General features: G+C 45.0%; 1 protein-coding gene and 1 pseudogene across 1 annotated transcript; both read right to left on the bottom strand.

The window, feature by feature from the left end:
* The window catches only part of LOC144097697 (uncharacterized), a 9,144-nt pseudogene extending 2,244 nt beyond the window's left edge, over window positions 1-6,900 (bottom strand).
* A 31,036-nt stretch (window positions 6,901-37,936) lies between these two features.
* Window positions 37,937-65,278, bottom strand: LOC144097696 (neprilysin-21-like). The gene is made up of 8 exons (XM_077630341.1): window positions 65,162-65,278; window positions 62,931-63,211; window positions 59,633-59,831; window positions 50,957-51,085; window positions 47,977-48,090; window positions 43,859-45,817; window positions 40,110-40,460; window positions 37,937-38,277 (listed from the first exon to the last, which is right to left on the bottom strand). Exons 1-8 carry the CDS (start codon window positions 65,276-65,278, stop codon window positions 37,963-37,965), a joined length of 3,465 nt encoding a protein of 1,154 aa, XP_077486467.1. The 3' UTR covers window positions 37,937-37,962.
* Between the last annotated feature and the right edge of the window lie 6,811 nt (window positions 65,279-72,089).

Genomic DNA, 72,089 nt, shown 5'->3' with positions numbered 1-72,089 from the left:
CCACGACGACTCAAAAGCAGGTTTTTGCGCCGCGGCGGCAGGCTTCGCTACCATTTTCGCTTGCATGTGAAACACGCTATAGGCAGCCAGGCGGACGAAACCTGTGAGGACCATTTTCACAGTGATATAGTAATTAACCAAATGCAATGATTGACTTGATATTCACTGCAGTTAGCATGCATGTTTATAGCGATAACTTAGCGATAGTGGCATTTGATGACTAATCTGTTTCGCGACATTTTAGTAACCTGCTTGCGTCCGGAGATATGCACGTCTAAAATTTCCGCCGAATCCGTCTCGTTACGCGTGCAAGAGCACGGCACTCAGCGCGAAGGTCCTCCCTGGTGTGATGCAGCTGTTGTCTATGGCACTCCGTCTGACACGAATGTGGACTGACGGGAAGACGGTGATTGCTTTTCTTTCTTGGCGAGTGCTTTCATGCTTGGCCAACAAAACCGAAGAGTGACTGTGCGGGCGATGTGATGCGAGCCCTGTTTCGTTAAGCGATTGCTATTAGAGTGGCTGATAAGACGTGGAGCAGCTACAGACTTCGCATGCAGTCAAGCATAGCGATGCCGCATTGCTGGCCAAGAGCGAAAAGTCATCACCGTTGCCTCTCACTCCGCTTTCTTGTAAGACAGAATGTCATAACAGGGAGGAGCTTCATGTCAAGTGCCGCGGTCTCTCATGCGTAATTAGACAGACTGGACTGAAATTTTATACATACATATCTGGGGACACAGGCGCGTTACTAAAACTGTACGAAATAAAGTCATAACTTGCCACTGTCTCTATAATAATGCATCCTAACTGCAGTGAATAAAAAGTTAATTATTGTTTTTAGTAAATTACTGACATTACGATGACAACTATCCCGGCAGTTTACGTCCGACTTGCCGCATATTACATGTAAAGTACACAAAAGTAACTTTTGTGCAGTGCTCTTTGTATTTTTTAAATTCAGAAAGTCTAAATTTGAACTCCGCGTACAAGCCACCGCCTTGATTTTGTCACTTGAAAAAGCTGAAGACATCATTATACCGGATCGCAGTACGAGTATTCGTGCCGTTTTTTGTTTCTCCGAAAAAAAAAACAGTCTATCTTATCTCGTTACTGAGCAGAACCTTCGCCTACTTCTAAACATCCCTTGTATGCTGGTATCTATGCATACAAAAATATTCTATGCATAAAAAGGCAGCTTTAGTGAAATACCTTCTCAGTACCTTCTCAGTACCTCGTTACTCTCAGCGCGATCCTAAAGAGCTTCACTCGTAAACAAAAGGATTAAGAATGCTTCTTCTCTAGAGGCTTCGGAGGGAGTTTTGGAGCCTTGGTGCCGAATTGAGAAACACGGTACCGTTCGCCACACAAAGGCACAATGGTTTTCACTTAGGAGGCAATGAGAGAACTCAGCATCCAATTTGTAAAGCCATCAGAGCGAGAAACTGCGCGCCTGAGTGGTTTCGGCATCCTATTTAGGTTTCTCAAGCCAAGCAAACAAGCAAAAAAGGACACATATGAAGGAACGCATTGCCCTTGGGAGTTCCAGTATTTACAAAATTTTGTTAGTGTTGGCAACGGCGAATCTTTTATATTGGGGAACGCTGCATTAGAAGGGAAATATAGAACTGAATATATTCTTCCTTTAAGGTGGTTTAACTATTAAACTTATCTGCGACTTCTGCAAGAGAAGGTGGAAGTGAAAGACGGACTCATACACATTGGACGCTTGCAAAACATGAGGCGCGCGGAACACTTCATCGGATATCTGCTTCGTGAATATGATTTTTTCGTCTAGCATATCCTTTATCGATTGTTTTTGTCCAAAAAAAAAAGCATTTCACAGGATGGTTACCATCGTATACAGCAATATTGAGCGACAACTGCCTGGGATGTTTAAGTATTTTTGTTTCTTCGTTATTATTTTCCTATTCTTTTCTATTATTCTCAACTTCTTGTAGAGTGCGCGTGACGTCACTACGGTGGCACACGTGACGTCACTGCTTTAGGATGACTCAGCATGGTGCTCTGCCATCGCGTGCGGCAGTCATGTCATGCGTGGGGTCATTGAACGCAGCGAAAACACCGCAGCGAGGAAACAGGATCTTATCAGCTGCTGTGGTAAATGTATTCAGAGGATTAGCGCTCAAAATAACACTTTTCGTTCTCTGCTTTGATTCTTCCGAGCTGGAAATTTATTTTAGCGTTTTCTTAAACTATACAAGATATTAGTTTTTTATTTTTCCAGCTTTTCTTATCGCGCTCCACGCTACTAAGACTGGCAAAGCGTATTTCATCATTTTTCTATTGTTATTGTTTTTTTATTCGCCCGCCAGTTCTAACATTTGCCTTTCGTGACCAGCGGCAGCATAAAGCGAGGACGTCATTCCCATACCGGTGTCCTAGTAGTCACTCATCGCCCAACGGAGGGACACCCAAACTCTCTGAACACCCTCCACAAGGCACCCGAAAGTGTTAATTAGGAGTCTTGTCTTCTCCAGCGCCGAATTAGAAAAAAAAACGCATTTCGTCTTTCATGTGTGCCTAGTTCGGTGGAACGTCTCCGAATTCGGCAGTGGGAGGTTCAGGGTACGCCGAAAGACGCGCCCACGGATAGTTTGGTTAGCCCGTGTTTGACTTCCACCAAGTACTGCCTCTTCTTCCTGCTCCTTAATACCTAATGTTTGCTTTGTTCGACAGCCAGTAAGCTTTGTTCTGCGCGGGAGACACTTCTTCCGGATAGTGCACGAAAACATCCCTTGACTGGACCTCTTTCTTCCTTGCTCGCTCTAATTGTTTTCTCCGCCATTATTCGAGATAGATAGGACAGAGGAAGATTTGTCATCAGAAGGCCTCGCTTGCAGTATGAAGGGCATCAGTTGCCTGCGCGGACAGCTGGAAATCTTCACTGTGCTCAGAGGAATGCCTTCTTCAACAAAGAAGAGAAGCACGCCGTATGAGGCTTAGTAAGACTGGAAGGAAACGTGCCCAGGAGCACGTCAAACGTACGCTCAGCAATTGCAAGCACTTTGAGCGTTTTAAATATACAGAAATGGCTTTTTAGCTGAAGACCGTGTTATTTCCGAGCCCACGCGATACGCTGTGTGCGTATCATATACAAAATTGTACCGCTTTTAGGTTAGGTGTGTAATTAAACCTGAGACGAAATATAGATTAGAAACAACAACTTGTTCTATTGCAAGTTTTTTTTGCTCACTGCTCTAAACTGCACTGTTAGAATGACATTGCAAGCCAGTGGCCGGATGCCGGTAGATTATGGCACTGAATATACAGTGCATTAGCACCTCAAGCTTACAGTTTCTCGAAGATGGTGAGCTCGTTGGCATTAACAGTATTCCATTACGCCTCAGGAGAAGCCGCAGAAGTCTACAGGCTGCTAGTTACCTTTGGAGATTGACCGCGAACTGGGCAATGGAAGAGTAGGGCAGAAAAAAATGAGAATTTACAATAACAGTAAAGAAAAAAAGTAATTTTTTTGAAAAAGACGAGACACTGAAAAAGCTCAGTGGGCATTGAGAAGGATGCGATAGAAGAAAGGAAAGGAATTACTGGATAATACGAATCGTCTTTAAGATCAATGTGGAGTAAGACTTTAGTGTGGTAAGTAAAGCATTGGTTGGTGGTCTATGCGGCGTCTACTCTGGCAGGAAGTTAGTGAGGCGAATGGAAATTGTCGCAGGGACGAGGCGATCTTTATGCCATCTGCCGATTTAAATGTTATTTAAAGATGTCCTCAAAAAGTCTCTTGTGTTCAAAACCAAAGAAAAGAACTGTAGCGGCGTCAGCAAAGGACGGGGAGGGGGGGTGCAGAATTAATTTTACTCATAGTAGCTGACATCGTAGATATGTGCCAACAAAGCGTAATAAAAGACATCACGTCATAGTCTTAAAGCTTCGATATGGCTTCTAGGTTAAGACCACAGATGGTTCCTTAGGTGAAGCACTGCGGTATATAAGAGAGCGTCAAGATTTTGTTTCAGGAGAGAATACATATATTTCTTTATTTCTTTTGTATTGCGATTCTTTCGATCGTGAGTTACAGCTGAAGCTTCGTGCCAGTTTTTGTGGCAAGGAGGCATACCCAGAGGGGAATTTAAGAAAAGAAAGCATTTACCTTGCTTTTAGTTCCGAATCTGAGCGGTTGAGCGGTGGCTAGCCACAACATTTTCCTTTAGAGTGTTTTATTGATATTCGTCAAAGCAGTTTGTCTAGTGGTTTCGAAAATTCTTGTTATTTATTAGCCTGTGAAGGCCTTACTCAGCGCCCCTGAGGGCATCTACAAATAAAGTAAATACAGTTAGAAGCACATACGCCCTATTTGATGGTCCATTTATTTTGCGGTGTGCAAATATTTTTTGTACTTCCTTCAGTACACCGATAACCCGTGTGCAGTATCCGTGGCTGTTGAGGGAAGCTCATGGCTTCCGATATGTTTTGAGCTTACGCAAGTAGCTCTTACTTTCACGATGGACGACGTTATTGGAGCCTCCGTGTGTCGTTTCATTAACGGTTATCCGCTAAACGTATTAAAAAAAAACCGCATCGATGACTTCTGCTGTTTACAGCAGATGGCGCGACCGATCCACACGGAGAGAGTTTCTGTCAAAGCTCCCTGAGATAGGTCTTCGTCTAGCTAGCGGACAACTGAGCGGTCGGATTCACTGCAGCAGTGTTTTTCTAAGAACAAGGCGAGTTTGACAGCTAAAAAGCTATTAAGCTAAAGTAAGGTTTAGAGAAATTAAGGTGAACACCGTTTTACTCACCTGCACCTTGCTGTGGCTTAGCTTTGAGAAGGAAAAGGCCATCCTCACTCTCCCAGACGGACAGGGTGCATAGTAAGCGGCACTCGCCGTAGTTGCTTTACCTTAGTAGTTGCTTTAACTTACCTTAGCCCCCATTTTACAGGGCCCGCTATCTCTTCAACGTGCACCTTCTGAAAGCACTGTCGTTGCAGTCTGGAATGGTACTTCTTCACTGTTACGGCCACGAGAATCACATCTAAGGAGTTCCGCAGTAAATAAATATGTATCACTGGAATCGTTCGGCGACCTAGACTGTTTTAAGGGGCTAGCAGAGTAGAAAGAACAGGCGCAAACAACGCAAAGCAGAAAACAAAGCCTTGTGTGCTTTCGCTTTGCTTTGATTTAGTTCTTTGATTTTTTTATTTTCGCAAGGCGTGCATAGCGTTTGCATAAGTTTTGAAGGAAACCCAAAGGATCGCATATGAGTGTTTTCTGCTCGACTCCTTAGGAGACTTCCCACGTGGTAGCCTAAACAAGCACAGCACGCGGTGCGTGGAAGGATTGTTATGGTGGCATGCCCTTATTTTGCGCGACTGAGGTCGTCTTGCCCGCTTGCTTAGTAGGTGTGCGACAATAGAGTCGCCTCGACTCTGATTCATTCCGGCGCCTGCCTTGTGCACAATAGGAGCTGAGGAAGGGACAAAACAGGAAAGATGGGGTCGTCACGCTCTCGCTGCATCCGGAGCCTTCATTGCAGGGAACGCAGGGGGGCGCTGCCTCTCCGTACACGGGCGAAGAAAGAAGAACGAGCGACTTCCAGCGCCAAGCCCCTTAAGGGACCGAGGCCTTCATCTGGCGAAAGCTTAGACTTCGTCACTCTGCATTAGGCAGACCTTCTACCAGGAAAGTGGGTGCTTTTTTGTTGCTGTTTTGCACCACTTTCTTAGTGTCGAGGCAGCAAGCTTGCTGTCAGATAGAAGCCTGCAAAAGCTGCATTATGGGCCGATTTTTCTCGTAGCTTTTTTCTTTCATCCCTTTTCCATTGTTAACTAACAGCCCGTAGCGTCATGGGCGACAGTTAGTAAGCAAAGTGAGCAGGCGGCCTGGTTAGGTTAGGTGACTCAATCGATGACAGAGGCAAACCAAGCAGTTAATCAAGAAAGAGCCGTTGCAGAACACCACCGAAGTAGATTGTGAACGCCGCGATACCTTCTGGCTTTTTCGCCGAGAGAAAAATATTTTCAGTATGAGCGAAGAAGAAAGCACGCCCATAGTTAATAATAGTTATGCTTACAACAAGGAGACAAAATTCATAGAAGGCTACGCTAAAGGCCCAACACAGCTTAGTCCAGCAAAGAGTTGTTTGTGGCGGGACGCCAACATCATGTCCATGTCACTGTGTACAGCGGTCACTATTTTGTTTTTTGTTTTTATAATTAGCGACCTGCCGCAGCAGCTATCTTGATATATCAGATTTTTTTTTCTGACAAATGCGTAACCAAACGCCGGGCAGTTAACTCTTTTGAACAAATCCCCCCTAAACAGTACCTTAACCACATCGCACAGGGAAGTGAAAATAAGCTCATGGACGTTAGCCCAAGTAAATGCAAGCTTTCCTTTACGTGTCACCACAAGTTTCATGTCATTAAGTACAAAAAATCGCTGAGTCTACAAAATCCGTATCATCTTTCAAATACATACGCATCGAATTATCTAGTTACCTAACATGGAGTGCGCATGTTCTTAACCGTCATATCATTAGCTAACAAAGATATAGGATTTGCTAAACGTCACCTTCGCCTCGCCTCACATCACGGGAAATTATCGCTTAGGAGTCAGTCGTGCCATCCAACCTGGAATACGCGCAGCCCATATGAAACCCGCACCTCGTTAACCACTCAAATGATCTTGAAGCAGCTCAAAATCACGTCGAAAGGTACATTCAGTCATCTATTCATATGACGTCAGTGCTTGATCTTCGAAAACTAGATATGAAATATTGAATTTTTTTGTTCATCGCCGTATAGCTACTCTTTCGCAAGTTCAAATACTCACCATTTAATCGTTAACTATAAATCTAGTCATCATAGTACATACCTTCCTGCACAGTCGCTGGCTTGTTGCTGGCCGTCCACATGCTCTAACTGTTATATTTGCAGCCTTTTTCTTTCCGTGTTCCGCTGAATATCAGAGACGGCTTAACCAACATATCGTCAACACTGCCGACCCATTATAATTAGACGAAAATTTAAATAGTCTCCTACGGATACAAGATACATGTGGCATTGTCAATTTTAGTTCTTATTGCTGCTTCTACCTCTTATTTAACACCCCCAAAAGAGATTTTAAAGAAATAAATTGAAGAAATTAAATGGCGTTCCTGGGTGCCAGTTCAGAATAAGCGACAGGAATGCTGTGGAATACTTTATAAGGATGTAGTTAAAGAACTTTAACCGTTGCGCTTTGCCACTGTTACTGCCACCTCCATTAAGAAAGAAGTTTAAAAGAAAGACATGTGAAATGACCGAAACACAACACCCACGCCGCAACGACAGCATCCGCTGAAACAACAACGGCTCTTTCAGGAACCAACATCCCCATTCCCAATCATCCTTCTCCCTTCTGTTGCGCTCATGCCGGTGCTCAAATTCATTGATTGTCCCCGATGACGTCATTTTCCTCGCCAGTAGGAACAGATAGCGTATTTCTACAAAATAGTTTCAACGAATGCGAATGCGCTCACTTTCGGCCGCTGTGTTCGCATTTTGATACTGCTGCTTCCTGCCCACGCGTAGCATTCGCCACCTGTACACGGAATCCAAAGCGAACGCCACTGTGAACTTCTCTAGACACCTCCACGAACAGCAGTGCAGAGGCAATCAGGCGATCACAGCAGCCGTGGCAAGCGGGGCAGTTTGGGCAGTACAGGTATTTTTAAGAAGGGAACCAGTTTGCCTTAGCGGGAGGCGGTGGGTGCAGTACTCAGTCATTGGCTACTTCGGCGGTCGTGAGACTGGTCACGTGATCGCCACTAAGCCCGCCAAACCCGAAGACAACGAAGGCAGCGTGAGGAGCGTGCAAGAGCGCAGCGCAAAAGTGTTAATCCATTCCTTAAGCCCATCGCGGTTTGCCTTTTTAAACAGCTTTTCACAGTAAAAAAAAAAAAAAACAGCGCACTACCCATTGAGCTAATCAACTGTTTCGATTCTACTGTATACTTCATATGCTTGCGGAATTTCGTACATCATATCAATTGGTTCTCCGGGAATAAATACCTAATCTTAATTAAGCGGGAGTACTTGCATTTTTTAATAACTCGCCTACTTTTTCTCTCTATCACGCTTAGCATCCCGCCATATTTCCTTCATTCATTTGTTATCTCATCGCGCCCAATATAGTGCGAAATGTTATTTCCTCCTGCCTGCCTTATGTAAGAGGGGTAAAAGTTGAATTGGACAAACACAATGAGATCGGTAGCGCAACCTTTGTGGCCTAATGAAACTGCAATGGCAAGAACCCTGGGGCTAGGTTTCCTCCTTTGCATGAAAACAAGTGCAAGCTCAGGGAAAGCAAAACGGGAGCGGGCGTTCAATGTAACAGACGCCTCTTTCTTCCGTCTCAAAATTATTCGGCATAGAAGTGACTCCTGGTGGCATTGATTTGGGGGCCCCACTTAACAGCGGCAAATCATAGGTCTAAATATTGAGGCACGCTGCACAAAAGAACAGCCAGTTCCTGAGCAGGACCTATTGCTGCTGCGCAAGTGCTAACAGAAGTGCTGGCCAGCTACGCACGGAGAAATGCAAGTACGGAAGTTCTGACGAGTCAAGCAGCGCTTTAATTGACGTGGAGCTTGGACAACTGCCATCCTGACTTTGACCACACCGAACGATCAGAATGAAGCAGAGGACAGCTGTTCTGACCAGACGAAGATCCTTTTATTCATTTATAAATTTTTCCCATTTGGACGACGACCTCAATTTCACAGACAGAAAACTGGTGCAGTTTATTACTAATTTCGAAGTTTGCTTGACTCGTACAATTTGGCTTGTTTTCATTCCGTCGCTGTTTCTTTCCCACCACCTTCGGTGTGCGCAAGGTATACATTGCAGCAAGCCCGTCTATATATGCGAATTGGGCAACATGTTTGCGTTAAAAAAAATGAACCATACTGAATATTTTTTAGGCTGATGAATAAATGAGTAAATAAGCTGTAGGTCCCAATACACATATCTCTGTTCCCAAAAAATGACGCTACAGCAAGGTCTTGTCATGAAGTGAAATACAATGGCGAAGTAAAAAGAATAAGCGAAAGGACGACCTGAAAGAGAAAAACCGGTTCGTCAAAGGCTTCCTACTTAAATAACAGGGAAGGCAGACTTGTACACAAGCAAACAAGTGGCATTAAAGGCGACAACGTACCACCAGAAGCCGCGGCTTGTTTACGGGGTGCACGTAACTTAGTTATGCAATTTTTATATATATTTGACCTTGTCTCGTCGTGTACCGATCCCCCAGCTCTTACTTCATTCCGGCTGAAAGCTGGCACTGAATTCTGCCCCAATCTTGGTGGGACGCAGAGCTGGATAAGCGAGTGACGTCTTTCGATAAAGCCTTTTTCTCTGCGACGTGGTGTGGAATGTAGGGCTCGGTACACACGAGCACCCGTGCCATGGGAGCAAGATGACGACCAAAATAAATCTTGGGCTTCAGTCCTATTCAAGACACGCCGTACAATGCTTCTTTGTTTTTTCATAGCCGGCAGAACGTGTATGATGCACAGTGTTTCAGATCATATGTGCAGTGTTTCGCGCACGCGAAGACGTTTCCCAGCTTCAAAATGAATGCCTTAAAGATGTAAGCAAAGAGGTGGTCTCAAATGTAGAAAAATATCTTCCCTCCCCCCTCCCCGCCGTCTCCTTGGACAATCGATGAGCTCAGCTTTCCGTAAAAGAAGCACAATTTTTTACGTGACCAGTTGCTCAAAGAGCAGCTTAGAGCCGGCTACCGTTGTGTGCGCCATAAACCTGTATTATTTTTGCAGAACGTTGTGCTTCGACTCGGACGCAAATAATTATTTATCACTACTGGCGATCCCGTTCTTTCTAAACAAGATTGTGGACTAGGAAGTGGAATCTAGAAGAGTGCGGTGAGGGGCTAGTTGGTAGGATATTATAAAAAACAAAAACTTGCCAAGAGAGGACGGGGCAAGTGTGAAGCACTAGTCCCGTGTGCTTGTTCTCTTTTGCCCCGTCGCTTTTTGCGCAGTTCTTATTTTTTATAACAGGAAGTGAAAGCGGTAAAGACCACACGAGCCAGTGTAAAATCAGCAGACTTACGTCAGCAAAAAAAAAAAAACCCAGGAGGCGAATTACTCTGTACGTTGCGAATCAGGACATGTTCAACGCTTTAGCCTTTTTCATTCTTGTCAGTGTACCTTATGTTACAACCTATAGTTGACACCCTTAGTACGCATTTCAAATTTATAGGTCCCCTCTTATTGAGAGCCTTTTTTGTTCTATATGATGTTTTCGGCTTGCTAATCCTGACAAACACCCTATTGTAAATTAAATAATTCAGAAGTGGCGTGTTGAACTATCTTAGAATGTCTGAAGATCCACTCTATTTAAGAGTGATGCTCAGCAGAGAATTTGCAGATTTTCATCGGTTCTCTTCAACAATGATACTCTGAAGCGCTCTAATGATTCCGATAAACAAATAAAGCAAGAAAGTTGAAGAATTAACACAAGAAATATAAATGCTGGGATTTCTCGACAGACACAACTTTCCTCCTCTGACTTAGCTTAGTGGCTGTTTCGATTGAAGACAGTTAAAGGTCTTGGAGCTGTATTTAATTTTTGAGAGTAACTTTTTGGTACATTATTGGAGCTTAAGAGTGTACGACGACTAAGTTTGAACGAATGGTCGAATATGTGTCGCAGAGCAAAAGGTTTCCCTTTTTACTTGAGAGTGTGCATTGCCTGTAGCGGCGGAAATGCACAGAAATTAGTGACCTCATCCTGCACGCGGGTAAGTTCATTTTAGCGTGTGGCTTCCATTGCAGCCTATGCCTGGAGAAAATCTCAAAGAAAATCTCGCTAGTGTGGAGCGGCAACAAGACATTGCTTTGTACGCCTTCCTACTAACTGTAATACTTACTCCGTCACACGGATACGGCCATTAATTGGAGGAGCCCCAGCTGCTCTCGAAAGTATAGGTGAATTAAATAAATTTACATTTAGCAAGAGGAGAAAGAAGGAGAGTAGATAAACGAGGCACAGGGACGTTTACTGGGAAGAATACGGCAAAAAAAGAAAGAAAACATTTACTTTACGTCATGATCTACAATAACTCAAGGAGTTCACGCATATTGGAGAAAATAAATGGTTTCTGCTGCCATATTCTTTTTTCAAAAAAAGCCCAGCATTCATGAGCTATTGAGCACCAAAACGAAGTGCTGATTTTACCAATGTCTAGCCAGTTACGAGCAAACAAGAATAAAAGCTGTAATTGCGTACTATGTAGGCGTTACATGAATAAACAGTTCCACGGAAAGGCAAGGGCTTGTCACATAGTAGCTGTTACACAGGCAGAAAAACAAAATAGTGCTTTTGCTATGTGCCCTTTATAACCCTAGGGGAGACACTCGCTATTCCTGCGTATAGAAGTGACAGTGTCCTGGAAGCGTGTACACATGTGCCGTCGGTATACAAGTAGTTGATGCTTGGAGAGCATAGAGTAGACTGCGCTGTGCTGTCGTTGAACAAAGCTGACGAACACACGTGCACTTCTGTTCTTTCTTTCTGCCGCGTGTTATGCGTCGTCCCCTGAGCGCACTTTACGTAATGACGACAGCAGACACCGACACACTACGCTTCTTGCTCCACCTCTGGGGTAACCGGGGCTCGTCGAGCGAATTATTCGATTCCTGCGAAGCCCTCGAGGTCCGAGCAGCTGTCTGGTACGATGGGTCTTCCACTTGTCACAGCCATAAGGAAGGCAAGGAAGTATCTATCGGGCCCAACGGAACGCTAATGGTCCCACTGGAACCAAGTGGAACATATAGAGAGCAAGAAACAGGGCTGCTTCAAGTGGCGGTCATTTGCAACATCTGCTGCCCTGCAGCGATCCCAGCGTTTCGGTATACTCGTATTCTATCGTTTGATGACTGTGGCTCGAATGGCTGGCATCGACATTCACCGGCAAACTTTTTATTGGGCACGTTTTGCTCATCGAAGCATACTTCTTTCACGTTGAAATGGAATTCAATTTCTGCACTGAAGTTGGTTTTGATGATTGGGTGTTAGGTGTGCATTAACCAATATTAAAATGCATTTTGTCGGGAAGGCAAAAAATAGTGTGAAACTGATTAAATCGGGGAAGTTATTCTGCTTTCATATGCCAACTTTTTTTTTCAGCACGCAAAACAAACGCAACAGATGGTTCGAAATGTGGGCTACCGAAAGTTATCGATTAAGCCATGAGGCTGCTAAAGGGATATGATGTGTGGCGTATTACCTTAAGAGTGATTCACTTGCCTCTCAGAAACGCGCATATGCGGCGGCAATGTTCTAGAGAACTTACTGCTACATTCAGTCATTTGGAATTCTTGTCAGTGCTGTGTAGTGGTATCTAAATGTTGTTAAGAGCGAATGCGCAACGATTGGAAGTCTTTACTGCAGCATTTCCGCAGCTTCAGAATTTTATATCCAGAACCTGCACGTTAATATCCAGCACAACTTCATCCACCCTTCATCAGCGCACTGCTTGCCTTGTTGAAAAAAGGTATTGTTGCTCACGAAAGAAACCATGTCAAGCTGCTTGTTTTTTTTTTTTTTCTGTTTGGTAAGCACCCCGTCCGTTAAGCCGAGTCTCGCGATTGACCTAACTATAAGGCGTAGCTTACAGCCTAGGAAGAAGCGCGCTAATGTTTCACTACTGGACGTCTTTACTGAATTGCTAAACCTTCAGCATATACTGAACGTCTACTTCCAAGAATGCCATATTTTCTCTTATTCAGTATAAGGCACTTATGGAGGTTACAGGTATCGGTCGTTTAACTACCTTGTTGATATAGTGCTGATGAGCCATGCTTTAGTGTGGTATGTATCCAGGCACCACTGGTGTATTAAAATAATCTATGACGTCATAAAAAGCAGTTGATTGGCTGATGAACAATTGTTTTTATTTATAAGCCACCGCCTATTAAAAGAATGCTTAGAAATCAAAACGGAATATTTTATAAAGAAGCCGTTTAGACTGACACCGAAGAAACACGTTCATAAATAGAATTCCGGCTGCCTAAATTCTCTGCCGCTTCACAATCTTCCCAATATAATTTGGAAACTTCATTTCAGGAGACTTTCAGTTTGCAGTGGCTCTAAAGCAAATACAGAAGGCAGACCCACGAATGACTATGACCGTGTCTTTAGCGTTGCGAAAAATATACCAGGGAATGATAAATGTGATCACAGTTGCAGGTACACAGATGTTTTACTGAATGAAAAGCTTCCGAAAGCTGCAGTAGTACGGTAGGGTTACTTACTTAGTGCAACGCAAAACCGGATGAGCAAGCTGTTTACGTACGTAAACAACGAATGTTCGGAAGAAAAAAATAGCCATTTAGCAAATTATGTTCTGTAATGCACCAGGGAAGATGCATTGAACTCAGTGAAGCATTTACAGTAGTTTTATGCTTCAGCGCTTCAGCCGAAAATTCCTGTGGCATCGCAATGTTCAGATCTGTGGCGGGAACAAGCTGACCCAGCTACTTCCACCGAATGTTCTGCCGACAAAAGCTTACTTTGAAGGAGCAGTGCATTATTTTCCGCTCTTTCTCCACCGAGTAACTCACTCGTCTAAGAAAGCACGGGAAGCAGGGCGGAATAACTGCCTTCGGATCTCCCTCGACCTCCCCAATAGATTCCTTAGTAGACTAAATCTAGACTTCTTCCTTCACTTCTTCGCCATCTGGAATCAAGTTCAGTAGCCTGGCTTCTTAGGCTTATTGATGGCATATAGCCACAAGATTTTTCACCGTCTGAAATGAATTGGGCAAGGGGAAAAGCAACCGTCGTCTTCTCGCCCGCGAAGAAATTTTCTGCGTCGGGTAGAAGAGGAAAAACTAATGGCAGCAAAGTGCTTGGTTGCACAAGAGAGAATTAAAAACCGTACCTAACTTATGATGACTGAGTCGTGCATCAAATTTTCTTGTGGTACAGAAACAGCAAATCGGTGCAAGTTGAAGATATAAATCAGTGACTAAGGAAGCATGCGCAGAACGTCTAGAACGGGCGGTGAGGATCGCTTTGCGATCAGTGTAGTGTGTCATGTGGGCAATAAAATGTAAGCTTTTCCCTTTTCATTCAAAACAGTGTTGTAAAAGGTAGAAGCGAAAGTAGCAAAACGAGATGAACAATTGAAGGTGAAAATATACATAGATTAGATTAGGATGCATAGGCGTTAGCACTCAATCTAACTAAGCACCGGGCCCGCCGCGCTGGCTCAGTAGTTGCGGCGTTCGGCTGCTGACCCGAAAGACGCGGGTTCGATCCCGGCTGCGGTGGCGGAATTTCTATAAAGGCGAAATTCTAGAGACCCGTGTATTGTGCGATGTCAGTGCCCGTTAAAGAACCTCAGATGGTCGAAATTTCGGCAACCCTTCACTACGGCGTCCCTCATAGCCTGAGACGCTTTGGGATGTTAAACTCCAATAAACCAACTACGTATTTACTGATGTGATAAAGAGCTCTTGTTTCTGTGATATTGATCCTGCATGGGCATGTCAGGTAGCAACATGCAGTCACGTTGTGGCGTAGAAATACGTATGCTTCTGTAAAACAAAATCAGTTTGAAGTTTCGTGTTGTTCGTGTCTCTCAGTTTCTCTTTCTGTCCTCTTTCACCGACATGGAAGACCTACAATTTGTCCAGGTCTTCCTGTTTACTCTTCGTCCTCGTCTTTAGCGCTGTTTATTCATTATGTCACCGTACCAACTAGCCCATATGTCTCGTCTATTGCTGTCATCAATGTAGACGGACTAGAGGTCATCTTCGGCTGGGCGCCATTATTACAAGCAGCTTCCGCTTCCGCTACAGCTTTGCTCAAGCCAACAGTCAACATTAGCAGAACTATGGCTCAGTTGAAGGAGTGCAGCCCATTATGTTCGCATGCTCTGGATACTCAGACGAGCGAGCATTTTGCAAAATTCTAATGGAGTCTATTGCAGAAATTCTAGTGACAATGACGGGTGTCTTACGTCCCACAGCCTGTCCTGCGCCGTAGCGTCGTGCACTCAACTCTTTATTTTCCTTCTTGGTGGGCATTGGACGATTTGACAAACCTTTAAACCTTCTCACATTCCCCTTGATACGCTTTGGTTTGGTTTGGTTTAAAGGGTTTAACGTCCCAAAGCGACTCAGACTTTGAGGGACGCCGTAGTGAAGGGCTCCGGAAATTTTGACCACCCGGTGTTCTTTAACGGGCACTGACATCGCACAGTACACCCCACTTGATGCGTCTTCGTCCTCGTGTTGATATTTGTCTGCCCAATTGAAGGTCGATCAACTTTTTTACTAAGTTAAAAACTTTCCTGCATTCTGTACCCAAAACATCGCTCTCAATGCCCACAAAGCACTGTTTCGTTACCTGAGGGCGTCATGCTTGTGTGAAAGCCCCCTCACCTCCTGCTGGGAATAACAGCGCTGAGACGAGGGACCAATAAAGAAGAAAACAACAGGACCGGCGCCGGTTCTTTGTCTTCTTCTTTCTTTGTGCCTCGTCTCAGCACTGTTATTCCCAGCAGTATGTACCAACTAGCTCAACACTCCGTTTTCTCCCTCACATCCCCTCTCTTTTCGTCCTACATCCCATCATCCTCTCTTCCAGATCGGGATAGCCAACCAGAGCATCCTTCTGGTTAACCTCTCTGCCTTCAAGGGTGGAGAGTGGGGCTTGTTGGCTTAAAATCACGGTAGAAACAGCGCTGACACCGGACGAAGTAAGAACACAACACAGGCGCTTCTCTGCTTCTCTCTTTCTTTATTCGCTTCCAACAGAGAATAGCATGTGCTTCAACGCGTGCTGAATTCTCGGTCTCTGATTGGAAAGCTTTTTTCTTCCTCTCTAATCGCCAACCAGTGAAATGCGCTCGAGGAAATTATATATATATATATATATATATATATATATATATATATATATATATATATATATATATATATATATATATATATATATATATATATATATATATATATATATATATATATATATATATGGCATGATTTTAAGACATTACTTAGGTCTAGAAAAATTCGTCCAGTGTCACTGTAAGCAACAAGCCATTGAAAAAGTGGACACCTTTGCTATCGATGCTTTAACAGCGCCCACTTTAACGCTGCTGAGATATGGCTGTAGTCCATGTACAGTACTGAAAGCATGCTCCGCTGGTTGTGACTCCAGCATTCTCCGCATCGATGAGAATAATTTCATTATTAGTGTTTAAGAGCAGCGTGCGTACAATCTACTGAGAGAAAGGCTTGCAATGCGTACTATGCGAAAAATAAAATCGCCAGTGGTAAAAATCCTTGGTTTCATTTTCAGCGCACATTGGAAAAAAAATCCGTCCATTAGGCGTCTAGAATATAAAAAAAAAAATAAACTGGGGCTATACCTTCCGCATCTGTCGGAAAAAGGTCCGCGCACAAATTGAAGTACTTCGACTAGCGGGAAGAAAAGTGTAGTAGATTTGTTTTTTCGCAAGAAAAGTGCCCAGAAATAGCGGGCTTTGAAAAATAACCTCCTTATCTCTCCTGGACGTATCCTCACTGCGGGGTGATTTCTCTTCTGTCACTTCCGGCGGTCAATTTTTCACACCTTTCGCTGGCTCAGCCCAAAGAAGTAAACCGCGAACCAAGGATAGAGCGAACAGCAGAGAGAAAAAATGAAGCACCCGCAGGAGAAAAAAGAAAAGCAGTTTGTTTTGGAGGGAAAAGGATCCTGGCTATATCCAGCTGATGAATACTCAGGGGGTGGCGTTTGTCACTCGGGCTACGAGCCCGAGAAGATGGCAGGCTGAGACGGTGGCAAACTGGCAGCAAATAACGACTTGTGTGATTTGCGGTTGGCAGAGGAAGGCGTGGCCACTCCGTCCAGAGCATAAAGCGAAGTAGCAAAGCCGTAGCATTTGTGAAGGCAAGACAGAACGGAAAATACTCCCAAAGAAGGAACACATTGCAGGAGACAAAAAAAAACTGCATCCTTATTCCCGGTGAAGGCTTAGTTTCCTGATTTAGTTTGCCCCTGCAGGCAATCATTTGCCGTCTTGCTTAGCAGGCAACAAGAAAAATGCGCCTGCCGGAATTTGTACCAGGGCAAGTGGATGCCGGAAATCCAAGAACTAGGCAGCTGACTTATGAGGATGACTGTGACAGCCAACAACACGCTCAAATAGCCGCGAGACTCAATCAATTATCCACGGCAGTACCTTGGTCAGCTACCCAGAAGTCGCAATTACGCTGCTCTTGTGTTCAGGTCTTACGTTGAAGTTTTTAAAAGTATATTTCCAACCATGCTCTATAAAGCTGATTCTAATTTCCATTCGAGCCTGGCTGGAGATACTATGCGCATGCGCGGAATTCGCCAGCCAGCGTTTCAGTCTCTGGTTTGTTCTTGGGAGTGTAATAAAAGGTTCACTGAATATAGAGCTACAGTCGTTCTCCTCCTGCTGAGACCACACGCTAAGGGGTGCTTCTGCTATAAGCTCTATGGGAGAAGCACTCGCTTCAGTAGCGGAAAAAAGGGCATTTGAGTTGTGCCTTTCTGTAGCAGTTCTTTCAGTAAATTGATCTTTCGTTGAATAGTACAAATAGTAGTTGAAGAAAACGCAAAAAAGTGACTGCTGTGCCATAGTACGTTCTCCATAAGCTTCGAGAATGATGGCCCTCTTCGCTATCATGAGAATTTTAGTTCAATGCTATCGTCTCGAGCGTAACTGCATTGTTGCATATGCGCCCCCTGACTGCACTTTGGAGCAGCCTTACAGACATCGCAACGGTTATTCAAAGAACTGTAAAAAATAAACTAGAAAATCTTTGATTGACTCTTTTGGCAGAAACTTCTGGCTCACCGAAGGCCTGCTAAAAGCACGCTGAAAGAGAAAAGAGCAGTAGTTGCTATAATAAAACATAAAGACAGTGTTGAGGCAAAGAAATCGCATGCGATTGCCTGGGTACTGACATTCATGTTCAGTGAATCGTGGTGGCCCCTTCGTTTTCTTCCTTAGCAAGTTAAAAATAAAACACGTTCCCCCCCTCTCCCCCTCACCTCAAATTTTGTTTATCCTTCCTTAGCAACATCTTCCAGCTCGGGGCTTGAGTGCCTCTTAAAAATGCACTGTTTTCAGGAAGCGCCATCTGGGTGGACCGGACCGCTCAATGAAAAATCGAGCGACTACGGCTTGCGTGACCCGCCCGCTTTTGCAAGCCTCTTATATGCAACAACGTACGGGCGGAATGGGTAGGGTTCTATTATGTGGTATTGCTTTCTTTTATCGTAAAGAAATTCAACATAAACAAGGCAAATGAAACGGAAATAAAAGCTATCACCTTTAAACTACTCTATGTTAATACCAGCTAAGAAGAGATGCGTCTTTTAATTTCATATTAACGTGAGCTTTCTAAGACTCTCTGCACTTCTTGTTCTTTTGGGTCTTTGCTTGCAGTGTAGTCAAGGCAACTGCATTTAAACAGACATGAAAACTGAGTTCCTGAGGCCCAGAGGAGAAGATACTTGCTTTTAAAGCTCAAGAAACAGCATTGTCCAGAGTAGATGAAGTATTTATTATCAAGAAAAAAATGTATTTAAATTTCTCCCTAGAAGGTTTTAGACATTGTTAGTATTTCTTCAACATTTGGATCAGGGTACACAGCATTCACATTTAAGAATGCGCACATAAAAGATGGATGCAAAAACTTAAAAATACTTCAACTCAGTTGTGACTAGTCAATGGAAGAGAAATCTGCGAATGACTTCACCGTCGCTATAATCACGCACGCCTATTCAGTAGCCGGTAAAACATCGCTAGATTTGTTTAGCTAACTATCGTGGCTCCATTTCTCGGGAAGGCATCCTGCCTTAGCCGCTAGACAAAGGCTGGTCTTGTGTCGCGTTTGAATATGGGATGGTTATATCGACGCATGATAGATTCCAGCGTTGTACCAACTATGCTGAACCTGGTGACAGCTTGAACCGCGTTCAGATTTTTCCAGCTCAGCACATAAAGACAGTGTCTCAAGCGAATGGGCACACAAGTAAAGCACCCACTGCTTTCTCAGGGGCTCCCTCATTCGTCCTACTCGTCTCGTAATAACGGCATGCGTCGTCAGGTAAAATATAGCCTCGATAATCAATTTCTGCGGAACGTGCCCCGCGAATAGCCTGCCTCCTTGATGCTAGTATTACACAGGTAGAGTGGTACTAAGTTCTGTGGCATCCAACTTTGACAACGCTAGTAATGAACGTTCGGTGTCCTTTAGTGGCGTGGGGCTGACATATTGCAGGACAACGAACTTGACCTAAGTTGCCTAGCTGGGTTGGTGGCAACTGGGGCTAGCGAGACAACCGGGCTCCAGTATTGCGTGTGACTGCGAGCAGCTGGTATCAGCAACAACCCTGGCTGCCTTAACCGTGCTTGAGGCTCTGCCTTATGCATTTGCTACACGTTTAACTGTGGTTAAGCGTGACCGTTGTTCCTCCTGTTTAGGTATAGTTAAGGATGCGTGGGTAAAAAGAGTAAGACGAGCTCTACAGGTTAACCTAACCATGATGAGGAAGTCACGTGACATAGTTGATTATTCCCTGCAGTTTCGCACAGTCGCAATTAGCGATAGCCATTGCGTCATTTTTCTACTACCTCTGACCTCTATGTGCTTTTTGCTATATCTAACTCAACTGAACACAGTTCTTGGTCGCGCATTTGATTTATGAAAGAAAGGTAGTGAACAAGCAAGCAAGTAGCAATGACATTAGCTAGAAGCGTATTCAGGTTCGCTAACCATGCTAAAGAAATAGAAGGAGAAAAACAGGCGACGGGGATGAAACTAGAGAGGGAAAACCTTCACGGTGGCACACAACAGGTGCAATATTCGAAGATTTTTTTTCTTTTTTAGTGCCCGGTGAGATAGGGATGAAACAATTACGCATCCTCAATAGAGGCACATAACTGGCCAAGCACCAAGCAGCCCGAGAGCCAGTCAATTGCTTTAGCTGCAGGACGCGAGCCATCATATAAAAGCAAAAATGCTTCAGAGAAGAGAGTTGCCTGTTTGCTTATTGCCATCGGCAATCGGTCATCTCACGCTATAGGTCGCATGGCAGCCAGGTACCATGAAAACTTAGGCATACCTAAGCACAGCTGCAAAAGGGTTTCTTCGCGAGTAAGTTTTTTAGCAGTTAATCAACCTTGAGTGTAAAGCTTCTTCAGCTTTCAGTTCATACCTGACAAAAGAGAAGCCAGGTCTATAGTTCTGACGGTCAGATTACTTACGGTACTCAGTACGCCTCCCAGGGTTTTCTTGTTGTAACTGACTACTTATTAACGAGCAATGAATAAAAATCCACATCAGAATTCATTTTCTTGCTTTGAATTGAAGATGGTTGAACAGCGCTTCATTTATTGGTTGTGGTGCTTTACTTCTTACTTTTTTACAGGAAATATATTTGCTATGGAAATAAAAAAAATTGTTTAGATTAATAAAAACCTTCTTATTTTGGAATCGCTCGCATAATATTTGAGCTAACATCGATTTACCTCCTAGCAAACTTGTGTTTAAAGATTTTTGCGTCTTCCAGAGTGCTGCTTGCGTGTGAGCAAGCTGCTCTTTCATTATGTCACTCATATCATCCCAGCAGACCACGCTCTTCACTCAAGCGGTTAGTTTTGAGGGGGCGAAAGTTAATCAAAGCATTTTTTATGCATAAGCCCCTGCTAATGAAAGTACGACCGGCTGTTGCCGTCGTAGAAATGCCTTGTGGACCGTTCACCACAGAGTACAGCTCTGACAGATTTCAAAGTGTACGTGAGGTAGTCTCTGTACCATAGCTCTATGGACATTGCCGCCATGCACGCCCATGATTACAAGGTTTTATTTTTCCAAGAAAAGCAATTCAGCGCTACTCTTTCCCGGACAAACACGGAGACAGATAAGACAAGGTGGGCACTGACTATAATTAGGTTTATTTAAAAGCACTGACGCTACATTTATTTACAACGAAGACAATGATTACAAGCTCATTTAAGACGGAGCAAAAGAGAGGGCACAAGACTTTATCGCCTATTGTCGACTGATCATAACTCACTAGCTCGCAGGGAGATTGATGTAACCCTGGAGTTAGTATCTCCTCTCTTCTTGATAAAAAACGCTTTTGCAGTTCACGAGGCAATCCAGTTATAATTTTGATTTCCTCAAGACGTGGCTTACAGTCTGCATTGTTAGCGATTTCTGCAACAGTGGCAGTGGGCAGGTATATTCTGGTTCGAGACCTACGCGTCCTCAAACGATCTTTTGCGCTCTCTGGCACGTTAGTTAACACAACCCCCATTTTTTCGACATATACTTTGCTACATAAAAGGCGCATCTTGCAGACCGCGTGCAAGGCTCGCCGAACGTAGTTTTGCATATTTTACCGCACCTAGAAGCAGCAGGGCCACGATTGCTGATCATGGGCCACATCTTGGACAGTTTACGTGGCATGGAGGAGACCACCAGAGCACTGGACTTGTTTCCAAATATTTTAACATTGTGGAACACCATGTGGATCTACGGGATCGCCACTGGTTTAACTTTGCCATCTCCTTCTTGTCTCCATGTTTTCTTTGGTTGTACCATTAACTTCATCAATAGTGCATCGGTCGCAGCTCCCAGTACGTGGCCAGGGAATCCTGGGTAGAGTAAAACATACGTAGTCTAACGCAAACTTCCAGAGGTTTGGTATGTGACGGGTGTGCGTTGCATTGGTATGTAAAAGGGCACCGACCAACCGACACCTGAGGCTGTGTGTACCCGTACTTGGTTTAAATTCTCTCGCGGTTATGATTAATTTAGCATTAGATTGGTTGGACCCATACAATGAAAAAGAAAGCTAGACAATTTTTTCGAGTTCTGCTCTGCTGTGCGAACCAGAATGGCTATCAGTTGGCAAGGCGAAACATAAGATGATATCTGTGTTTAATTGATTTCGGAGTAATAGAATGAGTTCTTTGATGCAGGAAAGAACTCAAATAGTTGTCTGTTAGGATATATTTGAAATTCGATACTTTAGCTGCAAACTGGATTATTCTAGACGTCAGCGTTTAAATTGACGCTCAGTTTAGATTCGTTACCATGAGAGGCGAAAATATTTGTATAATCGGCCTTAACAATAATCTGCCAGCAACTGACAGGTGCCTTCACTGTGTCACTGCACCGGACATTTGTAATGTGCGGCACTTGTTGTGGACGTGTCCAGCGACGGCTGATATTAGACAACAGGTCCTCAGCGAGGTGGGCCTGCGGTAGAACCGCGAATGTGACTATGTCAAGTTGATTATGAACAATAATTTCACGGCAACCTCTGCGACTACCTCAGCGAAATAGGTTTTCATTCTTTCTTTTAACTTTCTATCTCCTGCATTCCTTCTCCCTTTCTCAACTTATGCCTCATGGCACACTTCTCTAACAGAAAAATAAAATGAAGCTACAGTGGTTACGGCATTTTGATAAGTCGTTCTCCGTTTTCTGTAACGTTTTCCCCTCTCGCCTCACGCTGCTATTTCCCGGAGACAAACGCCGCGTTTAGGTCCTTCTCCAAACAAAAGCATTAGAGGATGATGAAGAGAAAAAGTGAACACACATATTCTGGCTGTGGTTCTTTCGACATTGTTAGCACACATAATAGACGAACGTATTTGCACTCGCTGGATATCAATTGCGTTGGACCTTGCCTCCGGTAGTGCATCTGTAGCTATCGATTCTGGTAGCTTTCAATCTCTTGCTGGAAACCCAATTTCCATTTGGCAAGTCCGTCAGCTTTCTGTTCATATTTATTCATGTTATCCTCGTTCCAGTGAGCTAATCAATGGGGCCTATGTACAGAATACTGAAGATATAACTTGGGGTAAGTAATACTGAATCGAACGGTTTGCACACAGCGCAGCGCTATGAATTTTTTTTATGCCTTGGTGCCGAGCTCCTCGTCTGGGAACCACGCATTCAGGCATTAATGACAAAATGGTGCCGCGCATGCAATAACAAAAAAAGAAGGAATACGATGGAGGATTGTTCTGATTTTGTTGAACACATTGAGATGTAAGATAAGATTTCCGTTATTTTCAAACATTATTTCTTAGATGTACGTTAGTGTGTAAGAGAAGTGAACAATTTGACAACATGCGGCTAAACGCGTAAGTTTTTAAAACGGGTCAGAATAAATGTATCGTCAGTTGCCTTGGCACGCATTTCGCGGGTCACGTTATTTCCAGATCAAACTACTGAATCTCACCATTGTGCTTTCAAGGATGCGAATGAAAAACCACGCGTAATAATAGTAGTGAATAACAGTGATGTACCACCGCCCATCAGTGAAATCTGCTGCTGTAGCTGGTAAAGAATCACTATGCCTTCTTTATAGAGGGACTGCATGCAGAAATTAAAAAAAAATATCGCGAAAGGGTCACGTTGCACGGCGTTTAAGTCCTAGAACAAAGTTTCAATGCCAACCAAAACTTTCTTCGCACGCAGTTACGTTCGTGAACTTGAAAATGAACTGAAAGGTCGTACAGTGCACTCACTCTTTTAGTAACCGCAAACCCTCGAAGGTGAGTCACGTCACGGCTTCATGTGGATCTGTTGCGCTTACTTTGACTATGTTTCTTTAGAGCAGTTTCTTCTACCCGTCAGTGCCTGAAGTCCGAACGATGGCGTGACTGAAAATTTGGAACTATCCACGAAATAAATGGGCAGCGCACGTAAAAATCAAACAACAAATTCAGGAAAGGAAAATGTCACAAATTCCCCAAGAAACACAACCGAAATGTGATATCCCTACTCGGTCGCCGATCCCATTTGCATATAAGACTCGCTCATTCTGAAGGGATCATGCGGAAAAAGCCAACAAGCGGCTGCGTTCCGTGCATGAAACATGCAAGACTTCTGCTGGGTTAGTGCTCGATTCGAAGGCGTGATGAGATTACGAGTCCCGCAGAGCGTCTTTCGATTCGCCCACTGCTCTCTCTGGCGCACTGGGGAGACTGATCCCCCTAACAAATGGAAGTAGTAATCAACCGACAACAGTCTTGGAGAGAAGTTTTTCTTCCTAGTTGTCAATGTTTTCTTCTATGTTTTCTTTCACTTAGTGAGTGGTGCCTTTTTGCGCCTTTCACTGTAGTACCAGCGATGAGGAGTTGTAAAGAAAGGATCGAACCATCTTGTAGTTGATCCAGTGCGTGAAAGGGAGAAGTAGGAAACGCTCCAAGAATCGTTAATAATAAACTGCCTCTTAAGGAAGCCGACGTTGTGGCACGTGCGGGCGTGTCGAGGGGGAAGGGTGACCTGGTTTCTCCTATGCAGCTCCGCGTTATAAATAACACTGCGAAGTGGGAGTAATGGGGACCCACGTAGAAAGAGGCCGAACTGCAGTCTCCGTTGGAAAACGAACAAGACGAAAGGTAATCAGCGAAGCGTGCCACGCTCACAGCAAATGGCTCTGTTATATTTTGGAAAACTGAATCCCTGGGTGGTATGACAATATTCGCAATAAACGTACGCGTAAATTTCGACCTCAACCTTAAAGCACGAGGAGACACATGCAACGAAAATTGCTGGTGGCCCTGTTCTGTTAGTCTAGCTCATACGTAGCGAAAGCGCAGCGACATCTGGTTAGGAAGAGTTCATATATGGAAGGCGCGCATTCACTACATGCGCCTTTATTCACGATTACACCTTGAGCCGCTGTGGCAGAGTGGCACCGTCTCCGCCTCAAACGCCAAAGGCCCTGGTTCGATTCCCAACCTCAACACGTGGTTTTTTTTCCGTAGTCAGCGTGTGGGGTCTCAGTGGCTCCCGCCACCGACTACGTGGTTGGTCACGTGTTGCGGAGCAGCTGCCGGCGGCGCGGCGCCGTGGCTGGTCACGCGGTTGGTCGCGTGACTGGTCACGCGGTTCGTCGCGTGACCAGTCACGTGGTTGGTCACATGGTGCGGTGCGACCACGGTGGCAATGCGAGCTCGGCGAAACTGCGAGTGTGTGGCTAATGTGGCTGTCGCTACGAAAGGAGCAACAACAAAAACATGACCGAACAACACAACTCGAGCTTGTTGACAGGAGTATGGTAAAATATGCTAAATATCCTTAGCACACCGGTGGTAGAACCTGATGCAGAATATAGGGAGTTTCTGTACACTGAAAACCGGGAATTTTGCCGAGTGCATAATGACATGCGCTGTGAAGTCCCCAAACAAAAGATTGGCTACATATCCCTTTGTCATCCTTGGATTCCTTCTCCTTGATAGCAATTTCATCGTGTTGGAGACGGTAGTTTGCTTCCGCTTGCATTTAGAAGGACCTCTTTCGCTGAAGCGATGTTGGTGCCATCTTCTGCCTCAATGAAGAATGCATCTTCTGTTGCTGAGGTGTACAAATCAAACTATAGAGATTTCCACAAGCAGGATCAAGTGCGCGGCAAAGAAGTCGGCCACAGCTGCCTAAACATGCCCATACGTGCGCTAATAGTATCAGAAAACAAGGCGTTTCGAAGAGCACGCGCCCATATACGCCGAATGATCCTGACATTATAGATAAAGCAATTGTGTTATGGTGTGACAGTTGGCGAACGCATGAGGAATGTGCCAGGAACGGATTGCAAAATTTGTCTTGCATTGGGAGCACTAGCTAGCGAGATCATAAAGTGTTTAGTAGTGATAAGTTGTGTATTCTTCCCATTAAAACTGCGCCATCACTGCTTTATTGGAACACATTGAATATGTCTGAAAACAATTTGATGTCAGCACAACATCGTCACACCACGAGTCGTGGAGGACACTTCAAATAAAGGAGAGAAACTTCAGGGCTGCTAAGCACATTGCATTCTGTTGTAGAATGCTCGAAGCAACCATAAAACGTGAAAATTTAGCAATGTTCAAAAGGCTGAACTCACATGCAGCGAAATAGCCGAACTGAGACTCGTTACAAAATATCCTAACAAAGAGCCCTTCGTCTATAAACAGGAAATTAACCGAAATGAGCCTATGCATTAACTTTGGGTGGGCTAAAAAAAAGAAAAACGCGTTAATGCATTCTAGGCTTAATAATTCAAGCTCGACGGCTACAAAAATAGGTTAGAAATGCTCAGTTCACCGTGAGAGGACACCGGTTCCAAAGGAGAGGATGATGCACCTTGTTGTACAGGTAGCTTATATGGCTGGACACGTACCCGCAAGCGCCTGGCCTTTACGCGTGCATAGGGCCACTCACCACGGTGGGAAATTTTAAACTAGTCTAAGTTAATTAAACGGGGACTGAATTAGTCATCCGAAACTACGGTCACAAAGGAAGTACCTTTGCCCATCATAAAAGCACCGGTACCATAATCTGTGCGCATGCTACCTCATGTTTGTTCCCTGACCAACTTTGCTCTCTTCTGGTCTCCTAGCGTTACACCTGTCTTATTCATTTCCATAGACGACTGCCCGAACTGCCAGACCTACAACTTGAGCAGTGGTAGGCCGCGCTGTCTAGCTCAGTCCTAGAGGATCGAAGACAGCTAGTTCAGCGGGCGTAGCATATTGCTAATGACTTGGATTTAAGGCGCATCCTTGCTCTTAGAGCGAACAACACTTTACAGAATAAAATGTTTACTACCACCATCTCCATCGGCTGCTTTGCTCTCAGTTTAAATTCATTTTTTTTGTTCAACTCGAAGTTTCCATTTTAAAGGTAAGACCTATTAAGAAACAAGCGTGATGTACTTTCGTTTCTGGTGATCAGAGTGAGCTGCTATTCATGATCGTGTCAAATTAACTTCCACAAAATTCATAGCTTCCGAGTTACTTTACTCTTACGGTCAGGGTCAGTAGTCACCAGCTGGCGAGATGCACATAGTCTCTGATCATTTCCGATGCTTCGCTGCCTATCGTTAAGTGTTGTTTTTTTTCTAGGCTGTTAACATGCATTTAGTGTTCTACGGATTAATTTTAAGCTCTACAGCTCTCCTTTGCGTCACATAAGCATGCACACATAAATAACACACAAATAACAGCAGCGCTCGTGTTCCTCTCTTTTCCTCATATTCCCGTCTGTCGCGCGGTTATTTGTGTCTGAACCAACTGACCCGGCTAATTCCACTGCCGCCTTTTTTGCGTATTTAGTCCACAATCATGCACTGCCATTACTCATACGACACTTTTCAAATATGGGCACGTGTGCGCAAAAAAAAAGAATGGCATTTTAATAATGGATGTTTATTGTGTCTTATGTGCTCAAGAACGAATAAATACGCGACACCGGATGAGAAGGCGTCTAAAAATTTTAATGCCGAAGTGGGAATTGTGGAAGGCCATTTAGTACGTAAGGAATTTCTTTTTGCTCTATATCAGCAAAATGAACGACAAGATATTATGCGGTCTTCTTGCATATCAGTCTAATATAATAAAAGAGGAAAAAGCGAGACCAACCGGGCCGCAATATATAACAATTTTATTTTCACGTTATTCCACTTTTGTTTGAAGTGCCTTGTTCAGTATTCAAGCAAAACCACGCCGCCCTTAATAATTTGGATTGTTCAGTTGGTGAGTCGAAATTACGCCAAGAACTGAGTGGTAATAAGAGAATTGTGATGCTATTCTTCCTTGGCTCATCATGCGATTAGTGTCGCGACGTAGCAAGAAAGCTCAAATGGTCGTTAATTAGACGCAGTCACATCTTTTCTTCATGATGGTCACTTTTGTAGTATTTTTCAATTCGCGCACACGCGTGTGATGAACTAAAATAATTAATACGAGGAAAGGGTTATTTTTCTGGCGCCCTGCGCAGCAGGCTTTCCCTCACAAGAAACGCATGACTGCAAGCGCGTCATATGTTGCCTTCCACGTGTTGCTGGCGACAGCTGTGTGGTAGGCGCCTTGCAGTGCTGTCTACGCTAACAAGAAAAATAGCTTAGCTGCTGCATGACAAGCAGCACTCATTAATTAGACAACCACCACGTGCCAGCCACTCCTTTCATCACCAGCGAAGGAAAATATTTTCTCCCGGGGTTCGTCCCATGTGGGAATATTAATGGCTTAGCACTAATGGCGTGGCAGCAATTTCTACTCCTTTTCCAAGGGAAAAAGGCGAAAGCAAGCGCCCCCACCCAGATTTTATACTTGGGAAAGGCGTTAGAATAGGCGCTCCTTCCTTCGCGTTACCCAATTTGAGCATTTTTTACTTCATTGTGCCTCTCTTCGCACTAGAGTGTGAAGACAATGAAAACCTCGTTCACATTCAGTGACGCGAATTTAAGCGAATGCGACTAGTTGCATGCACTGTGCAGACTCAAGCGGCTTTCTTCCTTCGCGTTACGTCCGTACACGGAAGGATCGGCTGGATGCCAACACCCTTTACACAAATCACGTAACACAACACGCTGGCTTCAGCAGACCATCGCCATTTTTGTGTCTTCTATGCGGACGCACGATGTAGTTTCGTGCCGCATTTTGGCGAACACGCTGCTTTCTATCTCGATCCTGCGCCCAGTATCGAGCTTGCAGGGCCACTTTTCCTTCGGCTCTTCTACTACAAGCTACGGCTTAATCAAGTGTGGAGGCAGGAAGCGTTGGTGTGTTTATATGCGAGCAGGCGCCTGCTCGCTCGCGTAGAAACACACACCAGAGTACGCCATATGCAGCCCAAGTTTCGGCTCAGTCGCCCCCCTCAGAACTGCAGCGCTCCTGCCAGAGCTGCTGGGGGAAGAGGCTTGAAAGGGCGGTCGTCTACTTGCGAGCTCCGCGTCACTGCCAGAGCTGTGCCGCAGCAGCTCTCGCATGCACGCTCACAGGCACGCCGAGGCACACACATGAATGCGTGCGCCACAGAGTTGGCGAAGCTGCACTGGCTTTGGTCGGTGCTGACGCTACGTCAGATTTCATACCCACCATTCTGGCTAGCCACTCTCGCCGCTCACTCTGGCTAGGCCTCCAAGGACGGGAAAGGTATCTCGGCTCGCTTTGTAGGTAAGACGAGACATGATGTGCACTTACTATCGCGATGCGGCACAGCCGACAACTTGCTGCATTAAGGTTTCTATACATATACCGCAATGAGATTCCTTCCTTCCTTCAAAGAGGTTCCTTTTTAATATTGCATATATGGAGGAAAGCATGTTCAAAACTGTTTAGTGCATGCCGAACAATTTAGAAAACTTCACCCGTCCGACATGGCTGGATCAGAGCTTTGTATCTACTAGTGTGCCATGCGTCAGGCCTGCCGATTTGTTATAGTGAAAAAAAAATTACACATACAATCGTTTTTCGCGATCAGATTTTTTACAGGTCTAAAATGTGAATCGAAAAAAACCCCAATACCTCAACCGAAATTTCTTAAGTTAGCAGCGGCTAAGAAAGGGGAATGTTTCTGTACTTGCCGCCTAGCTTCTTTACTGCAACAACTGCGGAATTCCACTTGATACGCGTGCATCACAACAGGATGCTTTGAGTGGGTCGAGATACAGGGTTTAGCAGAATGCCATGCCACCTGGGGAGTTCCATCGACCTGCTAAGTGGAATAAAGGTTGCAGAGTGCCACTGACAGCTGGCAGCCCATCTCATGGCGGCGCCACACCGCGTTAACCACCCGCAAATGTTTACAAGGAACAGACGGGTTTCGAGTCACAAATGGTATAATCAAGGAACTTTGTAGACTATGAGGTGCTGCTGAGGCTTTATATTTTTGTATTCTGCTCCCCAAAGTGTCAGACCGGGCAACTACGAAGTATCTGCGTTACCTTCAGATCGACTTTGGTACAGCAGCTTTGGGCAGTTTTTACGACAACTGCAATAAAGCAAGCCTTACGATCTGGTTCCCACGCTTGCTATTGGGCCCTCCCAATCGACAGCAATGAAAGTGAAAGATGCGTCAGATTCCTTCAATCACAGGTTGCTGAAGCTGCCGATTTATTCCGCTGTACGACCTACCTTGTTATATTTGATGTGCAGTGTGCTTCATATTACGCCTTTCAAGGCAGCCACTCAAACCCGTTCAAACTGGATAAAACAATTAGATTTGCAGAAAAGTGACATTAAACAGTAATAAACCTGCTCTAAGGTAAGTAATAAAAAGTGATCCGCTGGTCCGGTGGTCGATTCATCTGGTTTTAGAAATTGCGCCTATCAGGCGAAGTGAACAAGTCCGTGTTTCAGAAATTTAAATTAGCGCCACAGGTACACGTGGCAAAAGGAACAAGATAGGCGCTTGTGTTCCTGCTAGTTTGTTTCTCGCACGTAGCTTAACTATCGAATAAGAACTCGCCCATAGTCGAGTCGTATTCAAGTCTTCAAAGAGATCCATAGATGGCAGGATTGTTTGTTTCGCGTTGTCTTGGTGAGCCAGGAGCAAAGCATTCCGGACAAGGACACGGAAAAATGTGCAAAAATTCACAGTATATCACTGATATGTCGGCTTTTTGCTCGTATTTCATTTGTCTTTCTCCAAAAGCGTTAAAACTAGGTCCCGAAAACAGCGCCGTGTATGACGCGCTTAGTAAAAATTTTAGAGATGAAAAAAGATAAAATTTTGTATTACGCCGAAGCCCTTTTATGAGTTCATATTTTTTCGCTTGGTGAGAAAAGCATCGCACTACCACATCACGCTTGGTGTTATGAAAAGAGGAAAATGCTGAAGAGTGAAGAATAAGTGTATGCATTAAGAACGCCTCTACCGTTCCCATATATAAGATGTAATTTTTGTGTTGCTTTTGCAAAATACATTCCCTTATCTAGATAATTTAATTCCCGAAAAAAAAAATACAGATCGAAAACTCGCTTTTGGCCGGTGGCTTGTGCAAAATGTATGCCGCATGGGCCAAATATCACCTGTGTGTATTTTAGACAAGAAAGAGGCCCGCGGGAGTTCAACATACGTGTGCTGCAACGAACTGTCATATATATGATGAATTCACAAAAATGCATTCGTTTCGGCCATACAGCCCTCATACGCTTACATTATGGGAGTGCCTACTCTACAAGACAGATATTAATATTTATGACAATTTTCATAATGAATATAAAATCTCGAATTTTCTATTTCTTTTCTACGCCGCAGAGAGGCGCGTAGATACAACCTCTGACACAAAAGTACAAGGCTTCTTCGAAGCTCCGTAAGCGTGTGAACAGTGCAACGGAGACAAATCAGAGGAACCCACGCTTAAGCACATAGGCCTTTGTTTATGGAAGAGGAGATGACTAGCATCGAGACTTGTTTTGAACTAGCCTAGGCACTGCAGCGACGATGCTTTTACTGCTGCATACCGACAGCGCGGTTGGGAAATAAGTAGGTGGAGGGAACTTGTACTGTTTCGAAAATCCCGACGCATGCTTGCGAAAGTAGCCATGCGGGTGAGCATTAGAAGCCTCGGCGTCATGCGTGCCTACAGAAACTTCTCAGATAACCTTATTTTTAACAATTTTTCCACGCGTCTGGACGCTCAGATGCAGAGTAGAAACCTGCGCGATGTAGAGTCGCCAATAAGTACCGCGAATAAAGAAAACAGACTTCTTTGGGTTTTCTCTATGTTGAGTATCGCCAAGAGTTTTGTTTCTTGAAGCGCTGTCGGCACGCAGCTTTCACTTCGCGTTACATGCAGCTGGTTACGTTAACGGGAGGAACTTTTCGATGATTCCGCCGAGCAATATATAATCGGCTGCAGTCTTTCACATTTTTTGTGAGGTTGAGAAAAGGCATTACAATCTCTAGCTTAAAGTCGACTTAAGGAACGTCGCGTAGGAAGGTTCGTTCCGTTAATTGCATCATTTCACCTGCCTTGAGGGTGCTGTGACTAAACTTTGTGTCCTGATGTCAAATAGCATAAAAGCACGGATGTAAAGTCATATATTTTATTTTTAAGAGGAATGCCAAACAAATTTCTTGAGTTACCAGCATCTCTTGCGTACAGACTAATCTAATAGTCATCAAGAACTGCAAAGGCTAACAAGAGTTTTGTACACTTGAGAGGGGTGCATCGCATTCCACGAATACAAGCTATCTCTGATGGGCTTGCGCAGCACCGCGTCGGTATTGAAATTGGTGTTCCAGCTCTTCACTAGGTGGCAATGTTACCGGCTCTTGTAGCCGTTTAATATTCGTTATTTGTCGAAAACATGTGATTGATACTGTAAAATCTTTGCGAATGAGCTCACTTGACTCTCCTGCCGCACAGGTTTCGTAAGCCCACAAAAGCGCATGTTCCGAGCACGTTGCGTAGTTGCGAGACGATAAGTGAGACGTGTTTAGAGAGCAAGGGTTGCAACACACCGCCTAATATAAGTACAGTTTGTCACAATGTGGTAACTGGTACCTCTTGGATGGAGCAGAAGGACCAGGAAATGCTACTGGAGAAAAGGAATAAAGAAATGGTGGAGCGAGTGTTTATGTATGGGAGGATATTGCCACCGCCGCTAGACAGCATACTCAAATAAGGAGCCATGCATGACCAAGCGAAAATGCAAGAGAAAAGATTGATCCTCACTTGCACAGCTGCTCGTATACACCGAAGCAGATAGGACACGCGGACCCACACGCAGGATCTAAGTCGTGCATCTGCACGGTAGATATTGAGGAAGTGCCTTCCTATGTCGTCGTTAACGGCCGCGTCATGTACCGCGTGATAAAGTGGGAGGAACAACATGGTGGGGATGGTTAGAGTAGGCGCTCTGAGAGGTGTCATTTAGGGCAAATACCAGCAATTTTTTTCCAGCACTAAGCTGCTAGTCGAATGGGAAGTTCAGAGCCACCGGGAAAAGCTAGCTTATTTTGATTTATATTCTTCGGATCATTTTTCTCTTGTTCTAGCGATCAAGGATGCGCTCGGAGCTCAAATATCTCAGGCAACTTTGTCGGTTTTATGTTTTCGTCTGCCAGATCATGTGTAAAACTTTTTAATCAATCTTTATAAACGCAAGAATTTGCGAAAAAAGCCTTAGTGGTGCGTTAGCGTTTGTCTTGTGTCTTCCGTTCTACGAGTCCGCCGTTGTTTTGCGCTGTTTTTAACAGTATAAATGCAAACGAGTGATTACGTGCAGAGCTGAGAAAACTCGGACCCCTACCGCGAATGGCGATATTTCGCAATCTGGATCACCCAAATAAAAAAGCATTCAGGAAGGAGTTTCGATACATTGCACTGCACGGTACTCAAAAGTGAGACTACTCCCTGCACTTGAGGTTTTGTTCTGCAAATCTTTTACGCGGAGATCAGGATGCTTTCAGCATCCTCACCGAAATTTAATAAGTATCGTAAAGAATGGGCTTTTGCTTATGTCGGTCTTGACCCCTGAGTGCAGTTGCTCCCCCTTAGATCTTGATCTACTGTTGAGTGTTAGAACAAATAAGACAGGGCAGGAAAGACAGAAACAGAAACGAAACTACGGGCTCATGGTGTCGTTCTCGTTTTTACTTCTCCTGTCCTGTCTTACTCGCTAAGTCCTACTTTTCCCGTAGGTGGGTCTTTAAGATTATTTAGGTAGCGCTCTTTTCCAGATTTGAGTATTTTTTTCTTTTTAGTATATATGCCAACATACAGGTCGCGCTCTGCGAGTGATTGGCTGTCGAAAAAGATGAAACTGTGTGCTCTATTGAGCTCGGGTTTCGCAGGGAAAGAAATTTGTGAGCTTCTTGCTGGCCCTTTCGTGCCACCATCCAACACCGCTGAATATCGCTTTAGACAGAAAATATCTTTTCTGCTATTCTCTGGTATCGGCTTCTGAAAGTTTACGCCGTTAGTCTATGCAGAAATATTAATCTTGGGGGTAAATGTTCTTCCCTGCTGACGTATTGTTTTTCAAAGTGCATTTAGTTAAAGTTAATTGCAATAACTGCAAAAGTAGGCATCGAGTTCGATAAAGAAACAATATAGAGTGTTTTTATCCCCCTTTGCATTGCGGGAACAGTGCGGATAGTTTATATATAAAATCAGCGTGATTTGACCTGAAAGACTTAGTTTTGACGAAATAAAAATTAAAATAAAAAAAGATGTCCGTGTGAAACTACCAGAAAAGAAGGCAATGTATTCTGTGTCTATAATTGAGTGCACATGCGAAAAAACCAAAGGAACAGTTCTTAAATAGGCCACGAAGCGCACGGTTCGTCAATTTGTAATTTCATGTCACTCAGCGTAGTCGAAGTTTAACCACGCGCCATGAGCAAGTCATAGTTTTATAGAGCTTGGCTCCGTTTACAAACCAAGATTTTTGAGACAATTACTGCTCACGTCAGATGTGATCTAGCCGAAGCTAGGCGACTCATTACCACGTGAGTCATGTGTTCCAATGGCACTACCTAGTACAGCTACAGCATTGCACGTGTAACGTTAGTGCCTAAGAAAGCTACCTACAACGTCGATCGCTATTCCATCAGTTTCGAAGAAAGAGTTTAAGCCGTGATGCGGTTGTTAATGGCGGTGCAATAATCAAGTGGTTCACGATGTAATATTTTGTTTAGCCCTTACATCATGGCTTCATTTTTCGCGTTCAATTTTTCACGGAAGTAGTAATCCGAATTTTCTTCAGACTTCTGGGGCTAGGGGCAGCCATGCTCCTTCTTAAACTCTGAACTTCGTGGGCCTCCTTTTTATAATTATTTTATTACACTGGAAGGTAGTATTCCTTTCCATTGAAGCATGATTATGAAGCTTATCTCGTGAAGCATGATAGAAGTAGAAATTGCAGAAGAGTAACAAGGAAACTAAAAAACAGTATGATTGAGTCCTCAGGAAGAAAACTTTAGCCACAACGCCGCGAAACATGCCACGTCTCCGAATGGAGGTTGTTAGTCGAGGCAAGCAGTTTGTCTTGTGAGCGTTTGTGAAGAAAACACAACGAGCAGCCATTGGGCCATTGGTGTAGCATGCATATATTGCTACTTCATACTAGATATTTGCGCCACAAGAAATGTCGGCTTACAAAGGTACAGAAGATTGTGTAGTTAGCGATTATGTTTTAAAGCACTACAAGCTGAATTCTTTGCTTTTTTATTCCTGTGGTTACTAATTGAATCCAAGCAATTCTTGGCGCGTTTCTTGAGCCAAAACGGTGATTTTATCTGAGGAGCGACTATAAGAACAAACTACCATATTTCTCTATTCTCCTCCACTTCAACTAAACGCCACCTCAGGTAGTCATATTGCTTCAGAATTTTTTTCGCCTATTTGATGTTTTTGGCAATTTTTATGCAAGTATGTATAAAAACTTCCGAATTAATAAACTGCCTCATTTTATGATTGCGCTTTTAGTGCTGTTTGTCAAGAACAGGTTATGTAGTTTAACCAGGCATTAACTAATTTCCAAACTGTAATTACGTGCAGCTAGTGAAAAAGCATGCCGAATAGGCTCAAATGCAATACTTAACGCAAGTCATCTGTCTTGGTAAAATCTCGGTATTTGCTATCACAGAAGAAAAAAATAGCGGCTAACCGTTACATCACACTGGTAAATGTGGTCCCGTTCATGTTAACAGCTCGTGTCTGAAATCCGTCACATAAAATGCGCATGGATGCTTTTGTTGCCATTTAATAAATTTGTAGCCTTGGCAAATCCACCCCTTTGCGTTAAAAATTCAATTCAAGGAGTTGTAGACAGAGCTTGACATTACCAAGCTGTTTCCCCATGCTTCAACTACCTGGGCACCTACCTTGGTACAGGCCCCTACCAACTCACAGGCATCAGTATATCTGCGCATACTGTAGTATAAAGGCCCACTAAGTTGAAAATACCCAGAAATACAGACACCGTGCAAAGAAATATGGTATTTGTGATTCATTTGCAATGTTTTAAATCAAACTCTGAAGATTTTTTTCTATAATTCTACGTGATTACCGCTGCCCGCATCCTATAAGCCCCTCGTCATTGATGAAACGCGAAAGGTTTTTCAGGAGGAGTGCACGACAGAACGGCAAGCCGCTGATGCCAGGATTGTAATGTGCGGATGAAAGCCGCTAACTTAGCCAGCCATGAGCAGTGTACGCGACGATGAACGCATTTGGAAAAAGAGCACAAATAAAATAGACCAGCGTTCCCTAGCCATGGGAAGCTGTCGCTCAAATAATTTTGGCACCGGAGAACGCGCTCCGCAACAGCCATTAGTTGGGGAGGCTGATGAACTGAAAAATGAGCTGGCCATTTGTTGTCACTTGAAGCAAGTAGGACCACATGTGCCCATTGTCCTAAAAAAGGACAATGAAGGGGTAGGTAGCCGTTGCGGCCTATACCGCCGTATTTCGCATTGTATCTCAACAAGTATATGCCACCTACTAACGACGCATTTATTGCCATCGTCTTTCATTGGCTCTTTCTCAGGATCTAAAAAGTCGGCGGCTCTAGTGATTCAGCCTGTGTCGTTAACGACACCTTTTTCTAGCCAAAAACCAAGATGAGGCAAATGAACATGTTGGGGGCTAGTTGGTGCATCTCAAAAGCAAAAAAAAAAAGCTGGCGCCAAATCAGAAAACACACAGCAAGACAGACTGGACAGGCGCAACTTGCATGCTGCGGAAAAGTGTACATAAACCAAATTGATCCTTGTATTAATGATTGTCTAGCTGAACATAACAGAGATTTAAGGAATGGCCTGGGGTCGCATTCACCTGATCACTGCAAAGCCGGTGGTAAAGAAGACAAGAGCATTTGCGTGGTGAGGCTGGAGGACACCAACATTTTAAAAATGAGTAAAGATAAGATAGCCCGTGAACAGGTCAGTGCTTTCCTTATCAAAGAAACAGGCAGTGATTGTGTAAGCACCCCATCAGTCACCATTTAGCAGGCCTGGCATGTGTAGTAAGGCATTGCTGCGATATTTATTGTGGAGGAGGCGCGAAGCACTGGAGATTTTTTACACTGTGGCTGAGGACGGGGGGGGGGGGGGGGGGCGTCGTAGATTTTTAAAGCGTGCTTTGTCGATGGCCATGACGTAGACTGAGAGGGACACGCTTCAGCACCGGACGAGGCTTTAGTGACGGCGGCCCAGCTCAAGGTGCAACTAAGGCTGTGGGTGAATATCCATGACAGCCATTTCTATAGGAAACGCTGACTACAGCGCTAAACAGTGCCTCCAGTCAGCGCGAAGTATTTTCCATGGGTCCAGGACTGGCACAGTTTTGCCCGTACTACACATTTTCTTTGCGGGTTCAGGGCAAGCGGACTGGATATCTTGTTTGAAAAATCTTTCGTTAAGACCAGAATAGAGCGGTTATATGTGGCTCTTTTTCGGGTGGTGTGTCCCTCGTTGGTTGAGACCAGCCCTTGAGTTCATGGAAATAGAATACGTCGTCTTCAAGTTTAAGGCATTTTTTTGTACGACAGCCTGGGAAAAAAAAGCTACTGAAAAATAAGCGCCTGTCTATGGAATGCTTCGTTATTTATTTTTATTAGGCAAAATATTTGCGCCATGCTTGAGTCGAGTGTTAATACACAGGGAAGGAGCTTACAAGTTGGGAACCTTATAAATCTAATTGCGAAAAAATATTCAAAAATCGCGGGCATTGAGTTTCTATCTTGATAACGCTCGCGGGACTGCCACAAGTCGGTGCACACGAATAGCAGTTGCGCAGGTGATCACACTGAAAACGCGGTCCACCAAGGAACCAACGTCCAATGTTCGTTCGATAATGTGGAGAGGCAAGGACTAAGATAGTTGAGGTGTATGAAAAGACATCGGAAATAAGGAATCACTAGAGATACGTCTGCGCTACGCGTAGGATATCAGAAAGTTGTTTTATGAATTTTCTTGGACGCGCTAAGCGTCATTTGAAGCTTGTATAAAAAATTCGAGCATGTCAACATTAACCTGTCATAATAAACACTGAATAAGCCCCGAGTGGGATATTTGCTTCTCTCAGCACGCAGGTTGTGTCTTTTCCTCTCGACAATAGGTCTAAAAACGAAGGTTAATAATTTGCTGCACTGGAGGGACTCTGGAAAAGGCAGTCTAGCGGAGCACTTGGCATTTCTCCTCCGCCACCATGGGTTCACCGGGCCGGCACTGGAAGGCCTGGGCGAACTGCGCTGACTGGCGCAGAGCCATGTTGACGCGCATCGCGGCGGGTAGTCGCCGATGCGCCTCGAACTCGTGCGACTGGAACACAGCGTCGCTGAGCTCGCAGTTGTCGAGGGCGTAGTACAGGAAGAACAGCTGGTCGGCCGACATCTCCGGAAATGTGGACAGCCGGAAGTCCTGGCGCCAGATGCGGCGCACGGTCAGGAGACGTCGGAAGGCCAGGAATCCCATCTGTAGGGCCAGAACCTTCGTGATGGAAACGGGCCGCCGAAGGGCAAGAAATGTTTGTAAGCTTGGCCCAATGCCCAGAACAGAAATACGCAAAGACTCGTTCTCATCGCTTGTGGACGTAAATGCCACCTATCCCATTGCTGTTGCTTGAAACCCTCGGCCAACTTAGCGCGTAACGGAGTCTATAGTGTGCTTGTTAAAAAAAGAACTGTAGAGGCGACGGAAGAAAAAACAAAATAAAGGTTGACATGAGATGTTTATTTCAAAAAGAATTCATTTCCCGGCCCTACGGCCCTCTGTTCATAACTTTCTTATAGTTTTTTCTGCTGCCGACGATGTCCTTTTCCTATAACCGTCCCCATGATTTTAGGTTTCAGAGGTATGTATGCACTTGGGGCTCTATCGCGTGGCTGTGTGAAATTCTTAGGCTTTTTCTCTGGCTCCACATGAAACGGCAAATCTTGGTAAAAAAAGGAAAAATGTGCAGTGAGCCGAGTGTCCAACTATGCACTAGTTGCTTACAAACGGTTCTAAGGCACTCCGATATTTTGGGCGCGGGCATTTGTGAACCGTCCCTTACAAAAGTCGTCTATAGACACTCTATAGATTTCTTATAGACTATTTGCTTCCTATGGATCTTTCTGTCTGTTCATAGTCTATATACTGTCTATAGACAAAAGTCTACTTAAATATATAGTCATAAATCTATGGATTGCCTATAGACAGTCTACAGCATTTGTATTGCCTATAAACGGTTCTCTAGGGTATGTCTATGGAGAGTCTATAGACTTTATAGTCAAAAGTCTATGGACAGCCTATAGACTGTTAAAAGTAATTTTTGTAACATGTATTCCGGTCACGAAATATACTGACCTACTAGAAAAGTCGGAAAAGTGGGAATAGCCAGATTAACAATGAGGCGTGATCACTATTTTTAATTAATTTTTTTACGCACAACCGAAAAATTTCCTTATGAATTTGTAGAAGACATACTACAGCTACATCTACAGAGCCACCGTGATGACACAGTGCATACGGGAATCGGCTGCTGAACATGACTTCCCGCTTTTGACACTGGCTGCAGCCACAGCCCTTCAGTGGTAGTGAATACCAACGCCCACCTCATGCCGTCTTGCGAGAAAATGCCAACTGGCGGGACTTGGGTCCGTAAAAGAGACGTAAATGAAGCAGTTCACGCGAGTATTGTTTCAGGGCACCGGATATTTGTTAAATACTGTGTTTTCAAGCGGGAGAAACTGGCAGGGATGCGGAGGCTTTTACTGCAACATGCACGTATAAGAAGACTCGCGGCTGGTCTTGGAAGCGACGTTTCAATGAGGGGCCTCGTATGCCTCGAGGCAGAGCGAGCAGCGCCACCTCGCGTATGGCGAGATCAGCGGCTGCCATTGGCACAAAAGGCAGCAGCTTCCCTAGCATTTGCAAAGTAGACGCAGTTTCAGCAAGAAATCGAATCCCATTGCGCATCGCAGAGAACCGTTTTCGCAAATTTTTTCTCTAAATTCAACCGAAGCTACCGCCTCGGTGTAGTCCCTGTAGCAAAAAATATAGCCGGCGAAAGCAGTAAAACGAATAGTGATGGCTTGGACCTCAAGTCTTATCAGAGAAGACCTATCCACCAGTATTCTCAGAACTGACGTCAGGGTAAGGTGGGCGAGCGTAAATCAGTCACAGATAAGCCTCACATTCCGGTACATATCTGGAATTTTCACTAAGGGCGTTTAACTGGTCTGTTCTCACAGGATGCAGAAGCATTGAGGACGCGGCAGCAGCTTCCTGCCTACAAGTGTGCTCGTGTTCCTTGCCTGTGGACACGCGGCCCGTACTACCTGTTCCAGCAGGGCGTTGCGCACGCGATCCGGGCTGAGGCCGTGCGGAAACTTGTTCTTTGCGTTGGCTACCAGGCAGTCCAGCAAGTCGTCGAGCGTTTCGGCCGCCGCATTGGTGAAGTACAGTGGGATCTCGAGCTCGTACACGGTGCCCGCGTAGAAAAGCTGCGCGAGCGCTGCGTACAGCCGCACCGCCAGACGCGACAGGTGCAGCGCGAACAAGGTGCCGTTGGCTGGCACCGATCCGTTCACCAGCCCCACCGGAATCTGGAACAGCTGTAGGCACAACCGGTAGCGGGGCCACACCGCCAACGGAGAACCGGTGCTCAACTGAAGGGGGCTCTCAGTGAGCTGCAGAGGAGGTTAATTTAATTTTAGAGGTAATTTAATTTTAGTGCGAAACCACTATTGGCTGCGAACTCTCATTCCCACCGTGGTCGCACCGCACCATGTGACCAACCACGTGACTGGTCACGTGACCAACCGCGTGACGAACCACGTGACAACAACTAGCCAGACAACCAGACTAACCGGGACTTGCAATCAAGATTAACCAAGGCTAACCAAGCTATGCTACGTATATGCTGAGTGCCGATACGTATATGCTACGTATAGGCGTTTGCTACGTGTTTCGCTGTGTATATCCTGGCATAGCCAAGCCAAGCTACTGCCAATTTTATGCGAAGCATAATAGGGACACTACTTAGCTCAACCATAGCCCAGCCTGGCGCGGCCGCGACCACCAAGGCTAACTCCCGCTCCTGCCGCTAGGGGCGCTGCAGCCGAGCACGTGGTCTGACGTCACGACAGCTGAGGAGAGACGGGGCTCAACTCGCGCGGTCGCCGCGCGGCCGCGACCACCAAGGTTAACTCCCGCTCCTCCCGCTAGGGGCGCTGCAGCCGAGCACGTGGTCTGACGTCACACCAGCTGTGGAGAAACGGGGCTCAACTCGCGTGGTCGCCGCGCGGCCGCGACCATCAAGGCTAACTCCCGCTCCTCCCGCTAGGGGGCGATTGTCGTCGCGGCATTGTATAAAAGAGCCTCGCTCCTCACGCCGAGGCAGTCATACAGCATTACCAAGCATAAAACAAGTGTATCCAAGCATTACCAAGTATAACCAAGTGTCACCAGGCTATACCCTTTCAAAAATCTATTATGCTTCGCATCCTAGGCTTAACCTTAGCTAAGCCAGGCCAATTTTTTACGAGAAGGTAGCTAGCGCAGAAGGCGGCGAAGGTCGCTACGTTGCATTGCAGACAGTCGCGTCCTTTACAGACGTTATTAGTAAGAGCTAAAGCTCTTTAAATTCTCCTTCAACACTGTCTCACTGTTCGACTTCAGAGCGTTAGCTACGGGAGTTTCAAGAGTTTACATCGGTGTGCTCAGCAAGCGTGAAGAAGACGAAATACAAACATTCGCGGATGTTTCCTTTTCAGAAACATCAGTCAATCAGTTACATCATCAGTTATATGATATAGTTATATCAGGTAAGAAATTTCAGAGACTTGTGCATTACAATAGAAAGAATCGTTTGACGCCATCTAGAACCCCCTGCGACAAGTGGTTCGGCCGTAATAGCCGCCTGAAAACCCTCCGAATTCACGATTTGAAGGCGGAAAGGTCGTCGTTACGAATCTCACATACAATTTGGGCTTCATCTCTATCAGTAATTTTATCCTCATGAATATGCCAAGTCATTTGACAACACCTGGAACATTCTGTGTCAAACAGGTGGCCCTCAAATTTTATGCAAATGGTGGTCCCCGAAGAGGGGGGGGGAGGGCACTTCAATGGCACCTATATACTGGCACATATATAACAGATCGAAAGTATAGGCATCAACTGAGGCGCTGAGCGCTACGTTGGTACTGTTTTGGTCAATTTCACCTTCAATTGCAGACAGACGCGTCCTCTACAAGCGCAAGTATTGTAAGACCTGACGCTCTTAAGCTCAGGGAAGGATAAATTTACTACGACATGAAATGATAATCTATAGTTCAATAGCGTAGTGGTTTAATTCAGTATATAATTATTGTGATGTGTATGCATAAATTAATGCCACAGTTCGTGCATGGGTTGAGTGAACACCGTGTATTATTTAGGCCCGTATCAAAAAAGTTCTTTCAACTAAGCTTAAAACTTGAAATATTCCACTTTCACTGCGTATTAATAAACAAAGAATAAAGGTCATTACGGGTGTAGTTATTAGTGAGCAGTGGGCCCTTATTCGGGCTTTTCAGGGCAGCGTACGAAAATACTGGCACTTAAAGCTAATTTAACTTGAATGAGCAGGAAATGTTCGAAACCCCTGGTGATGCTTCTTTTATGATTTGATTGTGGCAATTAAGGTACTTTCGTAACTTCGTTCTCTTGGGTTGGTTGGTTTTACTTGCCGGGACTCTATCTCCGTTTCTTTCACTTTATGATATATTCTCATTCTTTCTTCCTACTTTCCTTTTAGTGCGCAAGAACCGAAAGCTCGAACAGTCGTCCACACATGTGTGTAGAGCGCTTGAACAATGCTCCATCGGCGTTCCGCAGCGCCTGTTTTGAGATTAGAAGATGCACTATCTCGAACCAGACGCTGCCGCTAGACGTCACTCGGCGCTCTGCGGAGCGCCGACGCCACGAAGTTTGAACGTTCTAGACAGGTCTGTGGATGACTGTACATACGCATATGCTTAATACGCATGAGACAGAACCGCAGAATTTAAATTCGTAACCTTCACGTGCATATTAGCAGCTATCGCCATTATGTATAGGCTGTTTGCCGTGCAAAGAAAACTATGACGTCGTAGAGTCTAGAAATGTTTTGGTTACTCCTGGCATTGGTTTCGTCTAATGATCAAGAGATTTCAATCCCTGGCGGCCCGGAAATAGCAGGCTTTGTGGTCATTAACCATGCGTCGTGTCTCCGGTGAGCCAATGCAAAAGGAAGGCTTGTCTGTGAAAGTGAACCACATTCGTAGCGCATGTTTGCATACACACCTCTGACACCAACTTTGCCCCAAAGGCTCGTGAGATACAGCGTGCAGAGCTTTACGAGAACATATATGATGGCATGTACTGTAATTTGGTGGCTTGTGCAGGTTTCTTTGAACGTAGTACGCTGTGAACAGAGTTTTAGACGACCGGAGAAGAACATAGGACCTGTGTTCGCTTAAAGTGCCCATTATCAGAATTTGCATTCGTAGTTTGCTACGGTTTTGGTATAACTCAGGCACTCGCAAGAAATTTTTTTTTTAGCCAACAACACACTTCTCCGTAAAGCTTGTAGGTGCAGGTTAAGACAAATAAAAGCGGGTAGTAGGCTACAGGTTTTATTTTCTCTACTGTATAAAAATAAAATACACCCTGTTGACGCAAGAGTCATGCGCAATACTTGCCAATAATTGGGGTTCTTAGTATAAGGAAAGATAGCATTTTGACAGAGCTAGCGCAAATTCATCGCCCGGAGTGTAAAGTTCTCCCCCCCCCCCCCCACCCGCCACGATTTAAAAGGGGAGGGAGCTTGTAAGGGTTAGATTTAAATTCTCACGTTTTTCAAATTCTGAATTTACTCTTCCGCACCGATGCCAAGTAAAAAAATTAGTCCCTTTTTTCGCGGTGTTGTCCTTCGCTTGCATGCTCGGAAAAGCAGATAAGAGTTGAAAATATTGAAGCATCGGTGGTATGATCCGTGCATGCCCAACCTGAATGCGACCCTTCAAAGGCACATTGGCGTGAGAAGCCAAGATACCACAAGTACCTGTTGCAGCTGCTCCAGTTGCCGCTGGCTGACGGCTTCCACAAAAGCCCCAATGGCCTTAGAAGCAGTCCCGCCTTGCGTTGTGGCGCTACAGTTGCCCAGAGGCCACGCAGGAAAGAAGCGCGCCAGGTGGTGGTGGCGCATCTTGTAACGCACAAACAGGGATGTCAGGTTGTCCATCCACGCGACGTCACGAACGAACCCTGCGAACACTGTCTCCAACTGTGACAACCACACGGACCGGTGCGTGTTCTTGTGTAGCACCTGCGACGCCTCCGACAAACAAGCCGGGTAAGCCTGGCTCACAGCACGCAAGCACATCAGCTCGTTGCTGCCTTTCTCGGCCCGACCAAGCGTGTGGACAGAGTGTAGCACACGCAGATCTCTGAGCTCCTCCGGCAGGAACGGAGACAGTGCAACGAGGACCAGAAGTCCCAGGTAATTGAGCATGGCGCGAGGAGGTGCTGTGTCCACCGTTTTGTCCAACTCCTGGCGGAACAGGGGACCTCGTCGCACCAGAAGTCGCGAGCGAGCCTCCAGAGTGGTGACGTTCTCGAAGACAGCGCGCAGAAAGGCCTGCACGCCCTTACCAAGGGAATCGAGTTTATCCACAACAAAATCTAAAGGCGAACTTCCCAGGTCTTCAAGTTTCCGAGCAGAGATGGCACTCAACGCGATTCTGACATCCTCAGCGGCCGCGTCCGCGGAAACAGTGTCCTGTGGGTTTAAAAGCTTGGCTGCAGTACGCACCGCGCTGGTAAAGAGAGTCATGACGCGTTCATTAGATACGTCGTTGGAGAAGAAGATTGTGCTGGGCGGGCACACCTCGATGATGTTTTCTTCGAGGTTCCATGGGTCGAGCCCGATCTCGACGCCTACCAATGACGGCAAGCCTAGCACCCGCATAAGTTTGGCGGCGAAGTGCCACACGTCGGCTGGCGAGTTCTTCGAACGGTCGGTGTGGGGCCACTTCGATCCCCATTGCCGAAAGAGGTACTTCACGTCTTGCAGCGCACTATCCGCATCGGTTTTTCTAACACAAAGACTGTATAGTGCTCGGGCAGGAGCTACGTTAGCATTTCTCTTGTCTTTTATGTAGGCCAGCAATTCGGCTTCCATTGATGATTGCAGGAGTGTGTCCGTCGATACTGCTGCTCCAGGCAGACTTTCAAGCAACCGGGAGTTCGAATTCTTCCAGGCCCCACAAACATGGCCGTAGAAATCATCGCATGGTTTCTTTTTTGACTGCGTAGTCAAGTCACGGAGATAGTTTCCATCTCTTTGGCAGTACTCAGTGGAGCAAATAAAGATGCCATGCAGCGTCTCCTCCGTTGTTGCAGTGGAACCGCTAACTTGTGTTGGCGGCATCCTGGTTACCGTTGACCTCTGCACTGTGGACCATTCGGGGGGCCTCCACACAGTAGTCCTGACTGTCCACGGTGGCGGCGGGAATGTGGGACCGGGCTTAGTGGTACACTCACCTTCCGACGTTGGATAGGGACCATGCTTCATTGATGCGACGATGATGAGGAAGATAATCCACAACAAACAAAGAATCGCCAGTATAATTACCAGTCTGCTTTCTGGATACAGTTCCACAGGGGTAAGTTCTAACTCGGCCATATCCTTTTCCATCTGTTCGCTCTCTCTGTCAAGCTCATCTAGCTTTGCCAGTGAGAACTCGGCTATAACAAGCGGTTCAGCAGGAGAGACGGCCCCTGATTCCACCCCCGACTTCTGTGGAGCTGCTATAGCGGGTTCTGTTTGGGGCGGAGCTTGCGGCCAAGTGGGAGAGAAGGAAGCTTCTCGAGCGGCATTTGCTTCAAAAACTCCAGTCTCCGAATTCCTGTCGTCTTCGGGTTCCTCTTGTGGCTGTTCTTGGGGCTCCGCGGGAGCTTGTGTGGGGCCTAAATCTTCTTTCTGACCAGGCTTTGAGGCCGTGATCTCGGAGACCTGCGCCTAAATAGACGGACCAGTAGTGAGACTTTCTGCCGTAGATCTTTGTCTTATCTGCTACCGTGACAGTATGACATGAACTAAACATGTAATATGAAGGCTGATTTGTGGTATCTTTCAATGGGATCATGTCCAGAAAGCATGAACCTGCACGGATCTTTAGAAATCAGACGCAAAGAATTGTCTTCAGAGAAGGGAACAACGTTTACTTCTTGACAAGCCTTTCCATTTCTTTGATTCTCCAGTCATTTTGTTTGGGGAATTGCTCTGCTTCGGCCAGTGCCCAATTATCACGATGGGTGCTGTGTACCCATCCAAGCAATAAGATATTAATATTTGTTTAGTCACATACCAGTGTTCCATTCCCTGTTTGCGTTCAAGGGTAGCAAGCAGCGATCCTCGGTCTCGTTCTGAATTAAACGCGGACACGCTTGCAAGGTCTGATATTCATTGTATTTATTTTTTGTCTAGCTTATAGCATAATTAACATTAAGCTTGATTACCTCAAATTTGGTGAATTACAGAAGGGTAGCGACCAAACGGTATTTTACATTCACGTTGTACAGAGTTAAACTTCTGCACTATGTTTCAAATGATTTTTTGTAGTTCCTTTTTTCCACGAATCCAAACATCGACAGGGTTAGTTGCAAAATGAAACGACATATAAAGACTGACAAGACTCCAGAAGGCTTCAGAAAAGTCCTTGTGGTTGGAGATTATCAAATCTGGACTATTACTTCCTTCTGCTGTATACCAGCTCATTTCTTAAATCACCCGTACATGATCTCGGGTGCTTTGTGGCAAAGGTACCGATTCTTAATGTCTATTCGAAGATAAGCGCAATCTGGAGTGCAGCGTCAGCGGATAAAAGCTCAATGGAAGACACAGGCGGCTGAATTCATTAGCTAAAGCATTAAACGCCAGTTACGACTGACACCTGAATAATTGTTGCACGCAACGCCGTTATATGGACAGTTTTACTAATATTCTCAAGCAGAAAATGTACCTAAGTCAACTTGTCATGAGGACAAAAGTATATATAAATTCCACTCTAGCAAAGTACCCAGACAATTAATTTTGTGTTTTTCTTCATGCTGGGACTCGACCCACGTTTACGATCAAATCAAGCGTTCCTAAGAAACAGTTAAATAGTGGGACCAGTGGTGGTCTTCCAAAGCAGTAATTGCATTTCGCTGTCCGGGTAACTGCCTATCAACAATTGTGGTTTTCTATTAGTGCTATTAAGACTTTCTAACTCTGTGTGACTATACACGTTTGCCATTGTGTCACATTTTGTGCAGGTCGATGTCAATTGAACTGGTGAAGTGAATGCGCTAAACCAGGATTGCCAGGCATAGGATTTGCAATATATATATATATATATATATATATATATATATATATATATATATATATATATATATATATATATATATATATATATATATATATATATATATGCGTGTGTGTGTGTGTGTGTGTGTGTGTGTGCGCGCGCGCGTGTGTGTGCGTGTGTGTGTGTGTGTGTGTGTGTGTGTGTGTGTGCGTGCGTGTGTGTGTGTGTGTGTGTGTGCGTGTGCGTGTGCGTGTGTGTGTGTGTGTGTGTGTTTCGAATTATTTTCAACAAACAAATCTGTATAGTTCCTCAGGGCATAAGATACTCCAGAGGAGTATCCTACGTAGCACTCGCGGTAATACAGCACGCACTACGCCGCCGCTATGGACGATGGTGGCGCTCGTGGACACACTCTGAAGGTTCAGTTATACAACAGATCAATACCCACAAAGCAGAAGATTGCGCAGCCGTCGCCGGAACTCAGTTGGTAGAGCACAGGACGCGAAATTCTGAGATCGTGGGTTCGGGATCCATCGGCATGTGGTTGCTTTTTCTTTTGCTTTTATTCGTCTCCCATTGATGAAAACTACAAATTAAAAAAGCATCCCCTATGCTCCTGGGTTTCGCTGACTGTTGGCTGCCATCATATAACTCCCAGAGCAAGTACGTCAAGCCGCTTCGGGAACAGTTACGCGATCTGCAAATGGTGCACGCTTAATGGGTCATTATATTTGGATGATGGTAAAGCTGGACTTGACATTGACTGTTTTTTTTCTTTCGTGGCCACAATGTCACTAAAGTGGAAACGTGAGATTGGAAAACACACCGGCACGGCCACAGGTACCGGCTTTGTCTTCTTTTTCTTCGTCCCCTCAAATTCGGCGAGTGATATGTGCTCCTCTTCATCTTCCTCCTCCTCCTCTGCTTCCGCTTGCTCCACCTGCGTAAGCCATTTGGAGGATTTGTAAACAGGAACAAGGCACAATCCGAGCTCGAGCCTGCTGTTTCGAGAGCGCGCATGGTCGGATAACATCCCACAGGTGGCATGAGGTAACAGATAATTCGTACCACTCCAAGCGGTGTGAAGAAAAGCAGAAGCCATGCTCCATACAGCGAGTCGTTAGTGCGACGGCGAACGAGGCGAAACTCTTGGCTAAGTTTTAATTTCCGGTTGGGCTTAGGTGGCGACACGCAACGCACGTCTGGAATGGCCACTAGGGATGCCACTACATCCAAAGAAATAAGCGTGCATTCGTGTTCACAAGAATAGGAGCACACAGTGACGAAGACAACTGCTCATGTCCAAGCATACGCTCACAACTCTGAGGCTCCCTACTTTGTTCACTTCGTGCTGACATGAATTCAAATTTACTTTAGTGTTAATGCCCGCAGGCACGTGGTAGAATGTTCATCATCAGTTTCTGCGGTTGGTGCAGCTTCTTTGTGAGTTGTTCTGCGTTATCGTTCACAAATAGCACAGGTAGCCGACGTTCACGGAATTTGCTCAAAAATGCAGTTAATGGCGTGTGCAAGCATGACAAAATTTAGTCACCTCCATGAGTTACTACTACTTCTTAGAAATCTATTGTTGTGCGGTCACTAATAAATGCGGCTGTGCGCTAACTACGATCGACCGCAGAAGAAACGCTATGCTTTCTGAAATCCCAGATGTAGATTGAATAATGTTCTGCCTTCCATGCTCCGACGATACAAAAATTGTGCGGATCATGTGGAACACAGATTTAGCGTTGAACATGTGGGTGGCCCCCAAGTTATGTACTAACGCTAATTTTAGGTACATTTCCTCTTCTCTTTCTTTTCTGCCAAAAGCACACCGGTGTCCGGTCTTATTTAGGCAATAGCACCAGAGAGGTGAAAACCTGTCAATGGTTTCAGGCGATACATGTAAAAGAAGCCACTCCTACTGGACAAAGGGTGTCGACGTCAGTGTGTGTTGTAACTAATCACTGAAGTGACTTGCGAGGCCAGGAGCCGCAGGTCGCGCTCTTGTGCGATGGGACATGGCGACAAGACAATATCCTGTGGGTATCATTCACTTTGTGTCCTGTGGGCACTATGCCCCCTGTGGACGGATGGGCACAAGTCCTGCGGGCAGGGCACGTAGACCCGCACCCACCGCGGAGGCTCAGTTGCTTTGCGTTCTGCAGCTGATCACAAGGTCGTGGGTTCGATACTCGCTGCGGTGGCCGCATTTGGAGGAGGTGAAATATAAAACAGCCGTGTTCTGTGCGATTACAGCGCACGTTAAAGTTCTCTACAGGGTCTAAATTAATTCGGAGCACTGTGCTACAACGAGCCTCATTGTCCACTCGTCGCTTCGGGATGGTGAACTTTACAATTTGCAATTTGTACATTCCACACAGAGGCCTGCTTGATAAATAGTGTCGGACCTTTCTAGGCATCGGAATGAACACTTAGACTCTTGAGAAAAAGGTCGGAGAATTCATTATAAACTACTAACAAGATACTTGTCATAGAGACCACTACCCTTTTAAAAAGTAGCTGGGGATAGTAAAAATAGAACTAGTAAACGGCACTATCTTAAGAAGCTATTGGAGACCACCACAGTCAGGAAAAGAAAGGTTGGCGTATTCACGAGCAAAAATAAGAAGACACCGTTTTTATATAAGTTGCTAGGTTTTAGAATGGTGTGTTGATTTGGCTTGTTAAATTTGTGTACATGCTGCAAAAAAAAGCTATATGTTCAATGCTACCACTGCCCTACACCAGGGAGAGCTACCAGGGCGTGCTGGTCGTAAATCGTACAGTCTTACACATACTTGCTTAGGCGACGAGATCAACCAACCCTATACCGGCACATGCAAAGGCTTAGAATGCAGGAAAAACACCTGTCAAAAAGAGCAGCACAAGAGCGACATGCGTACTGCGTGTTGTACGGGTATTTCTTTTTCAATAAGATATATTCCGTAAATCTGCCTCTCAGTTAAGAGCTAGTGACTCTTACCTGTTGAGGTGAAATGCCAGCACTAATTATGAAGTTGCGATTGCAAAATTGCAAAATCTGGGTATTCTACATAACCACATGAGGCTGCAGAAATGCTTAATTGCGATTAAATCCCACAGCTCTCTGCGTCCGTTATCCCCTACGACTCCTTTTTAGGGTTGAAGGAACGGTTACTAACCGTGTACTTACTAGCGACCATAGGTAGTAAAAAGAGAGCAATGGCCGACTTTTGCTATCTCTATTGAAGAAGGTAGTAAATATTTAGTAAAAAGCAGTAAAATGCAGTAAAAGGTGTAAACTGCTACGCTTACTATTTACTAATTGGCCGGAATTCTAGTGAAGAAATAATGGGACAAGTAAATGAAGTGCACAGAATACAGCGATACTAAGAACAAACGGAGTTTTTAGTAGCGCTACGTGCAGTTCATTATTCTCGCGGAACAAAACACGTACCAACTAGCCTACAAGAGTATTCTCGCACTATTTACTACGCTTTTCTTAAGAGTGGGCATGTGGCATTGTGGAAGGGTGGAGCAAAATACATATATTGTTGTCACTTCGTTTAGGAGAAGCCAGCCAAAGATTGCGAGCTTTCGAAAGTAATCGGCTTGGGTCTAGTCTAATGAAGGCGATGCATCTAGTATGTACAATACTCGCAGTGCGCATGCCCATTAAGGAGGAAATCCGATCAACTAGCATTGCATATTCCACCGAAAATGAGGCGTACGTAGTTTCCGTGGTATTGAGCCCATAATAACGGTATATTTTTCTTCTTTTACCAGGGCGCAGGGGGGGGGGGGGGGACGCTGCAAAAACGTACCGCTTCCGCATCGCCACTAGCCGCAACTTCTTTCTTCTTCTTTTTCCTCTTTTTCTTCTTTTTCTTCTTGCCATCTGATTCCGCGTCGGATTGGTCATCGTCCTCATCTTCTTCATGCTCTTCCCCAACCTGCTGAAAAAAGACTCAAAATAACACTCTTTCGAGACGGGACAAAGGGTGTACCATTGACACCTTAAAATCTTCACGGAAGCTCATCTCAAAAGGGCTGGATATAGGATACTCGAAACTCAAAATCCTCAGCGTCCACGCCTTCTTGGAACAAGCAATAAGCGATTCGTTAATTTTTCGGACAGTGTCAATTTTTTCTAGCAGTAGCAGGCGGCAGTGCGTGCTACAATGCGTCGCGATGAAACACATTGTCTTCCATGTCGGCCAGTGCGGCTCTATATGCTAGCTAAACCTTCTATCCGTGTTGAGTGAGGTTTCCGGCGCACAGCTTGAAACAGTACTAAAAAATTGCGCTGCTAGCAGAGAGACACGTAATATAAGTAGTATCTCGGGCTGGAAGGCGCTGTGGCTGCAAATCTATAAATACTTTATGACGCTATGTTTTGATATTTTGCAGATATTAGCTTCTGAAAAATAGTTCAGTTTTCAGAAACTGCTCCAAGGAGCGAGAGCACTTCAGTCATATTTGAGTAGCGGCCTTAGACTTCGATGGAAAAACGAGAAATGGGAATATTAATAATCACTTATAAAACACCAAGGAAAACCATTACAGCCATCAAGCCGTTAACCAGCAGCCGCGCCATCCTATCGGTTGTAGAAAATTTAACATCTTGGCGAAGCCGGACTTTTCAGAATACTGCACGGTGATTTCTTCTGCACGAAGGAAGCAGACAGCAGTACTGATCTCTCGAAGACTACTTGCAAGAAGAATAGGATTATTTTAGCGCATCGGATTTAGCTGTCATTCTAGTGCTAATGCCTGCCTTAATGAATACATGAACAAGCACAGAGACGAGTGACGTATTATAAGTATCATGCATTTATGAGGCCCATACTTGGAGAAGCATTGCCAACACACATAACTACTTACATTAGCTGCAACGGATCCTTTCGCGGCCTCGTCACCGTGCTCCTCTTCAGCGTCTACCTGGCCCTCTTCCTTCTCTCCCTGCTCATCTTTGTCTTCTTTCTCTTCTTTCTCGTCCGCCTCATCTTTCTCCTCCTGCACTTCTTTTTCTTCCTGCTCTTCTTTCTCTTCCTGCTCTTCTTTCTCTTCCTGATCTTCTTTCTCTTCCTGCTCTTCTTTCTCTTCCTGCTCTTCTTTAATCACCTTCTCTTCCGGCCCACCTTCAGCATGCTGCGATACAAGCCAATAAGTACTATGAGCGAACTTGAAAACCAAATTCAGTGCACATGAATGAAGGAGACAGTTAGAATAGACACTAGAAGAATTTTCTTCTTAAGATGAACTACATTTGAGCAGTCCAAATCGCATTCTTCTGCGGTGACTGAGCTTCTATGTTCTACACGACGAAACGCAAACTTCTATTCCAACGCCTGTCAGGGGTCAGTGGAGATGACCCCATTACTCCTTGCGCATAACTTTACATGGCACTTACGAAATACATTGTTGATAATTTAGAATGGTTTGCGCCATTAGAGTGTTACTTATTTATTCCCTGCCTACTCACGACAACCCCTGTTGCGGTGGAGACATTCTAGATGTTGCACAAAATATTCAGCAATAATTATTCTTTAACACAAACTGTTCACAACTCTGTGAAGTATACATTATCTAGATTATCTGGAGGAGTGCTAGATTTATTGGGGGTGTCAAGCCTTAATTGAGAGTCGAGTACGCCAACAACAAATGTAGCAGTGTCTGATGCATAATAACATACGCACCTAAATATACCTGGGGAGTAGACAATATTCGCTTATGGTTGGAATAAAAACACATGCGTCTAGTTTTTTGATGGCTACTCTGAATTAAAGCTGTTTTACACCGACATCTGTTGAAGATTCTCGCTTAATTTGAAACAAAATTTGAAACATCACGATCTCACGATGGTATCGTGCCATTAGCAAAAAATTTGAAAGATTGTATCTGCCGCGGTGTCAGGCAGGAAGACACGATATCTCTAATGCTGTTCATGGCCTATTTACAGGAGGCATTTGGAGACTTGGTTCAGGAACATGTGGTGATGATAAGAGTTAATGACGATTTCCTTAGTAATGTGCGATTATCTGATAAGATTGCCTTGCTAAATCACTCAGAGAATTGCAAATTATGATCAATGACTTTCTCAATGAAATTTTGAAGCCTATGAATAAAAAAAAATTCTATGGTATGAACGTAAAGTTTGAAAACGCCTTCCGCAGCCTAGTTAATGTACAGAAATTTTTGAGAATTTGGTTTAGTGAAGATCTTTCATAGGCAAACGATTTTAGTAAGCTTCGCACAGATCTGCCCGAGTGGCTGGTACCATATGTAAAATACAACACTTATTGCAAATGTGGCTTAAAACAAATTTGTGCTATTCTGTTTTCTACTCGAGGTTGTGCAATGACATCCTATTATGGGGAGAAATGACAAACTGAACTTAATATAGGCTATTGGTTCTTTAAAAAAAATTTAACGCGTGTATGAAAACCATCACGGTAACTTCAGAAACTTACGCACGCAACCGCTGTCCATAAAAAAATTCTATGCTCAGGGCCCACCAGGTGTATTACTTCAAGTTGCTACTTCGGATTCGTAAATATACACTTCACAGCGCACCTTCAGCTATTTCATCTCAACATGCAGTCAGAAGTCCTACTCTTAGACAACCATCTATAAGAACTACTGGCGACAAACATCATAATTTCAAACAGTCAAGATATTCAAGAAAACAGACGTAAGCGCCGATAAAAAAAGGGTGTTGCTGTTCTTTTTTTAAAGAGTATAGGCATTTATTCATTTCATGCAGTATTTTGTTTTCAATGTGATGTCCTGTTCTTGTGCGCGTGATCTGCCTGTGCTAAAAGAACAGGCTGAAGACATAAATGCTAGGATGTCGTGTTCTTTGTTTCCCTACTGTCAATCAGTCCAAGGGTTTATTTTACCGACGTATTCGTTCTATGCCAGAAGAAATATCTTTGTTACAGTAATTGATTTTGCAGTCTCATCTTTTTTCTCAGTAACATGTGCTCTGTAACTGTCAATTGCATTACTTTTGTACTTGGCATGTTATTGCACTTGCTTATTTCTTCTCTTTTCCGATGTGCATATATTAGGCTTTTCATGGGTAGTGCAGTTTGCCGAATTGGTATTCATCGTCGGCTACATACGCATGCGGGGGGCTGAGGCCCGGTCATGGGTTCTTACACCTTTTGTTTCCGCTCCCCTGTCTCTCCCCTAGACGTATTTTTATAAATAAATAAATGAAAATACAAAAGCAGAACTGTCGATCTAAAAGTAATGCAGAGAAGTAATGCAATATTGAACAGTCTCGGAAGGAAACAGCATTTTACGATTGGTAGCGAGGCACTGAAGTGGAACGGCATACTTTTTTTTTGATAGCGTTGTTTATTGCCTCTGGGCATAAGGGGGGTTAGGAAGAAAAGAGAAAAGAAAGTAAAGAAAAGAGTGGGTGGGTGTTAAATAAAGCAGGAAAGATGTGCCGATCTAATGAAGGCGAGGAGGGAGCGGTGATGTGGCCCCTGCGTCCAATCAATATATGAGGACGGGTTGTCTGGGTGGAGACCCGCTGCTGCCAGGTGGCGAATTCCAGTTGGCTTCAGTGCCGGGCAATCCCACAACAAGTGCTGAATGTCAGCCTCAGTGTCTTGTGAGTTGCAGACTGGACATCCTAGGCGGGGATATAAGTGGCGAAATTGAGGCCACGTCCGAGTTACGGCAGGAGTGAGGGCAACTCCGACCCGGATACTTCTACTTAGGGCTGGTAATGACCACAGATGCGGTCAAGAGAGAAAGAACTAGAAGAACATGAAAAAGGTGGAGCGCATTTGGCAACCACGCTCAGGTCATTAATGGCAGTTTAACAATACCCCCAAGAGAAAAGCATACAACAGTTGCACCTTACCGGTGGGGCAGCTGTTGAGAAGGAACGAGGAAGCTAACGAAAAGGGTTCAGCTTAATTTGGCGGGTGGATGATGTTCAGAAGTTTCCAAGGATGAGGTGGTCGCGGCTAGCACAGGACAGAGTTAATTGGAGCACTACGGGAACAGTCAGGATAGCAGTCAGGATAGTGATGACAACGAGCAAAGAGTGTGCAGTTCGAATTATTTTGTTAATTTCGAAGGTAATTTGAGTAGGAAAGACGCGAGTAGACCTAGAACAGACCCCTGGGACATACCAAGAATAATAACTGTCTGATGAAAGTGGAAGACGCCGACCGAAAGATTGCAAAAGGAAGGACGTTTCGTCTCCCGCATGGAAGTCTTGAAGAGAACGAACACAAGACAACAGGTCTCATCCCGACCAGACGAAATTCCGTCAGACCCTTGACTTCAATAATAACTGTGGAGTAATAAGTACAGTTGACAGCTTGAACCAGCTGCAGTTTTCCAGCAAGATTAATGCGTATTAAGATTAGAGGAGTGTCAGAATATACAAGCGCTTCTACTGTTTTGTAGAGACTATAATATCCGATAAAGTAAAAGCTGTAGTCAAATTGATCAATAATGTTCCAGCAAAACGACCGTTATCCAATGATTGTTTATTGAAGTCTGTGTGAGTTCAATCGGGGCAAATTCGGTGGAGCTAGGTGCCGAACCAACGCGATGAGAAAGATTCCTGAGCACACTGCTTAGCGCTCTAGATGCGAGTTTCACCCTCTGTAACATCTAGCACTAGCTTATTACAAGCATCTTTAATTAGAAGAACAAGTATCTTAGAGCGCCATATTTCCAACCTAGCTGCCGGCATTCCTGATGCCACTACCTACGAATTCGACACGAAAATGAATTTAATTTGCATTTTTTCTTGCTGTGTTTTTACTCCATCAGCACGCATTTGGTAATCGAATCCACTGTGTAGTGCCTTTTGACCTTGACGTATTTGTAAAAATGAGCAAATAAACAAAACCATGATCGAAACTTTCTGAAAGCCAGCATGCTGCAGGATTGAATCGCATCGGTGTTATGTGTACTAACATGCGCCTCAAAACTGGCACTGTAAAGAAGCCCCATCATTAATGAAACTCTTCCATCTGAGCTCCCCGGAAGGCAAAGGAACCACTTGGTTGTCCTGGGATCAAAATAATTTTTTTAGGCCTTTGTAAGCCACTTAATGATATGTAGGCTTCTTACAAGTATCAGCTGTTTTTATTTTGTAGCAGCTTTTAATCCAGAAGGAACGCAGGATTCTTGTGGTTCTAGGAAGAATGAAAAATTGAACTGAAATTTCAAGTTTTAAAATTAATTACTGTAAAGCAAGCACAAAATATAAAAGCTAGAGGTTGACACGGTTATCTAATTCTTGACAGTAATTGAACGATACTTATTGGAAGTTTGCATTCCCAACGCTGAACACTGAAAAGCACGCGCAGAAGTACTCAAGAATGCTTTTCTGGATCGGTGCCCTTGGATTAACTTTAAATAAACGAATTTTTTTCCAGTGCCGATTATTAACATCAAAAGCGCTCCTTATATGGCACCGAAACGAGTGCGAAACTGTGCGAATTCAAAATATAAACAATAGAAATGAGAACAAATAGCAGCTCGCTCTCCCTGGGATAACGTTTAGTGCTATCAATCATCACCGCCTGTTCCATGAACCAGCGGAAGTATCATGCGTTGGATACCATGACAGAGAAGCCGACAGCAGATGCCAAAACCTTGTCTGCTGATGACGCAGTGGTTCTCACCCTAGGCGAACACATGCACCTGGCGTTGAGGTGTTACCATCAGACGCCTTTGGCACTAAAATTACAACACTATTAAAAAATTGTGTCGGTCCTTTTTCCTCTTGAGTGTTTTTTCCCGCTACCGGTCTAATATGTTTGGACCCTGCGTTGTCAGCATGTGCAGCCCGAAAAGTAAGGAGAATTCATTCAAACCTAAAGCGAACTCGGTAAACGAAGCGCTTGGTACCTATTCTAGTTATCATTTAATTGTGCTATTTCTTTAAACTTTGTATTTCATCCATCCCCCCCCCCCCCCCCCCCAAAAAAAAAAACGCACCTATGACATAAGTATTCCTTTTCGGTTTTTTAGTTCATCTTTTCTTCTTCGTGTAACATTTGCGCACAGTTAGCTGTAAATTCAAAAACAGATTAACTTATAATGATCAGCACTGTTTAAACAAAATTTTTCCCACTCTTTTTCATTGTCGCACTTCCGCGATTACTTCAGCTTTAGCGTGTGCATTTATTACGTGGCCACGATCTCAAGCTGAAATCCACGCATGCCGCCAAAAAGTAGGCGTGCTGTTCCTCTAGGCCCACAAGAACAGCATCAGTAGCGCCGTATTTTAGCGTAAGGTAGATCAACTAAACGTAAAATCTGATCGCCGGCCATAACAAACCGCCGACGTGGCCGATGCTAGAATTTCATGTAATCTGGTATGTAATCATTCGTGTATGGAGGTAACAGATGCCATCATGGCGTACCTTGGTGACAAGAAAACGATGAACTTTAATACGTGTTCAGAAAAAGGCACAGAATATGAATTTTCTTTTCGTGCCGCAACTCTATTCATGTTGTTTCTTATCAAGGATACATGAGGACTTGTACAAAGAGGAACTTGGTGCACAGCTGCTCTTGAAAAATAAAAAAGTTTAGCAATTGAGTAACTGAGACACTGATATGAAACCATTGGGACAAGCTATTATCAACTTGAGAGCTTATCTCTTCGTACAGATGCGCGTTTGGGATGGACGCGCAGTGCATAAGCGGGTTCTTTAGAGACTGCCGCACCATTTTCGCGTGGAGCCGAGGCCAAACTGTAAAAGGACGCTTATCATCGGATGTTTATCATCGGGCTGCGAAAAAGACGATACGCACCGGCTCGTCAGCCGGAACAGATTTCTTCTTCTTCTTCTTATCCTTCCTCTTCTTCTTCTTTCCCTCCTCCTCACCCTCGGATCCGGCGACTGAATCGACTTCTTCGTCTTCTTCTTCGAATTCCACCACCTGCGAGATTTAACCATTGGCTAGCCACTAAGTCATTTGCAGAAATAGGAAAACTGAGCCGCAAGGATTCGTAACCCGGAGTTATATTTGGCATATGGGTACATACACCAGAACTTCAGTCAAAGTCTGTCAGTTCCAGTGGTGTGACGTAAAAAGAAACACGAGCTCTAAATGGCCTGTTAGTCTGTAAAAGCTTTTAAGCTCATCTTAGATCGTAGATGCCAGACTGCGAGTGACAAAAATCCTAAATTATGACCACCCAGTGTTCGTGAAAAATGCCATAAAAAGCACTTTTTTGGTTTCCGTTCAAATAAATGAGCTTCTAGACAACCGCTTCAGAGTCATTTCAACCTTTAAGAGATCAGAATTCCACCAGAAGTGTAGTATTCACTGCTTTTACCTTTAAACGTACTGACAATTTTGCCAAGGCTTCTTGAGAAATCGTACGTCGTCGAAAAATTGTCTTAGAACTTGAGAAAGTGTACAGTTTTTAAGTTTGCCATAATGTTTACCCAAAACAACTGTTAAATTTTCCGCCAGAAATTAAGGACGCAGTGTATTTTGCGAAAGGCGCGTAGCAAAGGCTCCTAGGCCGACACACCTATGGCCGTAGCAAGCGCGCGGCCGTACGACACACAGTGATCCCTTGAGACCTCCAGTTGTGCTGTTACATGCACTAAGATGAAATTCGGTGTGACAAGTCCCAGAAAACTGATATAGAGCAGCCTTCTTAGCAGACGCATGCGGCCACACTTAGGTTTCAGGCATTTGGGCTTTGGCACTTTTGAAAGAATCGACAAAAAAATCCGCACAATGCATTTTGTGACTGCGCCGAAAAATGTGGACAAAAGCGAGGTGCGCCGAACAATAAGACAGGGGAGTGGACTGATGTTTGTCCCCTTTGTTCGTGCAGTCTCGAATTTACTTCAACACAGAGGCATCAACTAACCTGCTTCCGCGTGCTACCTAACTTATTATGCGCCATGTTTCGGCGCCATAATGACAAGGTGTCAGGAAAGGGAGAAATATTTTCGAAGCGCGCCATTTAATTGGCATTCGCGCTCACTGCATTATCTGGCACTTGGCAATTCTTGGGCATACTAAGGACTAGAGGTTTGGGCGTCTACCTTACTCGAGCTCCCTGCTGTCTTTCACGTCGTAACACGTCTATGTACACCAGCCCTTCGTACGTCAACAGCTTGTCGGACACAAGATTGCAATATTTTTGGTATCCATTTTGCCATGAGAGGTTTAGATAGTGCATGGTGCCCGACTGTTCAACGAGTGAAAGCGCAGCAAAAACTACTATCCAGTATACTGCAGCCAGTAAGCTACAACCGTATTCCTACAGGTCCCTTGAAGGTTCTGTCTTTCCTCTGCATTAACCGCAATAACCGCCCAAGCGAACTGTTGTGGCATTAAGTATGCTTGCACGAAATTTGGCCATAGTAAGTGCAGGTACTACATGCCATGTCTTCTTTCTGATGTTGAGTGTGAACACTTGCAATAACTAAGTTAAATCTAGTTTCAGGTTTCAGGTTCTCCCCGTTGAAGACGACGCTTACTTCTGGGGCTTCTTCCTGCACTTCTTCGTGGGCTTCTTCGTGGACTTGCTCGGGAGCAACGTCAGTGTCTGACGTAGCTGAGCGAAGCATTTTGGTCTTCTGCTCGTCGAGCGCAATCTGGCTGGACGAGGACTTGGATTTTCTAGGCGAATCAGCAGCCTTTGGAGACTCCTCTGGCTGAGATGAAGCGGCGCTTGGCCTGGTAAAAAGCAGGAGTTGAAGGATTTATTACTTATGGTCGCCAACAAGAGCACAGCAATGCGACATCAAAGAAAGCTCGGGAACATATGCTCCTTTAACTGACGTCTACTCCCGTTTAGAAAATTACCCCCCAAAATTGGGCTAGAAATCACCGTAATCTGAAAATGGACAGGTAGGGATAAATAACCGGCGAATAAAATTTGGCAAACGTTGGTTTTCAGGTATTTATCAGCCTCGCACATGCATCTCTCTTAGATTGCAGAACTTGCTGCATCGCGTAAAAGCGAAGCCACTTTTTCAACGAGATTGGATATGTTACATTTATTCCCATTTTCCGCTGTAAAAAGTTTCGTTACATACAGCAGTAAGGAATATTTCTTTCATACGAAGGCTCATAGCAGTTCACTACTTGTGAACCAAATCAAACCAACCTTTCAGCATACTGCCTTTGATACTGGGCGTCCGCAATACGCGTTATGTTCGTTTCTCCTAATTCGTACGCGTACGTATGTGGCCGTTTCTAAGCATGTGGTGCTTTAGTTTATCTTCCCTCGCAAGGCTGCGCCGTTGTGAAAGCTGAAGATTAGCCTGAAATACTTTTCTGGAAGTGCAAGGTGCTCTTTGCTTTGAATTCGTTTACACGTGCAGGCGTAGCCTACTTAAGCCCAGGATTCTTTGACATCAACTTTAATTGTCACTGTCATGGTGGTGGATAAAAGGAGGTCACAAGAAAATTCTCTAGCCGCGCAGTAAATCAATCTATATAAAAAATCTGGCTGAAAAATGGTGCATACCAGAACGTGCAAACGTGCGTTTCCTCAAACGACCAACAAGTCTCGACGATTTATCTAGAAGGTGAGCCAGACTTGGTTAAGCGGACAACGTTTCCTCTCAAGACGTAGTGAGTTCTTAAACTTCTGAAAGTCCAAAAATCTAACTAAATATGGTGACTAGAAACATGAATAAATATTTGTAAAGATTTTTAGTGCCTATTTTGCCTCGAATAGCCGCCAAGGCCAAAACAAAGTCTTTTCTTACGTTTGTTCGTCCCTTTCGTTTTCCCAGGCTCTGTCGGAAAAAAAAAAGGAAAACATTCATGTCAATACATAAATAAACGACCATTACAGGGAGACACAGTCGTCAAACAACGGTAGTCAAGCTCCTAATCCCATACAAGTCGCGCACTAAAAGCTCTTGAAAATATCTTGCTCTCTGGGCCGACACAAGGAGAAAAGAACGAGAGCTAGGCAACTTGTTACTCGCACTAGACAGACGTTGCATGAATGCCGGTGGAAAATTCCTGTAAAGGCTCCACTCCTTCCGAAAGAGAACGGGTAAGGAGCTGCATCACGCTGGAAATCGGCAGAAGAAGAGGGTTATGCCGCTTTCATTACACGAAGGCACAGGCTCAGGCTACACCGGGTAACGCCAAAATCAGTAAAGTTCCTCACGCAGAAATGTGATAAAAAGTGCCTACCCTTAAAGAAGGTGTATCTGCTGAATGGGGAAGAATAAATCGTACATAACACATAAATCCTGCATCTTAAAGCGTTTGTAGTGTTTAAGACGTGGGTGGCACAGATAATTAATTGTATTTCAACAATAAATCACACATTTTCGCAACACGCAGCAGTGAATCCCGCACAGCTGCAGAGCACATTTTTAGACTGCAGTCGTTAAGTGTGAAAGTGCGGCATTAGGCTTTGGAGGAGCAAAAATTGAGAGGAGGGTGTAAGCGATACTCATGACTGAGTTACTACAGGGGAATTATCGCTGCAATTTCCGCATTTAACTACATTTATTGCTTACTCATGATTCTCGTCTGGATTATTCAATAAGCGGAACATGACAAAAGAATAAAAAATATGAAAACTAAAGTCGATCTTGATTTGAGCTGTTGACGACTCGACTCCGTTCCATTGAAGATCATCCTGTATTCAATACTACTGGAAACACGAAATGAGAAGTGCGTTTAGAGTGGCACAACAATAGAATAGTAAGCATTTCTGCGGGTCACGACATAATTAAGAACCTGTCTTATGCTGCGCAGTATGTACAAACCCAGCGTCAGAAAACCGGGCTCTGCGTAGGAACCCGTTGCATGTTATCCCTAAAAAGAGCACACATTTCTTTAGAATGTTTCATTTTATGTTGCGTCGTACTTTGTTGTCCTCCATGGGAACGATTTATGTATATGAAAAGCTTGCGGACATGAGTACGTAAATGCACAAATATTTTTTGAATACAGCTGGCCGCTGGAGTCCCTGTTCCTTCGATATGGGAAGTGAGTACATCGCATTTATCGCGCGCTTAAAACATTTGTGATGCATTTCCCATTCTAAAAACAGCTATGTCTGTACGCTTCAAATGTCACTTCGCCCGTTGAAGACAGCAGTGCAAACACACGAAAAGCCTCCAGACCTTTAGGCGAAAGCTGTTAAGGACCTGTTTTCCGTGCGGTGTCAGGGCCGTTGGTGTAACAAAGCAGGTGCAATGAGTCACGCTGATTGGTTAGGATTGCATCACATCACACATGGCATCATGACAAACCTCACGCCGATTGCACAGAATGTCAATCAGTGATCGGTCCGAACATGATGACTTCACCTGATTGTGATGTCACGAGACAACTTTATCCCGCAGTGGTGGCTGAGTGGTTATGGCGCTCGGCTGCTGGCCCGAAAGACGCGGGTTCGATCCCGGCCGCGGCGGCAGAATTTCGATGGTAACAAAATTCTAGAGGCCCGTGTACTGTGCGATGTCAGTGCACGTTAAAGAACCCCAGGTGGTCGAAATTCCCGGAGCCCTTCACTACGGCGTCCCTCATAGCCTGAGTCGCTTTGGGACGTTAAACCCCACTAAACCAAACCAAACGAGACAACTTTTAGAGCTCACCGGGTGCGCTAATGCGCCCTTAGCGGCATAAGCGCAGTAGATATTAAAAACTTGTATCTAGTGGTGCTTAGCATTCTGAGTGGCATCGACATCTCTCACCAGCCGAGGTGTCACTGAAATTCGCAGTACTGCGGTGCTAAACTCCAGAATTTTTTGACAAGGCCCTATGATGCGTGAGGCGGTGCTAGGCCACGAGTCTTACTCTTGTTCCTCCGAAACGTCCTCATCGGGCGGCTTGAACTCATGCGTGGTGGTTGGCTCGCGATTCATGAGGAGCGCTTTGGAGGACCAAGCGAAGCGGTCGGTTTCGCGCGGGCCGTCCACGCTGGCACTGCCGCTGGTCTCCGGGAGCGAACGGGGAGCGGCGGATCCCGAGGGCGGCCCAGCCTCAGGCGCACGCCACGCGAAGTTCAGGAAGAGCGCCGCTGCGAAGGAGCTCCGCTCCCCGAGTTCTGCCAGACCCATTGATGAGCTTCGGCTTCCCTGCGTGCAGGCCACCCAGCATAGAGTTAAAAATAAACATTTGACACAAGTCTGTCTGGTTGGGAAATTTAATTGAGCATAAAGATGACTGACGCCAACCAAGTTAATTTTTGAAAAAAAAAAACACGACGTTCCGGGACCGGCTCCCCTTTTTTATGGTGTAACTACGGGCGAGGCGCAGCTTGGCATTTTAAGCCCTCGTGTGGAAGACTTCCGGGTCAGTGGCCGCAGACCATGGATGCAAGAAGATGGAAGTGTCCCCAGGTAGTGATTAAAATTCTTCCGTGTCTGTTGGATGTACCACGACTCGACTAGAAGCCATAAGACGAGTAGCGAGAAGCGAGTAGAACATAGAGTTAGGTTCTCTCCAACAACTTTTCTTGTCACAGAGTACATTTATCTTAGCTGTGAGAGGATAGGCGTCTTCGTTTTCGGGTACGTTGCTACAGAGGCGGATGGAGCCGAGGCTAGGTGAGAAAGGAGGAAATTTCGTTTTTGGTCACCTATGTGTGATATACGTTGAACGTACATGACAAAATAAAGTGCGCAACTTGATTGTTGACCGACCGACCGACCGACCGACCGACCGACCGACCGACCGACCGACCGACCGACCGACCGACCGACCGACCGACCGACCGACCGACCGACCGACCGACCGACCGACCGACCGACCGACCGACCGACCGACCGACCGACCGACCGACCGACCGACCGACCGACCGACCGACCGACCGACCGACCGACCGACCGACCGACCGACCGACCGACCGACCGACCGACCGACCGACCGACCGACCGACCGACCGACCGACCGACCGACCGACCGACCGACCGACCGACCGACCGACCGACCGACCGACCGACCGACCGACCGACCGACCGACCGACCGACCGACCGACCGACCGACCGACCGACCGACCGACCGACCGACCGACCGACCGACCGACCGACCGACCGACCGACCGACCGACCGACCGACCGACCGACCGACCGACCGACCGACCGACCGACCGACCGACCGACCGACCGACCGACTGACTGACTGACTGACTGACTGACTGACTGACTGACTGACTGACTTAAACCTTGCGAGACTGACTGCCTACCTGAGTCACTAGGTAATCGATCGATCTATCTTCCTGAAAAGAGGCCCGCCAAGCTAACAATGTGCCCGTTTGGTCTTTGGGCTTCTATTATTTTCTCGCCTGAAATGAGCGCGAAAAAAACGGCTTTTCAGAGCCACAGCTAAGATTGACATGCTGCGACAATGTTTGGTCTCGAACTGACGTGTTTTATTTGGGCGCTTGCGCTGCATTCACAAGCGACGGCTTCGTCGTCGACGCGCATCCTCCAGAGCATGGCTTGAGTGGCGCTAGAAGCTTGCACTGCGCTCAGTTAAAATACAGTGCTTTGTTTCCTTTTTTTATCTGTTAATTTCTGATCTTTTCGAATTTCACCAGCCGTGAATCAATCCGCCGCGTTTGTTGGTTAGGAGCTGCCGCATTCGCTGTCTTTCTCGGTGCTGAAAAATGAACCTTTTCTATGTTCCTCCCCCCAATTTCATGTTATCAATTTCAGTTGCGAAGATGTAATCGCCTTAGCGAAAGTGCAATACCTCTCAGTTAGCATGCGTATCCCTTTAGAATGGTATGTCAGAGTCTGGTCATAATCGTGCCTATCTTATTTCTTTGAAAGCAACTCGTTTGTATTATGAACCTTATAACTGCAAAGGAAAATAAGTTGTTTTCAGGTTAATTGAAGACAAAAGAAAATCAAAAACAGAACTCATAGTGAGGTTCAAATGAACCCAGCTTGGGGCCTTGGAAAAAAATGGGTAAAATGCTTACACACAATCTGCACAGTGATTGTCCCGTACTTTAGACGCACTCAGCCGCACTCACACGTCTTCCCGAAGGGCACGCCATTGCGAAGGCTTCCGTACCTACCTGCGATGCAATGTGCAGCGGCTGGTACCACCCATGGGACGACACTGACGAGTCACCGCGTTGCGCCAACGCTGAATCCCTCCTTTCAGGGGACTCGAGCAGACTCGGCACGAACATCTGCCCCTCCTATGCGCGAAGCGAGACGCGAGATACATTTTACTCATTGGAGACATGAAAACACCGGAATCGACGATAAGTTCATCGAGTGCGTGAGATCAACGCAGTTGGAGAGGTTGTGAGGGCGCGAAGGTAAAAACCGGTCCATCTGAAGGTAGCAGCTAGTGGGACTGCGATGCTTGCAAGGCTATGTGTACAGCCGGGCTCAATCGGGGATAAACCTAGGCAAACAGTGACAAAACGAAATGAACAGATGTACTGCTGTTCAGAATTTCACGCCAACTGGTAGTCGAAAGTAAACGATTGCTGTATCTCCAGTTTCCTCAGCGTGCTTAAGTAGAGCCACTAAATCAACGCGGCAGTAGACTAATCTTCGTTGAGATTATTTCCGAGTAATTCCTTCAGCAATTATAGAGAGAGCATTTTTCACAAGAATGATCTCAGAACTACGGTCTCGTGAAATCCACTTTCTTCACATAATTTTGGAAAATATGGTGGTAATAATGGCTGCATTTCTACCAGTGACGCTGAGGCATTCTTTACTTGGCACTGTTAAGAATGCACCTACAGCATGAGCATTTGAACTTCACATTTTAAAAATGCAAAAATCTTTCCCCCAGACAGATCTTTAAAAACGGTAATTCCCAGTAAATCACGCGTCATAAACGTTACTTACTCGTGACTGTTGTTAATGCTATAAATTAGTTGCGAGCCAGCCAACCTGAACCATTTCTGTTAGCAAAATTAGAGCGTCTGAAGAAATGTTTCGTGGTCTTGCGGTATTCCTTGACAATTACTCTGTTCTCAACAGAAGAAGAAGGAGAGAGCATTTTTAGAATCTAGACTGCCTAACATATTATTGGCACTGGCATGAAAGCTACAAACGAGGCCACCAGAACAGGTTTCGAGCAGCCAAACGTATTGAGTGTGGGGTCACAGAGAAGCACGTAGGCTTGCAGAGACACCGTAGCTTAAGCCTATGGATTAGCTTCAATCAATCGGGGTTGCTTAACATGCGAACCTTCTCGCACGGAAGACTCGACGCTATCCGGCGCGGATCTACTTCGCCATTAGTGACAAACGGCTGTATACCATGCTGCAAAAGCGTCGGTGAATGATGTGTCACTTCATGAAACGAAAGGCTTTGACAGTTGATACGCATGGTTTGGGGGCGCCAGCCGCTGATTCCACTTCATTCCAGATATGCTGCGAGGAAGTGCCAGTGAAAACAACAAGTTTCATGTGCAAAGGCCTAAGGTTTAGGCACGTGCTCATGTCAGGATAAAACGCTTACCGCGGTGACATCACGGGACGGGGCCGTATAGTAAACACTGTCCCCACGCGAGGATGGCGTATGCGAGCGTTCAGAGCGTGGCTGAGGTGGCGGGAAGTCGGTCAACACGCTGACGCTCCGTCTGGACACCGGAAATCCAGTGGCTTCCGATCCGCTGAAACAGTAAATGAAAACTTAATTCACTGCACGGTAACAACTCACGGAATCGAGCGCGATGTGCTCCATTTTGGGCAATCATCATTCGCAATACTTTTTGTGTCTGCGGACCTGTCATACTTAGGCGTCTTAAAAGGCAGGCTTTATTAAAGTCAATGAAGTGGCGCCGGGCCAGTGTCTACTCTATCGTACTGAGGAAAGGTATATATACTTTCGGTTCTAAGCAATTTGAGCAGGCCATGAGATTATGACATTTTCGCAAGCCAATAAAGCGACACGTGCCTCGGCATAAGTTGCATGCACCAATGCCTGCGTCGCACTCTTGTCGCCAATGCCTGGTGGTCCTGTGACTATAGCGGGAGGTAGACGTCAAATATAGCTTGGAATTACCTATATATTTTTTTCCTACAAAGTTACAATAATCTCCTGTAATAATTCGCTCACAACGAGGCTGTTTTAGCGCTGCAATAGGCTACATCTGATGAGGTAGGCCTCGCGCAATACGCATTTACTTTATCGTGTTCATATGACGTAGTATGAAAGGCAAAAAGTTGTGTTAATTTTGCGCTCGTGCACAGCCGTGCCATATCTGCATTGCTTGGTCACGACGATACATTTTGTTGAGAGAATCTGACGAAAACAAAATTTCAATTCAGTGCTCAGTGTGACTGAGTGCTTAGTACCGCTGACATCTGTCACGGAGAGACATTGGCTGCTGTGCCAGTTGAGCGTTTATTTTATTCAGCCTTATCGTAGGGTCAGTAGGCAGCGATACCAGTACTCATTTACAAGAGAGCAGAAAGCATTCTGTGGGCTTCTATCGACTGATAAGCTTGTCTAAAGATTGCAAAAGAAACTAACTTGGGGGACACAACGCTCCTGAGGAGTGGAACGTAATAGCAATGATGATCCTCATTGCTAGTACTTTAGCCAATAACTACTTAAGTCAATAACTAGTTCTAACTGGATTTCCCCGCCATTTTTTTTGCTTCTCTTTCAATTTTCTTGTTGTTTGTGCCTTCTAATTTTTTCCTCCTTCGTGCTCATCTTGTGATGATGTCACCATGTGACGAAACCTATCTCTACCAATCATCAGTTTATTTCCCATTGCCATAGTGGGCAGGCTGTTCAAAATCAGGTGGGCCGGTTGCCACCTGCCCCCGTGATAGCTTGTGAAGACGTCAGAAAGTTGTGGTACCCCTAAATTCGGTGGGTCGGTTGCCACGTCTTGCGACAGTGAGGTTGTGAGAAAGTGACAGGGCAAGTCACCTCTTTCGACCAACCATTGAATTTCGTCACACACACTGCCATATTTACGGAATGTAGGCTCAAATCCTGTCACACTGATAGTTGCATTAGTCAGTGAACATTCAGCTTGCTGGACGCTACTGCGTGGCGCATAATGGAATCGTCCTCACCTGGGGGGTAGAAAGAGCAACTCGATCTCCGTGGCCACAGACCTTCTGGATGGCGCCACAACCTGTGATTAAGATAGAAAGATGTCAGGAGTCAAGATGAGCTGCGGTTAGGGCGCGAACAGCAACATTTACTTGTATGAGAGTCAAGAAGCCCCACAAGTATGTCTTGGGTTTATTCTTTCTGATGTTATTTGACTTCATATTTCGGAAGGGCACCCGCTTCCCCAGGTGTTTCAGAAGGTAAATACGGGTGTTGCTTGTAGAAATTTCACCCTTTAGCTTGTCTGAAGTAATTGCAGTGTTCTTTAAAGGGTAACGTATGCTCATGAAACACCAAGCCTACTGTGAATTTCCGTGGTTAAGCCAAGTCACTAATTACGCCAAAGGTTTTTCTTTTGGGCGCAGAAGACCTATGAAATCGGCGACTGCATTTGGTAAAGAAAAAACATCGCCGTATGGAGAAAACTGGAGCTCACGGAGGTATGAGCCAACTCACAGTGTGCACGTCGGAGATCGGAAAAACAACGCATTGTAAACTAGCCTCAAGACGAGCAACGCACTAAGACGATGTGTTTTTGCTAAGCAGTTTCGCCCCATCCCTTTTTTCTCTCAGTTGGTAATGCTGTCTTTTAGTGCTAGAGCACAACTTTAGACGCACCAACCCCAAGCAAAAATCTTGTCATCTTGCCTTGTCATGCGCTGCGAGCTAAACCGAACTTACTCGAGTTACTCGGATAAGCTCGCCGGTTGCTGAGATAGAAACAGCCACCTACCAGTGCAGTGGCGCTGGTAGGCGTATGAGGACTCCCAGGGACCTATGCATGTAACGGTGAGAATAACGAATTCTGTATATATGAGCATTGACTCATTAACGCTATCACGTCATACAATTAGGGCGGACCTTAAGTGTCCCCTCCAATTCAAGAATTAACGCCTATATTGTTTAACTATGTTAAACATCTACAACTCTTAAATAGGGAAGTGAATACTGACGATGCTACGTGGACTTTCCGTGCAGGTTATTATGTCATGGCAAATCGAAACCGGCAATGACTATGTACGTCGGAAGTCCGCCAAAAGTTAACTCTCCGGCCGCATTGCTCTGCATATCATTGTAGCTGGCGGTGTATGAACGGCTGCCCGATTCACCTGTTTTCCACTGTTTCCAACCAATTGCATTTCCCCGGATTAAAAGCCATGTTTGTACCAGATAAAGCATATGAAAAAAACTGCCGTGCATCTATGAAAGAAGCGGAATGTCGCAATCCTAATGTAGCGTGACCACGACAGTAAAATGAGAGATGGAGCTAATACAGGCAAGTTAGTAACCCAAATCGATAAGTCCAAGGCACATGTGCAAGTCGATTGGACCCTCATAGCAGACAGTATTTCATTCTCTTTTTTTTTGCACTTGACAGCCGGTGCTCAGTGCTTCACTCCAAATTTCTCGTAACAACGATCTTTTTTTTCCCCGATTAACACGGCAACATTCAAAGTCTTTTTGCATTCTTGGCCTTTCCTGGCATGGCTTAGACTGAGGATGAGAGGGTACCCTAGCGTCTTCTCTCTTCATAGCTTTTCTTTCGACTGTTTATACATTTCACAAACATGTGAATAGGTTAAGTGACTTCGGTGAAATAACAGAAGCATGTCGCAAGCGGAGATATTGGAATATAAGTCGCTTTTCTGGAGAGGGCTCAATCTATGGGTAAAGTTTTGTTTCGGCAACATTCCGCTTTCTTGAATAGCAATTTCTTTCCATAGGGATATCACGGCAGTGAGGAGGATAAAATCTGATGCAAATGTTCGCAAAACAAGAACGCTTTTACATGACTTGAGCCCAGCACTTGAAAATATATATAACGGGCTAGGTACAGGAATTCACTTGTCACTTAAAGGCGCTATTCTCAATTTTTTGCGCCTGTAAAGCACATTCCCGAAAGACCCTTCCCTAACCATAAACCTGCGTAATAGGTAAAAGGAAGCCCTCCCCTTAGAAAAACTATTTTTATTTTTTGCAAGGTACTTCAAAAATCACAGCCTCAGTGCACAGGGGTGTTCTCACTTCGTACAGTCGCGGTGCATTACATTACGATTTTTAGCATACTCTGCTGTAAAAAGAACTATTTAAAATGTTCTAAATGCTCGAAATTTTTTATTTTTTTTTCAGTTGCCGTACTTCTGCGATCGCTTTCGTTCTTTTCGTGCCTAATACGTACACTGTAGTATTTTTTATTTCCGTTATGCGTAATCTTTTTCTTTAAACCTATAATTGTATTATATGTTTTTTATCGACCGCTTTTTTATTTACTCTCTGGTGCTTAATTATTTTTTCCACGTTATACCTAGCCTGTTTATTGTTCCTTTGCTTGTTATTGATGTTACTTGTACATGTTTAAACACTGAACCCCCCCTCCCCCTATGTAATACCTCCGAAGGAGAGCCTTTAGGGTTATGCTGCATAAATGCTGAATAAGTATAAAACACGTTATAGCTGATCTTGTTTGTCCGAAGCGGTGTATTTCTTTCGGCGGTGTTGTCGTTACGCTAATAAAAACTTCACGTCTCTTAAAGGGGTACACAGCTCTTTATTGGCGCATTGCTGTTGAGGACTGTTGCGGTAGTTGAAGGAGTGGGAGAGTCGGCAAAAAATTAAAATAAGATGGTTTCAAAGCTTTAGAAGCCTGCTGCCGTAATGTGTATCAAAAACTATGGCTGGTGACCCAGAACAGAAGACCAGGACAAAAAATTTCTTGTTCAGAGCCAACACACGATTTGGGGTGGCATAACTGTTCGTTTACAGGGTCCTGAAGTCTACCAGTACCTTGCGCAAACAACTGCTCACTCAAGACAATGCTACGAGTGTTCGAAATACCCTTTTCTTTCTTTAGTGCTTACACGTTGTTTTACAGTTATTTACTTATCCCATTTTGGTTGCAACAACATATACCGTTATCGAATGTTGAGTTTGTTGTATGCTGCACATACTAACAATAAACGGTCATAATGGTGCTTAGCTCTACGCAAGACGGAACTTGTTAATGAAATAACTGAGTTACTATATTTGCCTCATCGTCATCCTTCTCAGTGCTTAAGAACCACGACGAAATTGGTTGGCACTGACGCAGCACTGAGCAATAAACTGACGGGCCATGCGTTCGTATCTTGTTATACTCGACTGCTGAACTAATGCAAGCGGGGGGATCAGGGGAAGTCTATTTAAGGTCCCCGCCTGACGGTTTCCGCAATGGAGGGTGTGAACAGTTAAGCGCACGGACCGGAGCCCGCCCGACGGTAGAGTCTGTGTCCTTGTCCGTGACGACTGTCGAAATCTTGAACAACAAATTGCGTTGGGTCGTTGGCTGAGGAGGCTGGGGAAGTTGCGGTTCCTGCAGGCTGCCGAGCGACATGCTGGTCTGCACGTTCACGGTCGATGGCGCTGCCTGAGGCTGGCTATAGCTGGCCCAGCTCGTGGTGGCCGACTCTCTTTCAATGGTGTGTCGTGGGGCGGCAGTGTCCGGGACGCGCTGGCAGACTGGACCCCTACGGTAAATGTTTGACAAGAACATGAAATAGCCTTGTTAGCCTATGACTCGAAAGAAAAGAAAAAAAACAAAGCGGAAAGGCAGAAGAGCAGGACACGATAAAACAGCGATAGACGTAGTTTTGATGTTGAAATACCCAGTCTTCACTGATATCTTTGTTTCCTGCAAGCAACGCTGCTGTTGTTTTCGGTTTTCTTTTGTTGTAATTTTTTAACTCATCAACATGGTGTGTTTACTTCCCAGTTCTCTTTTAACTTCTGCCTACACTAATCTTTACAATTTGGGAATGTTTCGTGTTTTTCCGTTAACAATAAAACAACGAGAAAGAAAACCCGCAACAAAATAAATCGAAACCTGCCGCTAGCTCGGGTAGTGCACGTGTTTCGAGTGTAACTCGT

The sequence above is a fragment of the Amblyomma americanum genome, chromosome 7 (genome assembly GCF_052857255.1).
Source record: "Amblyomma americanum isolate KBUSLIRL-KWMA chromosome 7, ASM5285725v1, whole genome shotgun sequence".
Classification (NCBI taxonomy): domain Eukaryota; kingdom Metazoa; phylum Arthropoda; class Arachnida; order Ixodida; family Ixodidae; genus Amblyomma; species Amblyomma americanum.
Note: the sequence above shows the minus strand (reverse complement) of the source record. Positions and strands in the feature narration are given on the sequence as shown.

Coding starts and splice junctions, on each gene's coding strand:
- LOC144097696 (XM_077630341.1), bottom strand. CDS start 65,278: ATGTTCGTGCCGAGTCTGCTCGAGTCCCCTGAAAGGAGGGATTCAGCG. Junction 63,212..65,161: donor CGCTGCACATTGCATCGCAG/GTAGGTACGGAA, acceptor GCCTGCACGCAG/GGAAGCCGAAGCTCATCAAT. Junction 51,086..59,632: donor TGCAGGAAGAAGCCCCAGAA/GTAAGCGTCGTC, acceptor TTTTTTCAGCAG/GTTGGGGAAGAGCATGAAGA.